We start from the raw sequence: 70150 nt of genomic DNA, 5'->3' as shown, positions 1-70150 counted from the left end.
TACTGATTTAGCGCCAGGGGTGAGCCAATGTGGCCAGAGGTGTGGGTAAGTGTAGGGTCGGGTGGGGCCTGCTCACTCTGCGCCGTGCGCATCCTGTTTGATTCCCCACCTGCCTCCTCTAGTAGATGCATCGTTCTTGGTCGGCCCCGTGACATCTACATAGTGCCTGGCACACGGGGGACCCACAGCCAGTACATGTAGTCAGCCATAGTGGCACGTCCTCTGTGCCAGCACAGGAAGGGGTTACAATGATAGGCCCCAAGGGTCACGCCCTCAAGTAGCTACTGCCCCAGTGGGAGAGGCGGAGGGCCTGGCAGCTCGAGCACTTACCCTGAAGACAAAGCCTCAAGGAGGCGCTTGCTCGGAGAGCAGGCCACCATCATTCAGCTTGAAGGCATAGGAAGGCGTAAGCAAAAAGATGACGGATTGAACCACCTGTTGAGTAAAAGCATGAACAAATGAGGGATCTGGTACAATGGTGGGACTGTGAATTTTTAAAATGTGGGAAGGGATTGCTTCGGAAGTTTTACATGGAATCCATTTAAAATGTTCCTCTGCTGAAAGTGGGACAGGAGAGGGCTGGAGAGAGGGTCTGAGCAGGGAGGGGGCTGCTGAGAACAGGAGGACCGAGGCCAGAGGCCGGTGGCATGGGCTCTCCAGGCTCCTGGCCACGTTCACGAGGCAATTCCCGCTCAGCGCAGCCGCAGGCCCAGGAAAGTTGCCGCCGCTGGTGCGAGAGGCATGGGCTGTCGTAGCTAGAGGACAAATCTCTTTTAATTTTGTTCTTTGGAGGAGGGGGTGGGGTTGGGCCAGGGCTGGAGTGAGAGATTGGCTCAGTGAGTAATGGCCATGCCGGTTCCACTAACACCCCAGGTGAGGGATGAGGGAGCGACGTCCCCTCCTCTCCCCTACTAGGGCTGGCTGCCAGACACTGGAGGGGCTGCTCTCAGCCCGGCTTCTTCCAGGGCATGCAGAAGTGCATCTAGAGGGCTGAATCTGGAAAGGTCCTTAGGGACCATCTTACAGGGACTTCCTCCATGGAGATTTAAAGGGCAGTCCATGGGAGGGTCCTCAGGGTCGCCCTCATGAGTGTGAAATTTTGTATAAGTAGAATTTTTTTAAAAAGACGGTGGTGGTGGGGAGGGTTCATGGTTTTCAACAGCTTCTCTACAGGGTCCATACTCCCGCACCCCAAGTTAACATCTCCTGGATCCTGCCCTCTTGCTTGGCAGATGGGGCGGGGAGGGGCTTATCTAATGTCCTGGGGCAGGTGTGTGAATCCTGGGGCCTGGGCTGGGTGGTGATTGTCCTCATCTCCCCCCAGGGTCTGCAGTCCAGTGTCTGGCTAAAGAGGGGCACAGAATGAGAGAGCCCAGGTCTCCTGATCCTTCCCCCATTCTCTTTCTCCCCGTGGGCCATTGGGTGGAAGGTCTGGGGGTAAGAGGTGGGGTAAGAGAAGGGGGTTAAAAGTTTGGTGTGTGTAGCTGTGCGGGTGAGCTGAACACCTGCTTCCCCAGAGGGTCTCAGGGGTGGGGAGGGGGCTCTGGTGAGCAAGGAGGCAGAATGAAAGCACCCGAAAGGACCATTCACCTGGGGCAGCAGAAACCTTATCTCTGCCATTCCCCAAAGGACACCTGCCTTTGGTCCAGGGAGGGGGAGTAGGGCAGCCTCGCTGAAGGGTGACGCCATCAGATACAGATTAGAAAGGTGTTTCTGAGGCCAAAGGCTGCCCTGGGGACAGCTGGGCAGGGAGTCCAGGTAGGAGGGTGCTGTGGTGTCCTGGTGAGGAGGAGGGGTGCGAGGACAGAGAGAAAGAATATTAGAGAGAGTGCTGTCCCTGCTGGTGACAAAGGAGCAAGAAGGGGCCTCACACTGGTGCTGGGAAATTAAAAAGTGTAGAAATAGATTGCTTCTGAAGGTTCAGAATAAATCTAGCCCTGGTCTCTGCTTTGGCTTTGTGCCACTCTGAGAAAGACTCGTCTCTGTGTTGGCCTCAGTTTCCCTGTTCTGTTAGGTGGGAAATAACCATAGTAGCAACCCTTCTTAGCACATGAGGCCCGAAGACAGCAGGGTGGGCGTGAGAGCACTTTGATGCTTGGAGAGAACAGATGTAGGGATTGTTGACAGGACTTGAGAGAAAGATTGTATAAGAAGAGGGGCGGGGAGGAAGGGATGAGTCGGAAAAGAGTCAAACCTCACCCGTGGTGTCCAGCTGTTTTCCTGGAAGCACAATGTACTTGACAAGAGCCTTTGACAAAGCCTGCCAGGAGGCGGCCTCTGGCCTGGGGGGGGAAGTGGGGAACTTGCCTTTCTGCGCATGTTTGAGCCCAGTCCTTGGTTTGATTGCCCTGGTATGCATATAACTCAGCCTGGGAGCAGCTGGAAGGAATGGGGTTCAGAAATGTAATGGCTTTGGGGGAAGGAGGTAGGATAAACGGTATTCAATTACTTAAAGCCAAATTCTATTATAAGATATCTACTAAGAGCATTGGGAGATGAACCTGGGAGGATCTGAAAAGGCTCCTTGGAGGAGGTGACTTGTGTGCTGGCCATGGATAGGATCCGGAGAGTGACATGGAGAGAGAAACAGCTCAATGCAGAGATGGGACGAAAGGCATAGCTTCAGGGCTCTGGGGAGCCCAGCATTTTTCCCTTGGATCCATCCCGAGGTAAGAATGGTGATGAGGTCGAATCATGCCCACCTGACTTCCTAACTTTTGGTTCTTTAAGGTGTGTGTCCTTCCGCTGAGGGTCTCACCCAACGGATCCCCACCCAGGAGTCCTCCCAGCCATGGGAACCTGAGAAACGAATCCCAGTGCTGCCTCCCAGCCTCCCAGCCCCTGCAGGAAGCCCGATGAACTGGGCTCTGCTCCAGGCTGTTCTCCGTGCAGCTCGCCTGTTTACCACATCGCCGCAGAGCAGATGGATGACACAGAGGCCACATTTCTCTCCCCTAGTAGCGGGAAAATGAATCTCGCCAAGTGTTGCCGACACCACCCTGCCAGGTTCCACATCCATCGCGGACAGGGCGCTGCCAGAGCACAGGCCCATCCCTCAGCCCTGCTCTGGGGCCCAGGGGAGAGAGTGGAAACAAGATGAACATTTTGCATCTTTCGCGTCCTCGGTGAGGCTCCTTCTCTCTCCCGAGATGCATCCACTCCACCAGGTGGCCCGTGCTGTGCCTCCCGGCATGGGCCTTGATGACACTTGGAGGCAGGTGCTCCAAGACAGAGGGAAGATTAGCCTGTGATCAGGGGAGAGGCCAAAAGAACATGTAGATTCTCATCTGATGACCTTACCCAGTCTTAGAACATGCTGAAGGGCAGTCATTTTGCTGAAATGCCCCAAGGCCAGGTTGGCTGGGAGAGAGGCAGCTGGGAAGGTGGGAGGTGGGTATTTGAATCCCAGCTTCTTTATCAATGAAACACTAGGACTTTCGGCAACTCATTCCACTGCCTCCAGTCTTGTTTTCTTCTAAAATTGGAATGGATTCCTCCCAGTGCTGGTGATTGGTGATGTGCTGGGAATTTCAAGAAGTGATACTAACGTTCCACCATTTATTGAGTACTTACTGGGTGACTTAGACCAGATGCAAAAGATCATTGACCTTCACGAGAACCTTGGGAAGAAGCCAGCTGCAGCCCCATTGTACATATTGGGTAACTGAGACACTGATTTGAAATGACTCACACAAAGTAACTGGCAGAACCAGGGTTCAAATCCAGCCCTGTCTCTCCAAAGTCCTCTCTTTTCACTAGATGACCTGACTTTCCCAGGGCACAGGGACTCTCAGGGGCTTGATCTTAGAGACTCTTACAGAGGGGTAAATAACTGAAAGGAGGGTTTGGGAACCTTGAGAGAACCATTTGGGAAAGCAGGCCCATTTCAGGACTCAGTTAGCACCTGGCATAACCCCATCTCTCGTCGGGTCCCGGTCCTGCCTCGTCCCTCAGCCTCATAGCCATCATGATACCAGCTTGGGGTCAGATCTTTATGGGGTTGTCCAGTAAACTGCTTGAACCTCTCCTGCCCCAAATTAGGAAAATACCAATATCTTTCTTTTGGGGACTACCAGCCTCTCCTTAGAATTGTTGAAGTATCCCAGAGAGATGACTCCATCTAAGAGGGAAGTTTGCATCTAAACGCCAAACTGAAAAAAATAAAAAAAATTGGAGAATCAAATGGAGAATCAGACTAGCTCTCCATGTCACATCACTTGAGAAAATTCATCTTTCCTTGGAGAGCAATAAAATAATAGCGAGCATTTACCAGGGTGAGTCGTGGGCCAGACATTTTCAGTTATTCACAGGCAAGAACTCATTTAATCCTCAGAAGAACCCTATGAAGTAGGTGCTATTTATCCCCATTTCATAGACAGGGAACTGAGTTTAGGGAGAAATCAATTCTGCTGCCTTCCATGGCTGGGTCAGATGGAGCCCAAGTAACCTGGGGTGCCTTTCCTTCCAACTGGCCTCAGCCGGGCTCTCCATCCACGGGAGAGGTTTTAATAATCTTTCCAGGATCGCTGTCCCTTTCCTCCCAGAAGTCTTCTTGGTTTCCATTCAAAGAATGTCAGCCCAAGAACCAGGGCCCACCCCTGGAATGAGGGCTTCTGGCCCCAGGTTCTACTTCACCAGGCACGGGGCCCAAAATAAATCATTTCATTAGAGTTAATAACATAGTCCTTTTAACTGCAAAGTGTTTCCAAATAGAGGATCCTCCAGTCAGCTTTAATGAACAGATAAGAATCTTTGTAATTAACTTGGCGATGGCTTGCATATAAATGGGTAGGTATTCTTCCGAGTGCTAGGAGACTATTTATTTATTGTTTAAAGTAGCAAATAAATATGCCCCTGACCACCCCTCTCTCCAACAAGCTCCTATCCAGTCAACCACTCTGAAGGTGATTCACGCAGATGGGTGATAGGGCTCCTTTGCAGAGACCCATGGGTACACCAATGCCAGAGTGCCACCTCTCTTTACTCCAGCCCCTCTCTGCTAGGTCCACCCACTGTCTTTCACCCATAGCTCTGGACCTGCCTGTCCATCCCCCGTGACCTCCGCCTTCCCTCCGGGTGGGGCAGAGGGGCTGTGAGGGCTCTGCCCCACATTGTGGTCAAGCATTAGCTACTTCTGGTTATTACTGCATTAGAACTGCAGGGGTCCGACTGCTGGTGTGCATGTGTGTGCATGCCTGTGTGTGTACCTGTGTGCATGTAGGGAGTATGTGTATGCATTGTATGTTCATGAGTGTGTACGTGTATAGGAGGGCATGTGCCCGCTTTTAGATGCCTGCAAGTGTGAATGCGTAGGGGTGGGTTTAGGAGGTGTGTTCTGTGTGTGGGGAATGTGTGCAGGTGCGCTGAGCTCGCCCTGCCTCCCACCAGAGCCGGGCCCCTCACCGTCTGACAAAGGCAGCACTTTAATCACTGGGCGTGTCTGGTGCTTTGCTGTGCGGTCCCCCCCCCCCCCCCCAGCAGGGTATGCTGGGGAGGAGGGTCACCCTGTGGCTCTGGATTCTCTGGAGATTTCCTGGAGAAGCTGCAGCTGCTAGAGAGTTCTTTGCTTCCCCTCTTCCTCTCTCTCCTCCGTGGGGGCTGTGGTACCTGCCTAGCGGACTGGCCACAGACCTATCTCCCCTGGGCCCCCCCTTCCCTGGATATATAGCCAGCCCACGGGGGATCTGGAGTCTGGAACAGAGTCTGGAAAGGGAGGGAACACGCTGTGGAAGGAGAGCCCTGTGGACAAGTGTGGGAGGGAGGAAGCCCTGAACAGAGTCCCAGCCCACATCAGTGCTGATGAATCGCATCCCACCAGGGAAGGGGTAGGCTCTGCTCTCTACCTCCTGGGGGGTGGAGTGGATGCATCTATGTGGAAGTAGAGAGTAAGTAATATGGCTGGATAGAGAGAAAGGAGGCAAGAAGGACCTTTCACTTACTGCTTCCCACTGTGTGTCACCCTCTACCCACCCTCCTTCCTTGACAGGCCGGGTGGGGTCTGCAGGTGGAGTCCACTTTCAGGGAAGGCCTGGCTGCAGAAGTGAGCTACGGATGGGCAAGGAGGTCCTGCAGGGGCCCTGCTCACTTTCCCTGTGTGCCCCACCCTCCAACTTTCCTAGCTGCAGGGCCCCTTCTTGTGGGACAAGCTACAGGGACCAGCCCCAGGGCCCCTGCCTGTGAGTCCAGGGAGGTCTGTTGGGAACTTTTATCATGGAAGAAAAAGAAAAGTCAAGGGGGAAGGCTGGAGGCTGACTGAGCTCACACAGGAAGGCAGTGGGAGAGCTGGGGCTCAAGGTCTGCTGGGCTCGCTCCTCAGGGTCCTGCAGCTGTGTGCACACAGGGCTGGGACTCTGTGAGGGCCTGAGGCCCACTCTGCACTCCAGCCCTGCTCAGGAAAGGGGCTGTCGGACACCATAACTCCTAAGCTTGGATCCACCCTGCAGGGGCTCACTGCTGGCCTCCTGAACTGGGCACAGAGGTCAGTCTGGGGTGTGACCACATCAAACATTCCCCCGGACCTCTCGTCTCACAGAGGAGGCCTAGAGACTTGTGCCGGGTCACACTGTGAGTGATGGTGCCTCGGGACCGGAAGCCAAGCCCCTTGTCCCCAATCCAGGCCACCTCCCTGTGCGACAGACTCCTCTTTGTTCCTGAGAAGTGAAGAGGGTTGGGACCCTCTCTTGGGCCTCTTTCATATCTGAGCAACAGCAGTGTTCGCCCCAGCAGCCAGGGCTTCTCTGGGGTCACCTGAGGGAGGGTCACTTGCTCCCCACTCCTCTCTCTTTCCCTCCAGTCAGAATAAGTTCATTCCACCTCCTAATCCTCAAGTGCTCATAGTATTCCATCTGCCCCCAAATGCTGACTATGATCTGAGCCTTAAGTGGGGTCCGCTAGCCTGCCCCCATCACTGAGAACATCAAGTCTTTGGGGACCCCTCCTTATACCCCTCCCACCTACAAATCTCTCCAACCTCATTCCCTTTTAATTGCTAATGATGCTTCAGGATGTAATAGGAAGAGGGCAGGTTTGTAGCTGCCTGCCAGATCACTTCTGAGCTGGAGACCTTGGGCAAGTTACTTGCCCTTTTTGTGTTCATGTCTTCTCATCTATAAAGTGGGAGTATTGGTTCCTATCTCTCCAGATGCCCGTTAGCAACACAGGTGTTGAAACAGCAGGGCCTCTTCGGGGAAGTCAGTGGACACTGCCTGGTAGCGGTGGCTTCCAGGTTTGTACAGATGGGGAAACAAGCATCCAGAGCTGGTGATGAAAGGGCTGAAGGTCACACAACAAATGCACAGTCAGATCCCAGGAGTCCCTGCCAACCTAGCCTGGGAAATTTCATCACTTCAAGTGTTTCCTTCTCTGGCCCATTTAGTGTATTTTCAATGTTCTCCATTTGGCTCCCTACACAAGAAGCTTCCTTCTCTTAGAGGGGGCACAGTGCCTGGCACATAGGAGGTGCTTGCCCATGCCTGTTGGAGACAGGCATGGGGGTGTGTCCGGGGCTGGTGTGGAGAGGCTGGCAGCATGGGGCTGGGGCAGGGAGCTGAGTGCCTGGGTGGGGACAGGCTCCAGGCCGCTTCTCTGCATCTCTGGCTCTGCTTTCACCGGCCCTGGCTGTCTGAGGAATCTCATTTTGCTAGCAAGCTGATTCATGGGCTTGGTTCCCCGGTGCTCCCAGAGCAGCTCTCTGTCAATAACTATTCTTTATAAGGTCCCTCGATTCGTTTTCTGGGTTGAAGACAAATTTTTAAAGAGTTCAGTGTCAGGGCCATTCCAGAGGGGCTGTTAACTTAATGTCCCACCTTGTTCCTCCAAGCTGCTCCCTCTTGGACTACATGAGGGTCAGGACTTGCCGTTTCCAGCAATTGCCTGAGTTCTCACATTTGGACAGGGAGTGAGGAATGAAGGGAAGGAGACACAAATTACAGGACTGGGCAGCAGGCAGGACTCCGGCTCCGTCACTAGGTTGGCTGTGTAACTTCTGGCCAACTGTTCGCCCCTCTGGGGCCTCATGTCCCTGTTTGTGAAAGTCTGGATGCTGACAGACACCATCATGATAGCATCCGCTGTCTTCCCTGGTCTCTGACGCTCATTGGGAAGGGTCTCTGCCAAGCAGCAGCTCATGCCTCCTCCCCAGCATCCCCTAGGGGGATAAAGCAGTTGGTAGAGTCTGCAGCTGAAGACCACTGTATGCACCCGGCTCTCCATTCCCCTTCTGCTGCAGCATTTTCCTAATGGGGCTCTTTGCCCCTTCGATCCTTCCTTCCTTCACCCAGTGAGAGGGAACTGATCTGAACCTCAGGTCTGAGCTGACTCCCAAATCCATGCTGAACCCCCCGGCTGCTCTGGCCTCCATACCTCTTCATAGATGTGTTTGCGTTTCCCTGTCACCAGGGTCTCCTGTTCCAAGCACGGGGCCAGCAGGCCCAGAGACAGGGCAGCAGGAGGAAGCACAAGGTGTAGGGTCTGCAGCCTCTGGGCCTTCACACTCCCCCCCTCCCTCCCTGGAATGTCTCTGGCCCCGTGCTCAGCAAATTCAGTTTGAAAATGTTTCCTCCGCTCCTTTGTGCCCCACCAACCCAGGGCAAAGCTATCGCGGATAGCATCCATCCCGCAGATGGCTGCGGTCAGCTGACCTGTCCATCTCTGCAGAGCTGGGGCTCCTTGAGGACAGGCCCACATTTTGCCTCCGCACTCCCCGGCAGCACCTAGCACACACTAGGAGCTTTCTGTGCTGAATAAACAAATGGAACCATGTTCCAACTTTGGCACCAGCACCTCCTCCCATGCCACACACCCAGGCTAGAATATTCAGTCTTCCTTGACTCACACCTATGCCCTCCTCATCTCTCTCTGCAACTTGCGATTTTCCGCGCTCATTGGGTGGTAAGATGGCAGGGTATAGGAAACCCCCAATCGCGGAATAAAGAGAAAGCCATTTAGTTTTCGTTTGAGCTTTAGTCAGCACACATTTGTTGAACACTTGCCTATTCTAGACATTGTGGGTTCAGAAAAATGACCGAGAACCCCTGTAGGAGGTCACTGTCAGGCTTGTTTGAATAGCAGGTATCTGGTGTTCTGGGCACTCGAGGACGGTAGTTTTGCCCCCGGGGTTCTGCCCTGGGCATGCTTCCCTGTAGCTCCCTCCTTGCTGCTGAGCTATGCCCGTTCTTTGTTGCCAACACATCTTGGGCAGAGCTGGCCAATCTCTAGTCTTCCTTCAGGGCCACACCTTACCTGAAAATGAAACCTGGGTGCGGCAAACTCCATTATTGTCTGTGCCAGGAGCTTTGTCTGCTGCGGCTGGGCACCTTGCAGAGAACTTTATAAACCCACTATCACTTAATTCTCACAATGCCCCCAGGGCTGCCACTATGAATGAGCAGAGGACTGTGGAAGGCAGGCCTCCTTCCAAGGTGGCAACAGCGTGTTGGGGCAGGTGCCAGTGCAGCCTGTCCTGCCCTTAGTCCGTTCTGCAACAGATGCTGGCTGCAGTGCCTTCTCTCCCCTCTCCTAGATGGTTTCTGTCCAGGGCAGGGGAGGCTAGCCAGGCAGCCTTGGTCAGGCTCCCTCTCCGGTCAGGCGCTCCTGTGCCCCCAGGGGCTGCTGCTTGTGCCTGGGAGTGGTCTCTCAGGGCCAGCCCATCAGCCCACTGCAGGGAAGGGGCACACCCAACAGCCTTGGCTCTGTCCTGCCTGGCTCCTGCCATGGAGACCATCAGGCTTTCCCCATCAACCCATGGAGAAAGGAGGCCTCCCGGAGAGGTGGTGATGGTGACGGGGAGGAGCCTCCTCTGGGAGGGCTGAAGGCAGTGAAGGAAGCAAGCAAGCTCAGACATGCACACCTACCTCTCTCACTTCTCTCCTTATTTTTCTGTGCCCTCTCACCCCCAAGGCACTTCTCTGGAGGCCCCGAGGCTGGCCCCCCCTTCCTGAGCCAATCATGGCAGACTCCTGGAGGAGGCATCCCTTTGTGAGGGCACATTTCTGGGCCAGAAAATCCTTCATCCTCTCACTCGGGCATGTCCACAGCACTAGAGATCTAGGGGACCTGGATGCTGGAGGGGGAAGAGCAGGGCGGCAGCTCATGTCATTTAGTGGGCCCACAGTGTGCATCTGTATACACGTGTGTATGTGTGGGGGAGGTGCACATGTGCACGTGCAGAAGAGACATAGAGCCAGCCACCATATACTGTCTGTTCTCCGGGAGCCGCTGCCCCCACCTCCAATCCGGTCGCTTCCATTTATTTAAGAAAAACCTGACACAGTGGTGGGTAGAACCCGAGAGAAAAGTGGCTGTGGGATGGGGTAGGAGACGCCCGGCTCCCTCTGCCTTGCCCATCCCAAGGTCCTTCACGGCATTCCCTGGTGCCCTCTGTCCCCTTCCCACCAGGTTCCTTTCATGGGGGGACGGGTGGAGTGGTCAGCAGAGCTGGAGGGGCTAAGGCGTAGTGTTGACCTTGCTGTGGGGTGGGTGGAAGGCATGCAGGCCTCCCTGGGCCTACCCAGGCCGTAGTGCTCTGGGCTGTGGCTTGGCTAGGGGTGGACTGAGGACTCCTCCCCCTTCCGGCCACTTCTTTAGGCCTTGGGGGCCGAGGAGAGAGTCCTGGGCTCTCAGGAAGGTGCCTGGCTTGGCCACAGACCCCTCTGGGGTCAGCTTCCCAGGCCCTAGGAAAGGACTGGGGGGTACCGAAAGCCAGATGATGCTACAAGCGTCCCCCAACTCCCAAATGTTTTGTCCACAGCAAGATCCTCGGCAGGGCAGGCAGCTGTGGCCTCCCACCCTGCAGGACAGAACTCCCTGAATAGTGGTTTGAGAAAAGTCTTTGTGCAGCTTGTGACACAAGACCCTACAGAACCCCCGACAGAGGGAACACAGGGGACATGGGAGGCAGGGGTGGCTCACAGTGCGGGCTCACCTGGCCCCAAGCTTGGCGTCCGTGCCTCACTCTTGGGGCAGGTTTGTCTACGATGGGAGGAGGTTTGGAAAGGGTAGGAGGGCTGGGGTTGCTGTCTCCCAGCGAGCTCCGGAGGAAGGATCCCTCCACCTGCCGTAGCAGAAGAGGGTAACGGTGTGAGGCAGAAGAGGGAGGCGGCGCCCCGCGAAGAGCAAAGCTGCAGGGGCCGGGCATTTAAAACCAGCCGCCCACGACCATGGGAGCAGGGGTCCTGGCTGTGTCCCACACGGAGCCCACCCCATGGGGGGGACGGCGCCTTTACGCAATCTCTTTGTTTCTGCGCATGTAACTGTGCAGATTTGGGGGTGCGGCAGGCCGCGTGGTGCCCGCCACATCGGGGCAGCCCCAACCCAGGTCCTCCTCGCCCTCCTCCTCGTCGTCGCCGGCGGGCACAGAGTCATAGGCCAGCTCCTCCGCGGGCAGCGTGGTGAAGGTGGTGAACTTGACCCGCTTGCGCTTGGAAGTGGGCGAGCTGGCAGGGTCCTCGGCCTGGTCCCGGGCCGAGCCGCCCGAGGAGCCGTCGCCCCGCCCGTGGACCTGGCTCTGGACACTGGTCTGCGAGCTGCCGCTGCTGTGGTGGTCGCCGTGGCAGCAGGCGGGCACCGTCTCCAGCGGGTTGCCGGCGGGCGGGGAGAGCTCCCCCTGCACCCGCAGGGGCTGCCCGTTGCCCAGGAACACCCAGTGGTGAGAGTGGTCCATGCTGGTCTGGCCCTCGGGCGGGATGCGCTTGTGCCGGTAGCGGAGCACGAAGACGACGCAGTTGATGAGGAAGACCAGGATGGCGAGGCAGAAGACGCCCAGCAGCGCGTACATGCCGATCTCCAGGTCCGTCAGCCCGCGCGGCATCTGCTGGAAGCCCGTGGGCAGCGGCAGGAAGTCTTCTGTGGGTGGCACGGCCGGGCTGGCTGTGACCCGCCCCGGAGCCTCAGGTGGGGACATCCCTGTGCCTGGAGGGCCAGCTCCCCGGGCCTCGTCCTCACCCCCACCGGGCCCCGGGTGGCTGGGGCCAGGGTAGTCGTAGGTGGGGTCCTCCTCCTCCCGTCCAAAGTGCACCCGCAGGCCCACGGGGGTGGTGGCCAGAACACTCTTGCGCTTGGTTTTCTGGCAGCTCTCAGCAATGGTGAGCTCCGCGCGGAGCAGCTCCCCTGCCCCCTCGGCCTCTGCCACCACCAGCGGGAAGGCCCGGTCCTGGGTCACTGTAGCCACCCGCTCATCCAGACTGCTCACCAGCAGCCCATAGTCCCGGGGGCTGTAGAGGGAGAGTGGAGCTGTGGTGCCATCACTGTAGGAGAGCCAGAGGCTCAGGAGGGCTTCCTGGAGGAGGAGGAGGGGAGAGGAGTCAGAGAGCTAGTCCTGGCTGGCTTCCCTGTTGCATACTGAGCTTCATGAGGGCAGGGACCAAGGTATTCTGGCTCCCTGCTGTACCCCCGGTGCTGGAACTGTGCCTGGCATGTGGCAGGTGCTCAGGAATGATTGAGCGGGAGTCCTCGCCTGGAGGTTGTGAAAAGGGTACTGGGCATGTTATGGCCTCCTATTGCCTTGAGAATTTCTTTGCCCATGTCACCCTTTTCCCCTTGATGAGCTAAGGTATGTTCTGCCTTGGGTCTCACTCAAGTCTCTTTTCCTGCAGGAGTAATCCCACATCTCCATGCCTGACCTCGGGATCATCCCCATCAGACACTTGGAGACCGAGGATACTGCCCAACCCCAGTCTCCTCTGTTTGTTAAATTGGTCTCCCTGCGGATGAGAAAGCAGGACCTAGAGAGAAGGGATTGGCTTGGGGCCATGGAACAAGTTAGGGGCAGAGGACTTCTAGTTCCTGACTCCGGATTTGGTGCCCAACACCCACCTTCTCATTCCCTGTGCTTCTGCCTGTCACCTTTCCACCTTTGCCTGTAGCCAGTGCCCTGGCATGCCTCAGGGGAGGGGGGAAGGGTTGTAGTTGGGGCTCCAGAAATAGGTAAGGGTAATTCCTGGAGGTGCAGGCAGAGGTGATGGGCCCTCTGAGAATATGGGAGTGGGAACCCTTAGCAGGAACATCTGAGGGTAGCAGGTGCAGGAAGCAAAACCTTGGCCAGACTCCTTGTGCAGATGGCAGGGGGATGGGGTGGAGCAGGCATGCAGGGCTCGGAGGGTAGATAGATCTTCCATTACCTAAAGCCCTAATTTGGGAGACTCATGGCACAAGGGCAAGTCAGAGCCCGCAAGTCCTCCTGCCACACTCCAAGCTCCAAGGTCGGTAGGCTGGGCATCCAGTTACCTGCTTGAGGAAGCTGAGGGTCTGCTGGGCAGCCGTGGTGGCCAGGATGGTGTGGCTGCTCCCGGGGCTTGGCCGTAGGGAGAGGGCAAGGCTGGCCACCACCTGGGCTTGCAGCTGTGTGATGCTGACCTTCTCCTCTGTCACCGTCAGAAGCGTCTCCCCGAGCACAGACTCTGTCAGTGGGGACACCACCTAAGGCAGAGAGGGGAAAGGGTGGGTGAAGGCCAGGAAAGAAGCACCCCCAGGATCACCAATCAGGGAGGAATCCCAGTGCTGCTAGAAGAGAGGCCCAGGGACTGGGGCAGGCTGGGAGGCTCTGCCTGAGTTCTGCACCTGGGAACTAGGGCTCGGGGGCCAAGTGGTAAGGGTGAGGAGCTCACAGGAGCCCAGATGAGACAGATGGGTAGATTTAAAGGAAAACAATAGGCCTGCACAGTGATAAATAGCAATTGACATTCCAACCTCAATGTCAGGGAGACAAAAGGGAGTGGTGGGGACTGTGGCAAATGGGAGAACTCATCTCATATAAAGGGGGCACCACTACTCACTCTAGCAGCTCATTGCCAGGTAGGAAGGTAGGCCCAGTGTTACCAGATTCATATTTTGTAACACCAGAAATCTGGTTTTCTAAAAAATGAGGAACTTCCAAATTTTAAAATGTAGGATCAATTGTTTTTATTAAACAAGTATTCTACAAGCAGATTTCTAGCCCCATCTAGCAGATTTCTATTTACCATCTCCTAGGTGAAGGATTTCTACTCAGGCACCCAGTTGTCAAGGAGGAAGGTCAGAGTTGACTTCCTAGATTCTGAACTCCCTTTCCTGGTCTCTGGGCTGCCTGGGCCCTCTCCCCTGTTCTCCCTCTTCATCCACACCTGCCCTTAGGGAACACACGGTCGTGCAAGGTTGATGACACTGGTAAGGCTTGGAGGGAGATCCTGCGCCAAGGTAAAGCTAAAGGACCTTGACCTCTGACCATACAACTTCAGGCAGAGGGGCAGGCGGGGAAAAAACTGTGTTTTGGGGGCAGCTGGAGTGCCTCCCAGGGGCCGAGGCCCTGGAATTCCTATTCTAAGAATGTCTGTGGTCTGTGTCCTCTGCCCACAGGTGAACAAGGCTCCCAGCACTGCCCTTGTGCCTACCTTGAAGGGGGTGGTGCCTGGCTCCAGGCCTGCCAGAGTGCTGCTGTCTACCATGCGTGCCACTCGGGGGTCACCCACCCTCATGAAGTCGCTGACCAGGTCGGTGACCTCCACCAGCCAGTCCGGGCCCAGCATGGTGACCACCTGGTCGGTGCCCTCAGATGACGTCGTGTGGAACTGGGTGAAGACCTGCAGGGTGGCGTGCTGGTACTGCAGGGTGCAGCCGCGGCTGGTGCTGTGCCGCCGCTCCTCCTCATCATCCTCCTCATCCTCGCTCTCCCGGGCTGACCTGGGTGGGGCATGGGGTCAGGGCGCCTCGCCGTGGCAATTACCTGCACAGGGTCCTTCCTCCCCCAGCCCTGCTGGCAGTTCTCCTGTTCCCGTGGGTGGAAGCTGTGCAAGTGGAAACCTTTTCCCTGGCTCACTCCTGTTCCTGATAAGTATGGTGCTGGGAGTCCCAGGCCTTCCCCTCCTAGAGAGGCGCCTTCTGGACCCTCCCTGGTCCCTCTCCGCCTCTGCTTGGCTTCACCCACGCCTGTGAAAAGCTGACGTCAAATCCTAACAAGTGCTGCCTCTTTTCAGCACTAAGCGTGCGCCTGGCCCTGCTCTCAGCTCTAGGCTGGAGCAGAGGCGATCCCTGTGCCAGGTGCCAGGAAGCTGCCTGGCTTGCATCCTATGCTGTGTGGCAAACAGAACTTGTAAGTGATCAACTTGGATATTTAGCTGAGATTTGCAAGCAAAGTGTCGAAGGGACAGCCTGTGTTTCTCTTGCTGCTTATGGTTAAATACAAAAAGGAGAGAGAAAAATTGAGGGAGGAACTGGTGAGCAAAAGGGACCCAGAATGTGATGATTTGGGGAATTCTCAGTCTATTCAGATTGTCCAAAATGCTAGAACCAGGAGAGTTACTGTGTGAAGGGTGTGGCTGCTGCTTTGCTAGTGCTTAGGCTCAAGCACCAAAATAATCATCCACACAGAGGTCTCTGTTACCTGTGCTAACTAATTAACCCTCACAACAACCCGTGAGGCAAGCGTTAAGGTGCCTATTTTACAGATGAGGAAACTGAGGCATGGAGAGGTTATGTACATAGCCCACAGTTGCCCAGCTAGTACAGAGCAGAGGTCAGTTTTCAAACCCAGGCTGTCTGGCTTCAGAGTTCACTACATCTTCACTACTCAGAGCGGCATCAGCATCACCCAGGAGCTGGTCCAAAATACAGACTATGCATTTTGACAGGATATGCAGGCGAGTCGTGTGCACGTTGAAGTTGTTTTTCCAAATTTCTGCAGAATTGAACTGAGCCCAACTCTCACTAGCCACCAGCTTCAATCCCTAGCCCCGCCCCTCCTCCTCCCTGCCGGCTTTTCTCTCCAGCAGCGATGAGTGGGTGAGTGGGGTGCGCTGAGTTCAGATGTACTTGTCCTACAGTTGGGCACTCAGGTGTGTGAGCCTGCTGCCCAGAGAGGTGGCCCAGTGTGAGTCAGCGTGTGCCTGGATGCTGTGCTTACAAGGGTGCCTCGGTGTGCCCAGGCTGGGGCACGTGTGTATAGGTGTGTGTGCTCCTGTGTGGCTGTGTCTGCTCCATTTTGTCTGCTGTTTGACTGGTCTCTCCCCTGTTCCCCAGACAATTCCTTTCCACTCATCTTTTAAGACTTAGTTCAAGAGTCACCTCTTCCAGGAAGCCTTCCAGGAAGGCTGCCTTGGTTCTCTCCTTTGTGCCACTCAATTCCCTGCTTCCTGCATCCACCATGCTCTGTGGCACATACATGATGGCTTCCATGGTGGACATAGAACTTGGCTGAGTAAGGCACTGGCCACACTCATCTCACATCTCAAGCACCTGTCAGTGCCTGGCACACAGTAGCTACTCAGGAAAAGTTTGTTGACTGCATAACCAACCTGCAGACTGTGTACATTTAGGCCCTTATACACACATGTAGATCAGACTGTGTGCCAGGGCTGTGTTACCCGCGAGTGCTCGAGTATCTGCCGTGTGTGGAGGGGCTGTACCTCCGGTCGGGGAGGATAGGTACCCTCCAGCCCTTCACTTGGCTGAGGCGGGCGTCCGAGAGCTCGATGTGCAGGGGCAGCTTGGGGACCCAGACTGTCATTTCCAGGGGGGCATTGAGGACGTCGTAGCGGAAGGTGACCCTGGCATTCATGGACCCGCGAGACTCCTTTCCGCTAACAAACACGTAGTCGCAGCTGCTGGATACCTGGGGAGGGGAAGGAGGTTGGTTGGCATGTCTTGCCCTGCAGGTCATCCTGCAGGACAGTGCAAGGAACAGCAGTCTGACAAGCAGGGCCAGAGGCTGTTGGAGAGAGAAAGTGCCAGTCACATGAGGCTGAAGGGGAGGGACCCGGGGGAGAAAGCACCTAATTTAATTCCTCTGGGAGCTGTCAGCTTCTGTGTCCCCACCTCCATTCTGTTTTTCCAGAGATCATCTCTTAGGGGCTACTGTGGGAGGTGTTTGCTCCCTGGGAAGGAGCTAAAGTGCAAATGTTTTTACAAGGGATAGGTTTTGATGTACCTTCAGGATGAGGGTCCTCGGGACTGGCTCCCCTCCCCTACATGACTACCTGGGCTTTGGAGCATGTGTCTGGTGGGTAGAGTCCTCCACTGCACCAAAGAGCAGCCTGTCCTGAGTGGGACACTGGTGCTCAGCTGAGCAGGCAGGAGGTCAAATAGAGGGGTGAGGGTGAGGGGCAGGCCCATGGCTCCTCCCAGGCCCCTCTGGCCCAGCAGTCCCAGAAAAATGGGCGCTGGTTAATTTCAGGTAAGGGGACTGCTCTAGGCAGGGGTGGAAATGAGCGAAGGGGAGGGAAAAAATCAAGACCAGAGAACCCCAAGCACAGACTGGTGGATTATTGCCACCAATGGTGGCAGCTTTTGCAAATGCCTGTCCACCTGGATGCCAACTTTCATCTTAGAGGTTCCCCAGATGGGCATATGCCCACTGAACACATCTGGGTGGATGCCTGCGCCCACTCACGAAAGTGTCACTGCCAGTCCTTCAGGACAGACGCAGATGGGTGTACGTGTCAGATGTGCCCACGTACACACCTGGAGTGAGGACTGTGTGCATTGCATTTAGGTGCTCCAGCTGGTGCAGGCCCGTGGGTGCACATCCTCGTGTTTGGATGCAGCCTGTGGGCTGATGACACTCTGAAAACTCTGGTGGGGAATGGGGAGGGTGCTGGGTGCTGGTGGAATGGGGAGGGTGCTCATTTGTAATGAGCCCCTGGACTGTCCCAAACTCTTGCTAGCTCTCTTAATCATCTCAGAGGGGTGGGTGGAAGTGGAACAGCAGCCCTGCCAGAAATGCTCCTTTCCCACTTCAGAAGGCAGAGCATTCTCTCTGAAGGCTGGCAAATTCCATTTAGAATATTGGCAAACTCCATAAAGAACCTGAGTGTATTTCATTGAGAACGGAAACAAATTCCATTTAGAACCTTCGCTAATTCCCTTGGTATCTAAGCCATCACGGCTTTGTTCTGGTCCCTCTGGGGCTGAGGTGGGGGGGGAGGGGGTCTGGGCATCAGAGAAAGGTGCTGGGCTCTTGGGAGCATGCCCATTTCTTCCTGTACCAGCCTGCCAGCAGTGGAGGGCCCCACGGGCCCAGGCAAGGCTTCTACTCCCAGGAGGTGAAGGGAGGGCAGGGGACCGAGCCATCTGCTCTGGCCACTTAGAAGGACTTCTCTCTGGATGGGGGGGCAGCTCAGGTGATCTCCAGGCTCCCCAACCTAGAGGGACACGGGACAGAGTGGGAAGAGAGTGTGCACCCCAGGTTAGCCCCAGTGAGCTGGTGGGAGGACACCCACACCCCTCCTCCCGCTCTCCTTCAAGCTGAAGGATTGACAAGAATAGGGAACAGATCCCGGTGTCTAATCATTTGATTTGGGCACCTGTTGGAGGCTGGCATGGCAAACTGCTCACCTAGCCCTAGGTACCGGGGCTGGACACCCTCCTGCATTATTTCCTGCTCTATTGCCTCTGACCACTCACTATCTGAAGCCAAGAAAAGGGGCAAAGCTGGAGGCCCTTGAGGGGAGGTGGCAACTGGGCCATTTGTGTCAGATCAAAGACCTGTTTTCTGGGCCATGGAGGACCCAGGGCCCAGAGTGGGTCTCTGGGGAGAAGCTCAGGGAGGGGTCTTTGGGAGTTGAAGGAGGTGGGGATATGTGCCCAGAGTGGGTCTTTCCTTATACAACCTTCGCTCTTGGCCTAACTCACATGCTTCTGGAAGCTTCCTCCATGTGCTGGATCTCCTCCATTTAAAACCAGCATCCAGGTTCAGTGCATGTCTCTGAGGGGTCCACCTTGTCCCCCATTGCCTTGCCCATTGTCTGTCACACAGCAGGGGCTCCATAACGACTTGTCAGATTGGATTGAGTTCAAGTTGTCAATGCTGCCTTCTCCCCATGGTCTGCCAAGCAGTCTCTTCCACATTCCTACAAGCAGCCCACCAGGACTGGCAGGGCAGCACCCAGGGTTTTTCCGCACCCCATTCAGGCTAAACGAGGGATGCCCACAGGTGTTCTCCACTCCTGCCCCCAATTTCCAGTCTTCTTGCCTACCAAGGGAGTCTGCATGGGATGTGAATTCCCCTCTGGCTTGGAGCTCCCCACTCAAAGGTCTGAGGCCTTCTTCCCAGGGGCCCCACCTCCGGGAAGCTCACCTTGATGATCTCCTCATTGTCAGACTCACATTCCACCAGGGCAGAGACATCTAGGACAAGACCAGTCACTTCAATGGCAATGACCTTGACAGGGATGGCCACAGTCCGGCCAGTCAAGATGGCCGTATTGATGATCTCTGTGTCCTGTGGGGAGGAGAGGAGGGTGGCACTCTGCTGAACCAGGGTGCTTACAGATCCCTGCTCTCCCAGGATAGGACAGCCAAGGCCCTGGCTCCTGATTCCCCTTCTCCTCAGATGTACACCCTTCCATGGGGACACCTGCACACATGTGCAGAAAGGTGCATCCAACCAGCTTCACGCACCTTCTCAGATGCTCAGTTTCTTTGGACTTCTACAGTAGCTTCCGTGGTCTACCTCTCTCTGCTGCCAGCAAACAACCCTTCTCCAGTCCCCTCCCATCTTCTCGCAACATCTTCCATGCCCCCCAGGACTCACAGAGGAAAGTCCAACACATTTGCCTGGCTATTTGAGATGTTCTTGGGCTGGCTCCAGGTTCCCTGGCCATTCAAGGTGCTCCTGGGCTGGCCCCAGTTGATCATTCCAGCCTTTCCACCTTAATGCACTTGTCCTAAATCCACTGCTCCCTTGAACAAGCTATTCACATTCCCATCTCCGTACCTTTGTCTGCATGATCCCCTGCCTAGAGCGCCCTCCTCATCTTCTCTGATTGTATGAGTCCTTCCCCTACATGACCTTTGAGGTTCAACTGCATGGCCGCTTCCTCCAGGAAACCTCCCCTGAGTGGTCCCTCCACGGGTGACTTCTCCCACCTCTGTTCCCCTCAGTACCTGCTGTCTTACTCCAGCCCCAGGCACAGAGGACCGCCTGCCCCCCGTGAGATCGCCCTTCACACGGGCACACCTGGGTTCAGGAGGCAGTCATACACTAGGGCGCTGGCTCACATGCATATGTGCATTGGCCTATACGCACACTCAGCTGTGCACATTTCCCTCACACATGCACCCATGACAGACACTTGCATCCACTGGCCCAGTCACTGCCCTGCTCACCATGGCCAAGGGCAGGATGGCTTGCACATCCCGCTGGATGACCGTCAGCTCTGTGACTGCCCGTTCCAGGTCAGGCAGAGCGCCATGGCCGCGGTAGTCAATGTGCCACATGATCCTCCGCTTGACTGACTGGCTGGTGAAGTTCTCCATCTCAAAGTCCAGTTGCAGGATCTCCAGGGGCCCCTGGCCCTCCCTGCCGGGTACAGAAAAGAAGCAGAGCTGGAGAGGAAGGGGGACCCCCATAGGGACTCCTAGCTCTCCTTGGAAGTCTGCCCTCTGGGGCCCTCTGAGCCTTCTCCAGCCACTCAAGGTGCTCTGCCTAGACTCAGAGTCCCCATAAACTAAGCCCCAGCCCTTCCATAAGCCTGGTCTCCTCCACCAAAAATTCCCCCACTCCTCCAGGTGCCTGTCTTGCAAAAAGGTAGGCAGGGGTACCACCTCGGCTCACCATGGGGGCAGCGGTGTGCCCTGGGCCCAGGCCACATCCACTGTGGCTGTTGAGTGCTTTGCTCCAGTCAGCAGCTCCGAGGTCACATGCCACTGACCACTCCGTGACTTGGTGCCTAAGAGGGTCACGCCCTTCTTGGCCTTCACCCTGGAACAAAGCAGGAGGAAGGAGAGGGAGAGGGTCAGCCTAGGGCCCAATGGCTGCCTACCCGGTAATGGTCCCTTGGCTGGGGCTGGCTGGTAGTAGGACCCCTCCCCTGGGTCTTAGACTCAAAGTTTGAGACTAATCTGGGGAGTCTGGTATCACGTAGCTACCACCTCTGACCCTCAGCCAAAGCTGCAATCACTTCCATCATATCTCTGCTAAGCCTTTACCTAACCCCTTCTTGCACACCTTAGGACAAGGGACCCACTGCTTCTGCACACATCCCATTCCATTTCCAGAAAGCCCCTGAGGATCAGAGCCTCTTCCCCATGTTTAGCTGAAAGATAACCACCACAACCTTGGGTTCTGCTGGGGCAGAGAGAACACCTCTCCTCCATCTTAGTTGTAGCAGTTCTTCAGAAAGCTGGGAAGGTGAGGAGGTTTCTCTGAGTCTTCTTTTCTCCAAGCCTAAAATCTCCAGTTCCTCCAATTGCTGCTTTTGCCATAGTTTCAAGTCTCTCGTATCCTAGTCACCCTCCTCTGGACACTGTGCAGTTGTGCTCTAATTAACGCTGACTAAAGCAGAATGGTTATCACCTCCCTAATTCTACATGCTCTATTGCTTTTTTTTTTTTTTTTAAGTCTTTATTGATTTCAGAGAGAGAAAGGGAGAGGGAGTGACATAGAAACATCAATGATGAGTCATTGATCAACTGCCTCCTGCCCCCTACTGGGGATGGAGGCTGCAACTCAGGCATGTGCCCTGACCAGGAATTGAACCTTGATCTCTTGAATCATAGGTTGACGCTCAACCGCTGAGCCACACCGGCTGGGCTGCTCTGTTCCTATTAATGCAGCCCAAGATCTCTGATGACTCATTTGTCTTGTATTCACATTCTTGTATCAATCACTGAATCAGGTATGATCCTTTCCAGGGATATTTAAACTTTAAGGTAGTACACTCAGGAGAGAGGGCGATACTTAACTCAAAGAAGTTGGAGGCTAATGGTGATGTTTCAGGTCCTATTGCATAATGCTTGAGGTCGGAAGGGGGGCTGTGGCAGGGCTTTTCCTATGAATCACCCAGCATGGCTCGAACCATAGATTCCTGCTGTGAGACATCATTATATTTTGTGGGGATGTGATACAATTTAAGGCATTTCTGAATTTGTGAACTGTATCCTTCTCATGGTATAGAAAGAGCTGGGCCTGGCTGGGATGGCTCAGAGGCTGAGCATTGACCTACGATCCTGGAGATCGAGGTTCGATTCCTGGTCAGGGCACATGCCCAGGTTTCGGGCTCGATCCCCAGTGGGGGGCGTGCAAGAGGCAGCTGATCAATGACTCTCGCATCATTGATGTTTCTATCTCTCTCTCTCCCTCTCCCTTCCTCTTTCTGAAATCAATAAAGATATATTAAAAAAAAGAAAAAAAGAACTGGGACTCCTGAAAGCTTTTCTCCCAACTCTAGGATTGGGCAGATGTCCCAGCACACGCACACACTCCTGTTCATCTTTTGGCTCCCAGCAAGGGTCTCCATTTCTCCTCTTTGGCCTCAATCTCCATCTGTAAAATGGGAGGTTTGCACCAGCTAATGTCTAAGGGCCCATCCAGCCCCAATTCTACCCTTTTGAATATCCATGCTTGTGAAAACTGATATTTCTCCCTTACCAAGAGGCCATTTCTGTGAGATACGGAGGTGGGGCAGGGGTTTCTGTTGCCATTAGGCAGATGAGAACAGTGAGGTGTCTTTCTGAGGTTGATCAAGTGATAAATGTAAGAGCTGGGATTAGGATGCTGGACAGGCAGGCCGGGAGAGCCCCTGCAAAAGGGAAGGCAGGCCCCCCCCCATAACTCCTACCTGAGTGTGAAATGCTCCACGCCGGGGCTGGAGGGAGAGGAGGAGTTGGGGGCCAGGTATAGGAGGATGCTGAGCACCTCCCCTGGCTTGAGGGGCCGATCTGGCAGGCGGATCATCAGGTTGCTGTCCAGCCTGTGCTCCTGCAGGGTCCTCCGGGGGGGTGGGCGGAACAGGCTGATGCTCCCAATGCGCAGCAGCGGGTGCTGGGTGGGGCTCTCCGCCCGGGCCCCCACTCCGGCCCCAGCCCCACGCCTGGTGCCCCCACAGCCCCCAGCCGCATCTGGGGCATGGAGAGTATAGTACAGCTCAGCCTGCTGGCTCTCCCCCGTCAGCTCGGGCTCCAGCCCCTCTGGAGACTTGCGCCGGGTGGCGGGTGGCGCAGCTGGGGCTGGGGGCCCAAACCAGGCCAGGGGCAGCTCAGCCCTCACAAGACAGGTGGCCAGGCCCCCGCTGAGGCGGCAGGAGCTCTTGACCTCCCGGGCATCTCGGAAGGCATGCAAGCGGACACAAGGCAGCCGCTCGGTGACGCCAAAGTCGTCCCAGTCCCTGCCAGCTACGTAGAACAGCACCTGGGCCACGGGCTGCGAGGCAGGCACACGGGCACGGACGATGAAGGCTCGCACCTTCCAGTTGACTGTCAGGCGCTCGGGGATGTCCAGGGTGCTGGACGGCTGCAGGAGCTCCCGGGCCACCACCTGGCTGGTGCTGAAGGGCCCCAGGGAGACGTTGAGGACCGGTAGCTCCTTGGTCTGGAACACCACGAAGGGCTCGGAGCGCTGCAGGGAGCTGTTGGCCACCGCAGGTGGCGGGGGCCGCGCCTCCCGCAGGAAGAAGGCCAGCCGCGTGTGCGACAGCCTGTAGCTGATCGGCAGCACTGGGCTGGCCTGTGGCCCCGGTGGGCTGGGGCTGGCTGGGTGGGAGCGGCCGGAGGCTGGGGACAGACAGAAGAAAGACCCCCACAGTGGTCAGGAGAGGCTTGGACCCCAGGACACCCCAGCTGGCCACCCTCACACAGGGCCACCCACTCCACGCTGGCAGCGCTCAGCCTGGCTCTAGGTCCTGGGGTGGCCCGGGGACAGGCTGCCTGGCTCTAGGCCTGGCCCCACCTTTGCAGGTGTGTTAACTCCTTCACCACTGCTTCATTTCTTTATCTGCAATGTAGGGGTGAAGTTAATTGCAGCACAGAGCATCGTGAATCTTTAAAGAGGTTTTATCTCCCAGCATCCTCATCTGTGAAATGAGTATAAATTTTTTTTGCCTCCAGGTGCCACCTATGAGGACTTACTAACGTCGTGTGAGTAAGTGCTGACAGCAGAGTGTGGCGCTGAGCAAGTGTGAGCTCTTAGCATTATCACCTCACTCAGGGATCAACAAGCATTAGCTTATTTGATCCTCGGATCAATCCTTTGAGCAAATATGATTACAATCTCCATTGATTGAACCAGTTTTCTATCAATAACTTCTCTTTTTTGAGAGCCTATTTCTACATCTTACAGATAAAGGTGAAAGGCGCTTAAGTAACTTATCCCCAAAGGGGCCAGCAGTAGGATTTGAACCTGGGGCCACCTGAGTCTCCAGCTCAAGCCTTTTACTGGTTCAGCTGCCTCAGATGGTTCCCGGGGAACCTATATCTCCTCCCTACTCCACATACCTCCCACATACCTAATATACAGGGAATTCAATCCTCAGTCTCTAAACCCAAATGTGGGCTTCAGGTTTGGTGTCTCCCTCCTCTCAGGAGCCTGCCAAGTTCTAGCAATTCTACCTCTTGACTCGCTGGTAAATCCCAGGCTGCCGCTGTCCTCCATTCCCAGACTGGCTTCACTCCTGTTGCTATGACAATGACACACCATCTGAGTCTCCCCTTTCCCCAGCTGACCCCCTCCCTGGCATCCCCTCCCGTACATAGCAGCCAGAGAGATGTGTTTCTTCTGGACACAGATCAGACTTTGTTGGCCCCTCACTCCCAGCTCACCTGTTGGACACTGTCACAGAACAGGAAGGAAGTTTGAGGCTTGAAATTATTCTCGATCTTCCCATGGACCGTGCATTGCATTCCCCCCCTTTGAAACTAGGGTAATAATAATAATAATTATTGTGTCTCACAGGATGTTGTGTTGTCATTTGTTTTTGAGAATCAAATAAGAAAGTGCCCTACAAATTGTGCAACACAATGCAAATGTGTGTAAGTATTATTAAAGGGTCTCTCCCTTCTGCTTACCAAATAATCCAGACTCTAAGTGTGTCATTCAAGGCCCTCTTGAGTGGGGTTCCGGCCTCCCCTTTCCACAGGAATCCTCTTCCCAAGCCCCCCCACCAGTGTAACTGGACAACTCCTGGCTTAAGCACCTGTGGATGCTGCCTTATCTCCCCTCCTTTGCTCATGCTATGGCCTCTGTTGAATTCCCCTTCCCTTTCTGCAGACATCCACAGCTGAAGCAACCTCCAAAGTCACTTCCTCCAGGAAGTCCTCCAGGATGCAATCTCAATTTCTGGAACTTCCCTCAGAGCTTTGCCCTCTCTGAGGGACCTCTCATCCTGCCTTGCACAGGAGTTAGTTATATACAAGGCCTTGCACGGAGCAAACCTTCAAAAAGTCACGGCTGGTCTATGCTGAACGAGATCTCTGTGCTAAGGAGGATTCTCCTAATCAGTGCTAAGGTGGACACTTGCAATTAATGCACATTTTTCATTTTACCACCAACTAAACCTTGACAGTTCCACCAACATTCACACCCAATTCCTCAGAAATGCAATGAATTAAAAACTCCCTGCTCTTCAGGCTCTGGTGTCTACATCCTATTTGTTGTTGTTGTTAATCTTCACCCGAGCATATTTTTCATTGATTTTTTTTTTTTTTTAGAGAGAGTGGAAGGGAGGGTGGGAGGGAGAGAGAGAGAGAGAGAAACATCAGCGTGGGAGAGACACATCGATTGATTGCCTCCTGCAAGTGCTCTGACTGGGCTAGGGATCAAACCAGAGACCCTTTGGTGTTCGGGCTGATGCTCTAACCACTGAGCAACACCAATCAGGGTCATCCTATATATATATATTTTAATTTGTGGTTTAACTTCCTCAGTTAAAATTGAGGTGATTGGCTTGGGGCATGACAAAAGCCCTGAGGTCAGTTGTCCTAAGAGGAATGGCACCTGGTCTCAGCATGCCTCCTGAGCAGCCCTTAGGACCAGCTGGGGAAACCACTGGTCTCTGGTCCTCTGGGCAGCCTGTAATTTTACTACCAGATTGCTCCCTCTATTCCCAGAACTCTGTTCCCAGGCCACTCTTCCCCACCCTGCAGCCCCACAAGGTACACCGCTGCTGCTGATGGGGTGGAGGTGGGCAGCTGAGTCCCAAATGAGGATAGGAAGATGTTTGGAGAGGCAGGAGAGCCTTCCTGGCTGATGCCTTGAATCCTGCCCCAGAGTTACCCCTAGAGTCTCTGAGAAGCTACCCTTGCCACCTGGGACGAGGCTGGCTCCAAAGAGTGAGTATGGCAGTCCAGGATAATCGCCCGAGCTAGGGAACAGCAGCCTAGCAGCTACTTTGGAAGCAGCAGGAAGCAGGCACACAGACAGGCTTGAGGACTCAAGTCCAGGGCTCCTCCTTGCTGCACTCAGTGAGCAAGTTGCTTCCATTTTGAGCCTAAGTTTTCACCTCTAAAATTGAGGCTGTGACATCATCCCCTCACAGGGATGCTGAGAGTGGCTAAAAAACCAAGGAGGGCGGAGGAACACTGTGGGATGGGGTGGGATGTCCAGGGCTGGGATGGGGAGGGCCACTGTGCTTGTCCTGCTGCAGGTGGAGAAGGGCGTCTGTGGTCAGGGAGCTGCAGTTGCTCGCTCCCCAGGCCAGGTGGACAGGGCGGGGCTGGGAAGTCAGAACCACTGGTCCTGCCTTACTTAGCATCCGCAGGAGGCCCCAGAGGCTGCTAAGTGGCACTTAGTCCCCTTTGACCCTCTTACCGTCTCAACCTCATGGCTGGCCATCTGGACCCTTGGCGACACAGTGGGGGAAGAGGCCATCAGATGGGCAGGAGACTCAGAGAGGCGTGGAGGAAGGAATTAGAGAACAGAGTCCGCACGCACACCTTGCCCTCGACAGATTTCGGTTGAATGAATGGAGTTCTCTGAATGAGAAGCCCAGCCCTGACTAAGAGGCCCTGGGCTAACAAATGCCTCCTCGCTGAGGCACCTGAGAGGAGCCTGGATGGCCACCGAGGGGAAGGGCTCCTGGCACGAGGCTCTTGACGCCTCCCAGTGACCTTGAACATAAGGAGACCGAGATTCTGGAAGGGGCAGCAACTTGTATTAAGGAAACAACTGGTTTTCAGAAAGGGGAGCTGGACAAGATGGTATTGAGGTAGCACTATAATTTTAGTATTTATTTATTTATTTATTTATTTATTAAAATATATTTTTTAATCGATTTTAGAGAGAAAGGAAGGGAGAGCGAGAGAGAAACATTGATGAGAGAGAACCATCGATTGGCTGCCTCCTGCACTCCCCCTCCTGGGGATCAAGCCTTCAACCTGGGCATGTGCCCCGATGGAGAATCGAAACAGCAACCTCTTGGTGCATAGGACCACACTCAACCAACTGAGCCACACCAGCCAGGGCTACACTTCTAGAATTTATGTCATTGTGGCACACAGAGCATCCGTTCCCATAATCACAGTGAGTCATTCTATCCTCTGGGGCCCTGAGGCCTTGTCTGTAGTGGAGTTGGGAGGTGTCCCTGAAAACTCCGAACTAATTTCTGCTCTCCCCTTACTTCCTCTGGAGCCTAAAGGAAGCTGCTTGGCCTCTCTGGGACTCAGTTTCCCCAGGGAGATGGGGGAGGCCCTGTAAGCATTGTGGTGTGGCAGGGACCGGGGAAGGAAGGCGGGTCTAGTGGGGTTGTCGGCAGATCAGTCGGTCACGTTTTCAGAAACACTGTGAATGTGTGTGCATGTGCGATCTGTGCTCTAACCTTGGACATGGAGCATGGCATGGGTTTGGGAAGGAAAAGTTGCTGGAAGTTTGCTGAAGGAAGATAGACAGGAGAGGGGAAGATCAACACAGAACTGAGTTTAAGTCAGGGCCAGAGGTCAGGGAGAGGTGCTTCAGGGGAGCGACAGGGTGGCCATGACCGCCTGGATCTGCCCTGCCTTGGACATACTCCACACAACAAGGGTGTTCACTCTGTCCGGGGAGTGCGCGTGTGCACACACACACACACGTGCATGCACATACACTCATGCTCATACATAGCCTTGCACACACCTGCCCCTCAGGCCCCGCACCAGGCAGCCCATATCAGTTCCTTGGGCTTGGTTCTGAACCTGGGACCCCTGCCTCTTGCCTGCTCCACTCTCTCCCCAGGTGTCACTGTGCTCTCCACCTACCACACGTGCCCTCTGGCCCAGCTTGCCCTGTGGCCCAGGGTTAACACTGCCTCCCTGTTGGCAGCCTTGGCTCTCCTGAGAGGAGCAGTTGGATTTCCCTGTCTACACAGCCTGGCGCCTCAGGAATCACTTGGATCCAGCCCTAGGACCCTCCCTTGCTGCCATCTCTCTATAGAAGTGGCTTCTCCATGTTTTCTCAGGCTCATGATGGGTATTAGGGCTGAATTGTGCCCCCTCCCGATCCGTACGTGTGAGTCTTAACCCCCAGCACCTCTGAATGTGACTGTGTTTGAAGATAGTCTTTAAAGAGGTAATGAAGTGAAATGCGGCCATCAGGATGGACCCTAATGCAATATGACTGGTGTCCTTAGCAGAAGAGGAGATCAGGGCATGGACACACAGAAGGAAGACCATGTGAAGACACAGCTGGAAACCAACTCCAGAACTGTGAAAGAGAAAATAAACTTTTCTTGTTTCAGCCGCCCAGTCCCTGGTACTTTGTTACAGTAGCTCAAGCAGACAGGTGCATGGTGATTAGCTATTTCTGCCCCCACAGCCTCAGTTTCCCCAGGAAGGTGTGGAGACAGCATATGGGGGGAGGAAGACTGGCCCGGGTCATGCAGCTTTTGTCCACGGGGATGATGGCAGCTGAGACACTATTCCCAGCCCCCTCCCCAACTGCCTGGCATGGGGCTCTTCCCAGGGAAGCCAAACCAGATCCTTCCTCCCACAACCCTGGGAGGGTACGTCCAGCTCTTTACAGCTGGGTGACTAAGGATGAGGTGTCTATGCAATAGGTCTGGACTCCTATCCCCCCACATCCTCTCTCTCACCAGCTCCTGGGCCCACTTCAGGGCCCTGAGCAGCTCAGAAGCAGCAGCATTCACCTTTCCCTTCTTGTTCCACAAAGACACTAAGGCATGAATAGATGCTTCACTGGCCCTACCGAAGGGCACCAGACCCACCAGCACCTGAGAGAAGACTTGCACAGGAGGTAGGGGGTCCCTTCATCTTTCCATGCTCTGCCCAGGCATCACCTCCTCCCTGAAGCCTTCCCTGATGCCTCTCACTGCCACCACCCTGGTGGTGCATTGCTGCTGCTTTGCTCTCTCCAGCTCTGGCTCTGACTGACCAGGAATCTGGCCCGGGTATGAGCGTGAGATGCAAATTATCAATGAGCTTTCTCAGTAATTATTTCTGTGAATTTTCCCTGGGGGCTGGATGCTGGCCTATGCGCTCCTTTGCCTGTGCAGAGGTCTCTCCAGTCACTTCCAACAACAGAAGGCATGGGGCTGTTTATGCTTTTGCCTTTCCAGCTGAATTGGGATATGGGCAGACACTGGGCCTATACCAGCTTTGCATAATACAAGGTGTGGCACATAGTAGGTGCTTAGCAAATGCCAATTCTACCCTCTTATGGGGGCCAGTGACTGGACAGAAGCCCTTCCTTTTCATCTCAAGTGGGCCCTAGGTATCTGGGAGCATAGTATGGGCCTGTGGCCACCCCCAGACAACCTTCACACTTTCTCCCCAGGCACAGAGGCAAGTGTCCCTCCCAACACTGAATATATAAATTAATCTGTGTGGAGGCTAGGGCCAGGCGGGGGCTATAGGTGGGGGCGCCTCTGGCCATCTCCCTGCTTCTAATCAAGATCAGATGCCTCCTACTCCTACCTCTAATTGTCCCCAAATTAAAACTAATCGCCTGCAAATCAGAAAATAAAAAAGATTGTCATTAGCTTTGATGAATTTGAGGCTGAGGGCACAGCAGGGCATGTCAGCAGGGCCCAAGGGGCTGAGCTGTGCTTGTGTGTGTGTGTGTGTGTGTGTGTGTGTGTGTGTGTGTGTGTGTGTGTGTGTGTGTGTGTGCGCGCGCCTGTGTGTGTATAAGCATTTCATCAGATGTCAGTGCTTGGGGATCCTTCAGCACTCGCTCCTGAACTTGCCTGAATGTAAGAATCAGTAGGAACAAACAAAACAACAACAGGAAAAGAATTCTAGGGCCAGACTCAGGCTTACACAGTCAGAATTTGCAGAGGAGAGACCTGGTAATCCGTATGTTTACCAAGCATCCCAGGCCCGTGATCATCACAGAAGTTTGGAAAACACAGGGCTAAGCACGAAGGTTTGGGAGATACTGCAGGGGCTGTGGCTCGCATGGCATAACTTGGTGATGCTGACAGTGAACGATCAGAGCCTAGAACATGCCCAGCACACGCAGGTGCCAAATCTAGAAATGAATGAAAGAGAGGGAGCAAGAGCCATGGTTGATGCAGGTGGGGAGGATCCTAGGGGCCATGTGGTCCATGATCAAGAGACCAGGGATGGGCTATGTCCAGTCACCCCTCCCAACCCAGACCTTTAGGCCTGCAGGAGGGGTGGGACCTAGTGGGGAAGCCCCTGGCCCAGGAGATCTGCAGGGGGCGAAGCTTTCCACTGAGGGTGCAGGGAAGAGGCCCTGTCTAAGGCAGGATGCCTGGGTTCCAGTCCTGCCTTTCCTTGGCTAATCCATGGATCTGACCTAGGGCAAGTACGTCCCTTCTGCTCTCTGGGGCCCTATCTTCCCATTGGCAAAACAGGGAATTATCAACCCATATACCAGTTATTGCAGAGAGGGGTGTTGAAGTGGGAAAAACCCATGGCTTGAGAAAGGTTCATGTTTTTATTTTTTTTCATTAGTAATGCCCTGCGTTAGCAACAATTTTAAGAAATGGGGTGGTCACACATCCTACTGTTGGAGGGTAAACTGGGCAGGCTTCCTAGAACACAATTTCAAAATGTTTTAAAGGTCTTAAAACTGCTGCTTCTTGCCCCAATAACCTCCCCCCCACCCCCGGGAATCTAAAAAGCAGAAATCAGCCCAAAGATTTATGTAGAAAGATACTCACTGCAATGTTATGTTTATTAGTAAAAAAATCAGAAACAACTTAAATGTCCAAAAGCAGGATATGGTCAAATAAAAGCAAATGCCTAAGAATGGGTGCATTCAGCCATTATAGACCAAGGTTTGTTTGTTTTTTAAATATTTACTCAGAATGGCAAATACAAATAGTTTGAGCTAAACAAAGCAGGGTGCAAAACTGGCAATACTGCATGCACCAATTTTATATAAAGATATGCAGACTCTGGGGCAAAATACATCAAAATGCTAATGGTGGTTGTCTCTGGGGGGTGAGGATTATGGGTGATTGTTATTTTTTACTTTATGTTTTTATGTATTTTCCAGTTGTCGGCAGTGAACATAGATTGCTTATAAAATTAGAAGGAAAACAATAAATGTCATTAAAAATGAAGGAAAATGTTTGAAGTTGTTCCAAGAATTAAAAAACACATACATAAAAGAATAAATTAAAAAAAAAAAAAAAAAAAAAGAAAGAAAGGAAGGAAGGAAGAACCTGTGTGGTTTGGGAGAGACAAAAACTCACGTTCAAATGCCAGCTCGGATAATTCCTGGCTGTGTAACCTTGGGCAAGTTACTTAACCTCTCTGAGCCTTGATAGAAACTATCTCATAGAGTTGTCCTGACTACCTAAGTAAATTGCTTGCTGCAGTTTCTGGAACAGAGTCAGCCCCAGTGTTCATTCATTAATTCACTGCACACTTACTGGTTCTTTAGTTCTGAGAGGAGGCAAGTGCTGAGCTGTTCTTTGCTAGCACTTGCCTTGTTTAGCTTATGGCAGGTCCCCTGTCAACGTCTGTTAAGTTAAATAGGACAAATACAGAGATGACAGGCACACAAAGCAGTGTCCCAAGAATCTTGAAAGCGACACCAAAGCTGAAAGGAGTATTAGTTGTTGGGGACCCTGGAATTCAGCCCAGGGAGCCATTGACCTGTTGTGTGGCCTTGGACATTTTCCTCCCCTCTCTGGGCCTCAGTTTCCTCCTCTGGGAGAAACAGATAGTCCCTGCCCTGCCTGTTAGTTACATGGGTGACCTAGGGGTGAGCAGGGGTCATGTGTGCAGGGAGTTCTGGTGGGTTCTGGACCATGCAGGGGTCAGCAGGGTAAAGGGGCAGGGACAGCTGGGCCTGGTATTCCCAGAACACTGCCCCTCCCACATTAAGACAGGGCCTCCCAAGTGTCCCAGGCACTATATTATCGTCACAGAACCACTGAGTGTTTGGGTCTTGCTCAAAGACCCTGGGCCAGGGAGCCCGCAGGACTAAAACCCAGCCCCAGCTCTGCTCGCCAAGCCTGGCCCCTAGCATGGATCTGCTTCTGTCTTTTTCTAAGTTGACAAATTTGCCATATAGGTTGGTCCATATAGACACGTCCCCACCCGAGGCTGGGGCTTTGGTAAGCCCCCTCTTGGAGGAGCCAGCAGAAGAATGGCTATATCTCCCTGAGGTCAGCCCTGAGAGACGCCCACACCCACCTGAGCCCTTCCATACGTCCTTCCTCTGCCTTGCTACCCCCTTTCCAAAACTGCTCCCCCGGGGCAGGGCAGTGTCTCCCCCACCAACCTGGTGGCTCCCTTTTCCTCTGGCCTCTGTGTCCCCAGCACTGAGGACCCCTGTGTGCCCGCAGCCTGGGCTGAGCTGGAAGCAGCAGGAGCTCCTGGGAGGGACTTGCAGCCAGTGTATATGTAATAACTATGGCTTCTGCTGCAGGCCCTGGGGCTTGGAGGGAGAGGGACAACTGAAGCCTCCCGCAGCACATAACCCACAGAGGCTGTAAATCCTAAAGAGGCAGCTTCCCAATATGTCACCCACCTCACCCCACCCCTGGCTGGAACACGATGTTGGAATAAGTAAGCTAGTGGGGGGGGGGGCAGCAGCAGAAGGGACACCCTTCCCCCACTTTACCCTAAATCCCCCCCAGGGGACCTCCTGCCTGCTTACTCCCAGTAGCACTGATGATTGGCCAGGTCACGTTCTGCGATCTGCCTGGGAACTAACTCCCAATCTCTTAGCGGAAGGGAGATCAGGGTCCCTCTCCACATTTCATAGATGAAGAAACTGAGGGTCAGGAAGGCTCCCATCAGACTGGCTCTGCCATTTGTTAGTTATATAATCTTGGGCAAATAACTTAGCATCCCTGTGCCTCGGTTTCCTTAACTGTAAACTGGGGTGATAGCAGTCCCTCTTTCACTGGGCTGAGAATGAAATGCGCTTGTTATAAGATCACCTGCAAAGCGCTCCGACGATGCCTGGCACACAATTAACCTTCTTTAAATGTGAGCTATTGTCTGGGTGTTATTATCCTCATCATTAAATAAATTAAATTAAATTAAATTATTATCATCACAGGACTCCTCCAAGATCCAGTGACTGGCTCCCTGCCCCTACATGAGTGAACCCCAACCCTAATTCTCTTGCAGTTGATATGCCTGCCATTATGGGAGGGGCCCTGTGGCTTTCTTTATCCCTGGCATCTCCGGCACAGAACCCCATGAATGAATGATCGAGGTGGCCCTGGGAAGCTGTGTGTGTTCACACACACACACACACACACACACACACACACACACACACACACGCAGTCTGTCGCCAGTCTTCCTCTTGCAGGCACCCCTCCTCTCCCTTATCCTGGGATATCTAACCTGCCACTCCTTTTGCTCCCTCAGCCTAAAGTCCTCTCCAGCAGCTCCCTGCCACTCAGCTGTGACCTCTCATCTTTGAGAGAAAGGGAGGGAATCAGAGAGACACAGGAGGGGGCAGAGAGGAGGGGAGGAATCACATTGAATGAAAGGAACCCGGCTCAGCTAACTTAGGGGCTAGGAATGCTTCCCGGAGCCCAAAGGAGGACCAGAACACCAGAAGGTCAGGTGGCCACGGGACCCCAAGAAGCTGCTGCTAGGACAGCCCCTGCCAGCTGGAACTGGCCAGCTAGTTCTGCTTCTGGGCACCTCAAGGCCCAGGGAGGGATGCCCTGCTGGGTACACAGCAAGGCAGACCACAGACCCAGGGAAACCAAGTTTCTTGTTTCCTGGCTCCCTGCTAGTCCCAGGGGCATCTTCTTGCTAGCCTTGTAGCCTCACCACCAGAGGGAAGCAATCCCAAGGGGAGATGGAGGAAAGTTTTCCTGATCCTGAGAGACTGGCTGGGCAGGGTGACTCCTTCCCCTACAGCATCTGCTCTCATGGGAACCTGTAAGCTACACATGGCACTGGGGTGCAGATCTCGGGGACCATGACAGAGAGGGAGGGTGAGCAGGGGAAGCCCAAGAGGAAGTGATGGAATCTCCTTGAGGGCAAGGGCCTCAAGACGTACAACTCAGGACAGTGTCTCTGGCTGAGAGGTGTTGCTGGGCTGTAAGTTCTGGGGCACAGAGGCAGGGTTTCTGGGGGAGCAGAGGGGAAGGAGTCCAGGAGAGGGGCTCTGCCCCCTCCTAGTGCACAGTGAGCCTGGCCTCCTTCCGGTGCTGCCCCTGAGCCTGCCCTTGTGAGCTGTGAGCGTGTGTCTGTCTGTTGGTCTGTCTGCATCTGTGATCTCAGGATCAGGACCAGAAGCTCAAAAAGGCTCCTGAAGACAAGGAGGTCTTTTATTGCCAGGCGAGCATCCCTCACCACTTGGAACAGCTCTTTTATTTATTTCTGAAAATCGGAAAGGGGCCCCATCCTCACCCCTGCCCCCTCAACAACCCCTTGGCCCCAGATCACAGCCTGCCCAGCTGTAATGGGCCTGATGTGAAGTCTCTTTTGTGAGGGGAAGGATTGGTTGGGGGCTCAGGGGTGGAGGAAGAGAGGTCAGGGGGTTCATTTGTGGACAGGTCTGGAGTCTGCCAGTGGCTGTGGGACTGGGGACAAAAGGACACTGTTGAAATAGCCCTTTGTTCCTGTGAAATGATAACACTCTCCACCCTCCTGCCCTTGCCCAACTCACGCCAGGTAAGGCAGAGGGCTCCCTGCTCCGGTCAGGCTGATGAAGCCCCCACCTTGACCCCCCCCAAACACACTAGCTTCCTGTGGGACCTGGTTTCTTGGATTTCAGGAAGACTATAAGTGAATCAGGGAATGGGGCAATGTGCTCATGGGAAGGGCCATTTGCAGACAAAGGCCTGCTTTTGGCAGTCCAGTCCTCTGAGAGCAAATGCTGAGCCTCAGGACAGGCCAGGGGCAGGGCAGCAGGCAGGAGGACACCCTCCAAGGGAGCAGGCCTGAGGGAGGAGGCCTGGACCCTCCCACCAGGTCACATCATACACTGAACTGCCTCCACCCCCAGGGCCTGGAAACCCAGGCTCTCCCCATTCCACAGACCTGCCCAACCAGACTTCTGCTTCAGGCGACCAGGAGGGCTGGAGGGAGAGGCCCGGCCAGGGAGCTGAGTGAGCAGCAGCAGGGGGAGGGGGCTGCTCTCGGAGTTACACTAAATGACTAATGTGCATTATCCTAATTATAGCCGAACAAGCTGAGCCTTCCCACTGGCACAGCCGCCAGCATCTCCTAATAAACAATTAGGCGCAAACAATGAAAAAAGAAAGTGTGTGTGTGTGAGAGAGCAGTGTGTGTGTTCGAGTGTGTGCCTGTGGTGGGTGGGGGTGGGTTTGGAGCTGGGCCTTGAGAAGGCAGGGCCTGGGGAGGGCAAGGGAACCATATCACCCCTCCAGCCCACCTCCCCAGTCCAGGGTCAGGGCTGCAGAGAACAGCAGGGCCCCAGAGGCGCGAGGTAGGCCAACAGGGGCCCAGCTCACATTTAGGGGCTGCCTATGGCGTGCAGGCACTGGGCTAAATGTGTAACACAACCTCACAATAACCCGGGGAATAACATCCCTGTGTTTGCCAATGAAGAAGCCAAAGCAGAAGCTGAGGCTTGCCCAAGGACACAGAGCTGGGTTAAGCCCCACTGGCTCTCCTTATTTCCCTGGCTTGAGGCTCATTTCCTGAGTGCACTGGAGGCTGGAAGTTGGGGACCAGGTGTATTGGTCAACTGAGCTATGTTCCTAGATTTGTGCTGGGTGTGGGCACAGTTATGAAGGTAGAACCTCTTCTGCAGTCCACAGTGCATTTCTCTGAAACACCTCTGCTGTTTTCACAACAGTCCTGGAGGTGAGCCTTCTTCCCAATCACGGAAGGCCTAAGGATGGGAAGATATTTGTAGTCCTGGAGCGGGATTTGGAACTCAGACTCCTGATCCCTGGGGTGGGGGTAGGGGTCTGCTGGGTCACAGGAGCCAAGGCCCAGTTCAGGGAGTTTCCCGTTGGGGAGGAGTGAGTGAAACTATCCATGACAGAAGGAGCCGGGCACATTCCAAGCGATCCAGGGGGCAGCACTGGAGGAGGAGCCCAGGGCTGGCCACTTGCTGTGCTTTGAGCCTTGGCTGAGTTTCCCTGACTCAGTTACAAGTTTTCTAGTGTCTTCACCAGAGAGTCTTGTGCAGCCCTATCTCAGGCCAGGCCGCAGGAAGCCCTGAGGACCGGGTGGTTGGGAAGGACTCCTTCCAGATGGAAAGTGTATGCATTTAAGTGGAGCAAACTTGGGGACTAGGGCATTGCCGCCTGCAAGGAGTAACTTAGGCCTCAGCTCATCACCCACAGAATGAGTAGGGTGATCAACTTGTCTTGGCTTGCTGGAGACTGCTACAGGTATAATACTGAAAATCCCTTGGTCCTGGGCAAACTGTCACTGTTGGTCACCTTAAGAAGGTGATGTAATCATCCCTCTGTCTTTGGCCCACATGGTAGTGACAGGGCCTGAAAGAATTGCCAAGCGTGCAGGGGCGACTATGAGGCCTGGGGCAGTTTTCCATGTAGAGGGTGAGGGATGGGAGCCCTGGAAGATGAGAGCTGCCTGCCAGCGGGGGAGAGACTCAGAGGATCAAAATCACAGCCTTGGATCCAAGACACTTAATCTTTAAGCCTCAGTTTCCTCATGTCCAAATGGGGCTAACAGAACCTACTTACGCATAGGTGTTGTGAATAGTAAATTCAGGAATCCATGCAGAGTGTTTCTCACGGACCCTGGCTCACAGGTGCCCCCTCCCCCTGAGGCCCTCCCTGATCAGCTTTGCCCTGCCTTGGTTTCTCTTGGCACCACATTGATTGACTGGCTGTCATCTACCTGATGCTCCATCAGCATTTCTAATTCACTGCTGGACAGGGGGCTTCAAGACTCTGGTTCAAACCACCCACTTTACAGATGGAAAGATAGGTTCAGAGAGGAGAAAAACCCTGCCCAAGGTCTCACAGCTGCCTCTTGCCCCATGTACCACTCTGTCATATTGCAGCTCAGGAGGGCTGTTGGAAGCTTCCTGCTTCCCAGTCCAGTATTCCCATAGCATTCCCCTTTCCCCACAGTGCTCTGAATGATCTCTCCTTACCTGCTCCCGAGTCATCTCCCACTCCCCAACCCACATGCTTGAGTCTGGGCAGCTCCAGCCATGCTCTCTCTGCCTTTGCATATGCTGTTCCATCTGCCTGCTGTGACTTCTCTCAGGTGTCACCTCCTGTGTGAAGCCTTCTTGACCACCCCTTGGCTGGGTTAGGCACTGACTTCTGAGCTGCTTTCATCCATCATTCTGCACTTTTTTTGGTCTGTACTGCAAACGTGGGTTTGTGGGTTTGCTTTCTTGTAGATGGAGCCTTGCTGAGGGCAGGGTCTGGGCCTTTCACCATGCAGCCCGACTGCCTAGTACAATACTAGGGCTTGTCATGAACACTCAGTAAAGATATTCAACAAATAAATATTTACTCAGCCCTGTCTCTGCTCAAGAACCTGCTGGGAACTGTCAGGGAGACAGAGATAAAGAAGATAGTTTCTGCCCTTAAGGAATTTGCCGGCTAACAGGGAGACCAGAGAAGTACATAAATAACTACACTAAAAGGTAGGAAGTGCCAGGAGGCTTTGAAGTGCAGAGCTCCTGGGTGTTCTGAGAACAGCCAGATGCCCACACAGGAACCGCTTGAAGGAGGAGGAGTGATTTGAGTAGTCGCTTGAAGGAGGAGGAGTGATTTGAGTAGTCGCTTGAAGGAGGAGGAGTGATTTGAGTAGTCGGGTCTTGAAGAACGGGTGGAAATTCAACAACGGACTGGGTGTGATGGGACCTAGGTGAGGGTCAGGGACCTTTTAGGTGGAGAAAACAGGGTAGCAAATGGGTCAGGGATTAAAGGCAGCTTTGGACTGAGTGTCATGTAACAGGGAGAGCTGAGACTGGATGGGCAGGGTGGCACCAGGGGGCACAGGCCTTCGAGTGCCAGACAAAGGAGTGTGTGGATTTTGTCACAGGGGTTTTCAACCTCTATTCCTTGGAGCTCTGGGGCTCTATGGAAGGTTCCCAGGCCCTACAAGGGATCCCAGCAGCTTTTGTAGTCACTGACTTTCATAGGCTCTTACATGAATGATAGCTCCTATGCCTTTAAAAGTTTGTCCATCCTCCCGTGGGCTATGGGGAGCCACTCCATGGGGAGTGATACCATGAGATGGTGCCTGGTATTGTGTCCCTGCTCCCCTCCAGGACACACACACACACACTCAGACAGGAGGCAAAAAGCAGGGGAGATGGATGAGGCCACCGCTCTGAGGGGCTGATACAGAGCACAGGAGCAAGTGCTATAATTAATTCCTGAGCTGATCTTATCTCAACAGCCTGATGGGTGGCCGGCCCAGCTGGGAAGGAGAGGGCTCCCTGCACCACCGGGCTCAGCTCCCAGCATCCTGCAGTGAAGGGACAGAGACCCCTGACAGGTACCCCCCCCAACCTCCACCTCCCCTGATGGCGCTTTCTGTTCCCAGTGGCCTTCCTTCTCCTCGTCTCTCATTGCCACTGACTCCATTCTAGCCCATCTGGCTCTTTCCCACCTCCTTCCCTTCCCTTCCTCTGGTCCTCCCCAGGCACCTACTAGGAGGGTGCTGAAAGCAGAGCAGCTGGGAGGGTTCTTCTCCAGCCTCTGTGCAGAACTGAGCACAGGACCCTCCCCAGACACCTAAAACATGCCTTCTCCACCTCCATTCCCTGTGATCCATCCACCATTAAAAGGTCCTGGAGTCCCACCCCCTCTAAGAAGTCTGCCTGGGCTGCTATAAAGTAAAGCTGTCTAGAGATTCTCTTCTGTTGTGCTAAGGAGTCTGAGACGAGACTGATTCTGAATCTGAGTCCAGATTAGCGGGAAGAGAGAGCCATAACTGATGGGTGGTGTCTGCTGTGAGTGCGGAGGGGTAACCAGTGGCTTCTGCGTCACACTGTTGCTGCCCTGACCCTTCTGACTCCAAGCATCGATGGGTTATTCAATCAGACATTTTTGAGGTTCCCTCCAGCCCTCAGATTCTGGAAGAGGCCACACAAGGGCACATGATACCCTCTTCCATGTTAAGGCCACCTGCTCTCCTGTGTCTGCTCAGAAGATCTGCTCTTTCCCTGGCCTGTTTAGCTCAGTGGTTACAGCGTCGGCCAGTGGACTGAAAGGTCCCGGGTTTGATTCCGGCCAAAGGCATGTACCATGGTTGCAGGCTCCGGGTCTGGGTGCATGCAGGAGGCAACCAACCGAAGTGTCTCTCTCACACTGATGTTTCTTCCTGTCTCTCTCCCTCCCACGCTCTCTGAAAACAACAGAAAAATATCCTCAGGTGAGGACTGAAAAAAAAAAAAAGCATCTGCTCTAACTCTTCTGCAGTCTGAACGCCCACTGCTGGGTCTCATTGCGAGGGCCTCTGGTCCTCACTTCTGAGAGGAAGTGACAAGAAGGCAGAGAGCAGAGTCACACTCCCGACAGTTCTTTGCTCACTCCAACTTGGGGAGCAGTATAAAGTCCATTCCTGAAGGTCAAAGTTCTAACTTCATGAGAGATGTGCTTAATGCTAACTCCATCTTGGGACACGCAATTAATAACAATAACGGCGACAACACCGCTCCCTGAGCTCTTTCAGGTACCCAGTGTTTCATGTACTCTAGCCTCCCTTCCCCCACAAAAGCATGTGTCCATTATCCCAGTTCCACACAGAAGGATGCTGCAGCCTAGCCATGTCCAAGGTCACAGTGAGCAGATGGAGGATCTGGGATTCAAACCCAGGTCTGACTAGCACCAAAGCATTTGCAAGGCGTCCCAGGGAAGAGATCTGTCTGTTGCCCCAGGAAGGTGAGGCATCCTCCCCAGATAACCACAGCTCCCTGCCTAAGCACCTGTCACCTCGCACACCTATCTGCCTCCGCTGTCTGTGGCCCCAGAGCATGTTGACAGTGACTCTCATCTCTGTGTTCCCAGCTGACATAGAGTAAGTTTTCCTTAACTATTGGTTGAACTAAGATCAGTGAATGGCATTTTGGGGGAGGCAGACCTGGAACTAAAAATGAGATGTAATTTCTTGGGGTCAGAGCAGCCTAGCGATAGAAGGGCTGCCTCGTGAAGGTAGAGAGCTCCCCATCCTTGGAAGGATCCCAGCCACCTGAGGCTGATGATTTCTATCGGGGATGCTGCACAGGGCCTTCTACACAGGCAGAGGGTTGGCCTGAATGACCTTCCAACTGTGAGAGTCTGTGAGGCAGCCACACCCCTGCCATGGCCTGTGGTGGGAGGGGTGTACTCCCTCACCTCCTGATTTGGAGCTTGGCCATGGGACTTGCTTGAGCTAATGAGATTTTAGTAGATGGGACACACGTAGAGACTTGAGATGTATTTGCACAGTTGGGCCTTTTTGCCACAAGAAGAATAAGCTTTGAGAGGAACCTGGTCCAAAGAGGATACAAGAAACACGGCCAGACCAGGACCCAACCAGCAGCTTGGAGTCCAGCCAACCAAGCCCAGTCTAGAGCAGGCAAACCCCAGCACCCAGCAGGCTCACATGAAATCAATGTGCATCAATGTTGGGGTGGCTGTTATGTGGCATTATCATGGCGATAGCAGGCTAATAAATCTTTCCTAGATGCAGGGAGTCGTGGTGCTCATGAGGGGCTTTGAAGGGTTGTCTCAGCCCTCCTGCCATAGACAAGGCCACAGCTTGTTGGAGGCATAGGGCAGCTCCCTGTCTGCAGCCCCAGTGGGACAGCAGGACGGGGTCAGGCTGCTCCAATACTGGGTGTATATTTGGGGGGAGGCCAGCTCAATGGGATCTGCTCTGGATGTTCAGGGAAGGACCCCTATAGGAACTGGCCTAGAAGGGGTCACTCCTCCTCCTGCTCGACCCCACCCGTGAGGTGCGGGTGCTGAGTACACCTGACCCCCTCATTCCAAAGGGAAACACTTTTGCTGGGCCCAGCTTTGAAGAGCCACATGGTTCTGGAGCTGGGCTGGGCCTCGCTCATCATTTGGTTCATACTCTGAGGACCCCAACTGCCCATGTGACAGTCAGGGATGGGCGACCTGAATCTGATTACTTAGGACTTCAGGGCTAAGGAAATACAGGTATTAGGAAATACAGGTATGTAGCTCTCTAGGCAGCAGAAGACAGGCAGGCTCCTCTCAGGGCTACCTACACATCCACTGGCCCCTGCAGGCTCCCCGTCTGCGCAGCTGGGTTGCAGCAGTAGAGGTCTGCAGCTTACGTTCTGGACTCAGATAAACCTGGCTTCGAATCTCACTCCTGCTTCTTTTCAGCTGTGTGACCTTGAGCAAGCTGCTCAACCTGGCTGAGTCTTGGCCACTTCTCCTTTCAAGTGCTGACAACGGTAACAGGCACCTGATGGGGTTGCCATAAGGCAAAAATGCAAGCATTACACATGGTGCCTGGCACAGAAGTGCTGGGTACTAAATGTTAGCAACTGGTATTAATAATCAATCATTCTCATTAGACTTAGGACTCTGCCTTCCTCAAAATGCATTCATTCCTTTATTTGGGCCTTCAAAGGCTTTCCATGTGCCAGATGGGGCACGGAGAGGTCACAGCTGGTCTCTAAGGGGACAGACACACAGGCAGCTAACTAAGATCAGGGAGCAATGCAGTCCACTTGGGAAGCTCAGGAGAGGCCTCAGCTGGGAGAGTGGGTAGGAGTTTGCCAGGAAGAGCAAAGGGTGGATGGGTCAGTGTGACAACATGGGGACCTTCTAAGCTTGGTGAGTCCAGGCACCGATGGTCATCTGGTGGGTGAGCACACTGAGTGCTTGTGTTTGGGGAGAGAGAGGGCAGAGAGGTGGGTGGTGACACAAGAGAGTGGGTGATGACCACTGGAGGTCACTGTGAGGAGCACGGAGGATTCCATCCTATATACACAGGAATGGGGGTGGAAACTATTTAAGGAGAAAGGGTGTTGGTGACATGGTCAGATTTTCATTTTGGAAAGAGCTCTCCTGGAGGGGGCCTGCAGGGGAGAGACTGGGGCCAGGCGGAGCACTCGGGATGCGGTTGCAGTGGTACAGGGGAGAGACACAGTGCCTGAGGTGGGGGGGGCAGCCAGGAAGGAGACCCCTCCTGAAAAGCTATTCTGAAGAACAGATTCCAGGGCCTGTCTGCTTCTCCTGCTCCCGGCTCTACACTCATCAGCTGCTGTGTGGCCTTGGGCACGTTACCACCCTCTCTGGGCCTGCTCCTCATCTGCAACGTGGAGACAGTACTGGTACCCACCCCTGAGGGTTGCTATGAAAGTTAAATGAGTTAATACGCGAAAAACGCCTGGTACTGGGTAAGCACCAGTAAGTGACAAATACTGTTGCTGCTCTTTTAAAGCAGCGCAGTCAGGTGGGGTGGGATGGGGAGGGGAGGAAGTGGGGAGGGAGAGAGAGGGATAGTGGGCAGGTTTCCAGCTTTGTCCTCTAGGGGGAAGGAGGGAGGCAGGAGGACAGGTGGGGACGAGGCCTGATGAGTGACAGGCGGGGTATCCAAAGGAGACTGGATGGGCGGCCAGGCCTGGTGCTCAGTGCTCTGAGCATGGCTGAGACGGCCCAGGGGGAGGCTGCCCCAGGGGCACAGCGCTGAGGGTGTGGGCACTGAAGAGGGGCTACAGTGGGGCTGAGAAGGCAGCAGAGGGGGCATGGAGACACCCAGGGAACAGAGCTGGCCAGAGGAGGGCTATCCACACACCACACCCAGGGAAGAAATGGCCCCTGAGGGCCCCCTCCAGGCTCCAGGTCAAGGTCCACTGAGCATCCCTGTCTGCCGTCACTATGTCCCCTGTCCACTGGATGCCTATGCAGGGCAGGCATGACACACATCCCCAATTCCCACACTACCTGGCACGGTGTGGAGGTGTATCAAATATGACCAGGACAGCAACGCCCAGCTGAGCCTCTGTGGGGCACCTCTGCACAGTGTGCTAGCAGGGCAGCCATCTCCTCCCTGTGGGACATCTCTGGGCCTCAGTCTCCCCACCAGTCCCTCCCTGGGTCCCTTCCAGCCTTGCTAGCCTCTGCCCCAGGGCTCCAGGTGGTAAGAGGGTAAGGATCTCCTCCATTTGTCACCATCCGGCACTGTCACGCTCGCCCATCCCACTTTCTGTCAGCCTAGATGCAGCCACAAGCATGACAGTGCAAGACCTTAACCCCAGGAAACTAGCACAGGCCGTCGGGTTCACCCTGGCAGACATGGCCTGTGGGGAGACCTCTGCGCAGCTGGTGCTGGTGTTTTGCAGCAGCATTTCTGGGAAGATCTCCTGAGAGGTGACACATCTCTACAGACAGGCCACCACCTCCATCTGGCTCAGACCTGCTCCCCCATCTTCTGCCCTTGGTGTAAATGACTCTGGTCACAAGGATGGGTTAAGGAAGCTGTTGGTGGGGTCTGAAGGGGAAGCTCGACCAATTCCATGGTGGACACTGCCTCTGCCAGTGCACGGCTCCCCCATTCTCTGCCTCCCCCACCTGCCCCAGAAACCACTGCCCTGGGCCCTGCCCTCCCTCTGCTCTGAGTGTTAGACACAGATTGGCTCCAAGGGGATGAAACCTGAGCTACAGCCTCCTTCAGGGGACACTGTGAAGCTCTAGATTTTCCCAATCCCTGTCAGTCTCCCAATGTGGCAAAGTGTCCCACATGCTCTCACTGTTCAGAATAGACACAGACAGGCAGCATGCCATGTCCCAGACATGGAAGAGAGATCCCCTTCCCCTGCACCCCAACCACCGCAGGACAACCCATCACGTGAGACCTGTAGGGTCCTTGCCCTATTTCCTCTGCAGGCTCTGCAACACTAGAGATGGGGAAAGTGAGGCCCAGGAGAATTAAGGGGCTTGTCTGAGCTCACGCAACTCGGTCAGTCTGGGGATCTGACCCCATGCTCCTGAACTGCTGCTGCTTCTGCCCTTTGGCAGATGAGGCCAGGCCCCGCCTTACTGCGCCTGCTCTAGAGACAGACCGGCCCATGACTCACACAAACTGGGAGCCATCCCCTCCCAGAGGACCGTAATTGCTAACCTGTGGAACCGAGATTAACCCTGCCTGACCTACCTTACAGGTCAGCTGCAGGGATGACAGCTGTGGAGGCCTTGGGCAGTGCCGTGGGAGGGGTCACGAGGTTCAAGAATGTCCCTGAGCCTGGGGCTTTGGGAGAGGATTGGGGGAGAGGCAGCCATGTGGCCAGGGACTGCCTTCCTCAGAGGCCCCAGAGGGGCCAGAGCCATTACAGGAAAAGGACTTCAAGTCGACAAAGACAAATTGGCTTAATTGACCCAAATTAGCAGCAGGGAGGGCCCCGATGGCCCAGCTGCTGGTCCATTTAATCACTGTCACCCTGTGTGGTCAGGGACAGCCTACCTCCCCCAAGGCCATCAGGGTCATCTCCCCTGTGAATGGCCGCCTCTCTGAAGCCTTCCATCAGCAGGAAGTAGGGCTGGGACTTTGGGGACAAAGACAGCCTCTGGCCAGAGGTCAGAGCTCCCTGCAGGGCTGAGTCTGACTTCAGCAGACAGTCTGGTCTGGGATGGAGCAGCCCGGGGAGCTGGGGGGCTCTCCCAAACCCCTCATTCTGAGTTCAATGGCCGCCCCTTGGAGACTGACCACTGAAGCCCAAGTCCTACACTTACAGAGGCTCGTAGAAGGGGAGGCACTGCCTGGGCGTTGGGACCACTTCTGCTTCTCACAGCTTTCCACAGCATTCCTTAATGACACTATGGTGATGGTGAAATTGGGGTCTCCTGAAACCTTTAGAAGGTACAAGCCAGAGCCTTCCTTGGTCTCTGGTGACACTTCCCAGGATTCCTTTTGGCTGCTACTACCCAAATCCCACACTGCTACTGCCCAAATCCCACAATCTAGGTGTTGATGCTACACCTCCGTGCAGACCTGCAAGGCTGGACGGGTGAGGAGGGACACTCTTCCCCACCCCAGACCCCTTCTGGTTTCTGCCTGCTCCCTGGTGGGGACTGTCCCCACAATAAACACTGATAGAGTGCCCACTGTGAGCTGGGCTGGGCCCAGGAGCTCTGGCTCAGGTGGTCCTGCGATCTCATGGCCTCCCCCTCACAGCTCCTGGTCTCCAGCGGCATCTGGCTTTTGCCTGCTTGGAATCTTTGCTCTGCCAGAGCTGTCCTTGCACGTTACATGGAGGCCCTGGGAGAAGTACCTCGAACCCCTGCATGGGTCACAGCTCCAGTCTGGGCCCCCAGCTCTTCCAGGCCACATTTGACCTGCCCTAGACTCTGGATGCATCAGGCTTCCCCTGCTGCTTCTCCCCTCAAAACCACCACTCAGGCCCTCCTCCTATGACCACGTTCCTCTCTGCATCCCTCAAATGCTCCACTGGGTTCAATCTAGGTGTTGATGCCACACCTCCGTGCAGACTTGCAAGGCTGGAGCTGGTGCAGGGTTCACCGAGAGCAGAACATCTCCTCCTCCTCCTCCCCCTCCCCCTCCCCTTCTCTTCGACTTATAAATGGGCTGTTTATCAAGTTCATTGGAAACTGGCTGGCAAAGCTTGGAAACACATTTCCACACCCTTCTCAATAGAGACAATGTTATCAGTAGTAGTTACATTCCCAGGCTAGCCCACCAAACAGATTTTCCTGTCATTCATTCAATAAATATATCTTGAGTGCCTGTTATGTGTATGAGACTAAACAGTGGTTCTAGGAGTGTGACCTTGAGTTCTGGATCCTGAAACAGAGGACTAAGTGAGAGTGGAAAGATGGGGAGGCAGAACATGAAAAAAAGTTTCTCTTCAAATAATCAGCACCTTGTCTATACTCCCCCTCCTTCCCAGGGCTCCTTCCCTCTGGCCCTCAGGGCCTCCAAGTCTCCCCTCCCCACCAGGGCCCCCAGAACTGGGATCCCCTCTAGGCTTGTCCTAACTCTAGGCAGCTTTATATAATGTAGGCTCCCAGGCCCCTCCCCAGCCTTCCTAGTTCAGGTCTGGGTGGAGCCTGAGCAGGCGGTTCTTGCCCCACTCCCACTGTGTTTAAATCTTGCTCCAGTAGCAAGCATCTCAATCACTGTTTCCCTTTAGAATCCCCTGGGAGCCTAGGCTATACCCTAGACCAGTGAATTCAGAATCTCTAGGGCTGGGACCTAAAGCATCAGCATTTAAAAAAGAGCTGGATGGGCAGCCAAGAGCAAGAACCACTGCCCGAAGCTCTATTCTCTCACAGAAGTTCTCCCTTTTGTGAGAAAGGGAATTCGCAGGTTCCCCAAGCTCATACCTGCTCTCTCCCTCTTCCCCTCCCCTCCACACAGCACAGTGAAGGCAGCAGCTTCAGCCATTCTTGGCAGATGTCACCAATGAGGTTTTTGTGCCCCAAAAGACCTAGTGCAGAGGCCATCATCAGACAAACCCACCCTGAAGGTTAGGACATGGAGCACTCCATGCTCAAGCCACTGACCACTGAGCCCGGGACAATGCGTGGTTGAGCAGCATGCGTGGGTGCCCCATGGTGGGCTTTCCAGAATGCTCCTTAATGTGAGCAATTCATCATCCCTGCCCTGCTTCTCACACCCTCTGGTTGTAGAGAAACCTCCATCTCTGTTTCTTCTAAAGAGACCCATTCTGGGTAGCCCAAGGAGCCCCACTTCCCCATTCCTTGAAAGCTTTTTGCTTCAGGCTTGCAATTTTCCATTGGGCTTACCCACCCCCCCCGCCCCGTTTCTCCTTGGGATCCTTGTCCATGCCTCAAAGGTGACACTTACTTCCCTTGCCTGGACTTGGACAGAGCAAAGGTCTGTGGGATCTGGAATGGTGAGTCCACGTGTTGGGCCAATGCAGTTGACGGACTGACTACTGAGACTGGGGGCCAGAGGCTGTGCTCCAGCAGCAGGGGCTGGACTGGGTCACCTGCATCCCTTCCAGCTGGAGGGTCGGGAGTTCTGTTGGTCACCACTTTGCTGCCCTAACCTGCTGGGCCAGGGCCAGGGCCAGGGCCCAGCTTGGATCCCACAGACTCAGGCTGATTCCCACAGGCTCACATCTCCAAGCTGGTGGAAGGTGGTTTCACATTTGTAACAATTATTCACTTAATTGGGTTCCAATTAAATCGGAGAGGAAGTGGAGGGTTGTGTCTGTGTTTGCTCCCCTCCTTCCTCCTCCAGCGGGGAGGATGACAAACAGGCTTTATCTCGTCTAGAACAATCCGCCTCCTGCCCTCCGCCAGGGGTGGGCAGGGCTGTCCAGAGGTGGCCCATTCTGTGCATCTCTCATGCTTGCATTTCTATCAGAGGCTGGACTCATTCAAGGGTCCTTGGGGGAGCTGGATGCCCAGGCGAGAGCCAGCTTTTCTCATGGGCTTCACCTTCACTGGAAAACTCAGTGGGGACCCAGGGAAGGGGGAGTGAGAGGTGAAGGGACAGCCCCCAGCAGGCAGCATTACTCAGACTCCCCAGTTGCATAGTGGAAGGGGCCTCAAGGATGGACTAAGTGGACCAAGGGCTTACCAGCTGGACTCATTGGGGGTGTCTGCAGAGCTGCCATGGATGACAGGGGCAGATGAGAAGATGGGACCTCAGGAAGACAGACACCTGCACTCTCCATTCCACCAGCAACTCTGCTTTGATCTCTGTCATATATAATATGTATTATATGTAATTTTTGTATTATACATAATTTATGTATTAAATCTTCTATATTATAATATGTAGTGTATTTCCCTGGCAAAAAAAACCTAGAAAATCACTGATTGAATGCAATCCTGTCATATCTCAAAAAAGGGAATTGAACCCAGAAGAGAGAATTGCTAATTTTAGGGTTAGCTTGCTAGGATCAAGGTCTCCCGGCCACGCCACGTGGAGCTCACTGGGCAGAAAGTGAGGAGGGGCTATGGTGGAGACTATGGATGGAACCATAAGCCAGGCCAGGGTCTCATAGGGGCACCTCCCTGGAGATGGTGGAGCCCTCCCACCTCTGGGCTCTGCTCCCCCAGAGGGGCCCCTTTCTGGCCCACACTGAAAAGAGGCCAGGATGTCATGATGGCAGTCAGGGGCTGAGGCTGGGTTTATGTCCATGGGGCCCTAGCAGGCCCTTTGGCTGGATGCCCTACCCGAAGGAAAACCAGGACCACGCCTGGGGGCCCTGCTCTCAGGATTGCCTCACAGGGGCTAAATCTGCAGAAGGACACACATCCAGTCAGTGTCTGGCACACAGTAGGTATTTGGAAAGCTTTAGTAAAATGAATGAAGGAAGGAAGGAATGATTGAATCTGTGAAACAGCCTAGTCCAGGAGTCAGGACCCAGATTTCTAATCTGGGGTGAAGGAAATGAGGCTCCGTGGAGATCTGGTTGCAGAACAAGGAAAGTGAAAACCAGAGAGGCTTCTGAATGGCCCCTGTAGTCCCGCTCAGAGAGGACCCCTTTCTGATGAGGCAGGCACAGTTTCTCCTGGGGAAGCCCCCCAGCCTGATGAGAGAGGCACAGTCTTCTCTGGAGGAGCCCCAGACTGATGAGGCAGGCACAGCTCTCCCCTGGGAGAGTCCCCAGCCTGGTCGGGGGCGGGGAAAGGAAAAATGCTGCTGCCCTGAGGAGCCCCCTGCCTGATGGGGGATGCTTCCAGCCTGAGGGAGGAGGCAAGGCTCCATCTCAGAGTCAGTGTGCCCCTATCCCAGGTTTGGAGCAGAGGGGCCACGTGTCTGAGCGCCTGGTGGGAGGGAGCTGGGAGCTTCGGCCAGGCAGGAGGTGAGCCATTGACATTCTGGTCAGGCAGCCAGTCACTCGGTTATTATTACTTCTCTTTTTTTTTTGGAGCTACTTAGAGCAATTTACAGAAATCATTTAGGGGGCGTTTAGGGAGAAGAGAAAAGATGAAGACTTTTAAAGGCAAGGCCTGGGGATGGTTTTATGCAGATCGGCTTTGCAGGGACAGGGAGGAGAACCTGGTTCCTGAGGGTGTGGGAGGGCAGCAGGGCCTGCAGAGCTCCTGGTGGCCAGTGGCAGGGAGACTGAGAGACAGCAGCCAGGGCCGCAGGCAAAGGGGTGGGTGGGGAGTGTATGCTGGGCAGAGGGCTGAGACACAGGAGGAGGGAAACTGGCCATTCTGTGCCTTAGTTTCTCCTTTTGCTATTGGGGCACCTGCATGGGTGAGTTGATGGCACTGGGATCAAGCCAAATAGGTGTGATGTTTCCTCTATGATATTGGGGGCTGGAGGATGGGCCTGGGGACCTAGTACCACAGAATCAGGAGGTTAGGGCCCAGGGGGAGTGGGAGACACAGCCTTCGGAGCCAGAGTCCCACTCTGCCTCTTCCTGTCTGTGACCTGAGCCAGTCAGTTCCTCCTCTGTCTCAGTTTCTCATCCATACAATGGAGATGATGATTACCAATGTCACAAGTGAGTCTCACCTGTGATAAGGTGACGAGGTGTGGTAAGTAAGATATTTGGAAGCCATTTTTGAACAGCCAAGGGCTCCACACTCCTTGGTGATGGTGGGGAGTGGTCCCCGGAGAGCCTGTGAAAACCTGACCTTCAAATACCCACTCCTCCTGCCCCCCCCCCCCCCAGGAGAAGGCGCTCTCTAAGGCTGGACAACACAACTGGCCTCACTGGGCTGGGATCAGAGGCTTGAACTGGATGCCTGGGGAATGCAGGTCATGTGCATGTGCTTGTGCATGTGTGTGTGTTTACGCCTGTATGTGATGTGGGAGGGAGAGGAGTGGGGGTCCTAGGGAGTGGAATGGTGGTAAAATAATATCGGCTCACGCATTTAGCAAAGCCTTCCCCAAAGGTACCTTTCATGCTGTTGTGATGTGATTATTGGAGATGGAATCTGGTTACTCTGTGTAAACATCATGCCTGCTGGGGCAGTCAGTCCTCCAGATATGGCCCCTGGGGAAGCAGGACGTGGGGGTCACCCCATCTGTGGCCAACCAGCTTCCTCCAGTGATTTTTGGCCATGCTGTTTCCTCCCCCGGCCCCCCACCTGTGTGCAAAACCTCTGAAGATAGTAAGACGCCCACTAGACTGGGCATTAGGGACCTGGCTTTGCCCTGCCCGACTGCTGGGTAAGTGGGGCTAAGATCTCCTCTCTGGACCTTCGTCTTCCCATCTTTCAGGTAAGGATGGTTCAAGGATGAGAAGGGCTGAAACTCCCATCCAGCTTCCCCGGCTCAGGTTTCTTTGACTTATGGTATCTCACCTCACCGAGCAGCCCCTCTGTGTCACAGAACAGAGAGGGTTTCAGGGTGCAAACTAGCTTTCATTGCATTCAGCAAATATGATGGAGCTCCAGCAGCATGCAGGGCACCGGCAAGAAGAGTCACCCTGCTTTTTTCCTCTGGCCAGTGCTTCACTAGGGGGTAATAACAGCATCTCCTGTCAATTGAGCATCAGTGGTTCACAGAGATTTTGGCAGTCGTTGCTGCAAAATGACAGGAAGTCACACCTGCCCCTGTCCAAAGTCCAGGTGAGGACACTTGCACCTCTGCCACCCTGGCATTGATTACACCACACTGAAATTGCATGCTAGCCCACATCAGTGTCTAAGACACTATTAACCATGTCCTTGCTGCTGCATGACCCGTGTTTGTCACAGTGCTTGGCGTGGAGTAGTTGTTCAAAAGCATGAACTGAATAAAACTGTAGCTACCTTTTATTGAGCACTTACTACTAGCTGGGCGCTGCTCCAAGCACAGTGCACGCATTGATTTGTTTACTCATGACGACAAACCTTATGAGGAAGAGACATTATTATCCCATTTTATAGATGTGGAAACTGAGCCACAGAGCAGCAAAGTCATTTTCCCAAGCCCACCAAGCTAGGATATGGCAGATGAGAGTCTGAATGAATGAATGAAAATAAATTCCACCCTCCTCTGGTCCCTGCCACCCATTTAGCTCCCAGATCTATTTTCCCAGTGGCTCCCAGGGTGGAAGGGTGAGAGGAAGGAAGGAGTAGGCTTTCTATTCAGTCATTCCAGTCCAGGTGTGGGGAACAGGGCAGTGGATGGCACAGGAGTGGCCCCTGCTCTCAGGGGTTCCCTTTCCAATGGGGTGGTGGTGTCAATCCATGAACAAGAAGACACGTAACATATGACATGTCAGGCAAAGGAACACAAAAATGGGCGAGGAGTCAGAGCGAGGGTGGGCAGGGCTATTTTGGGCAGGGAGTAGCCAGGGAGATGCTTTCAAGTGGTGACCTGAAGGCAACAGGGGTGTAAGTCATGCTTATTTTGGGGAAAAACCAAACAGAATGCAGCAAGGACCAAATTCCCAAGGCTCAGTGCCTGGCATGTGTGAGGACAGCCAAGAGGACATTGTGGTCAGAGTGGAGCAGGAGAGAGGGAAGTACAGTCAGAGAGGTATTGTCGGGAAAGGGGACAGATCATTCTGGCCTTGTCAGCCACTGTGATGTGAGGACTTTGATTTTCACTCTCAGAGAGGTCGAGGGTTCTGAGCAGGAGGGTGACTTCATCTGCCCCATGGTTTACAGGATCTCTGGGCAGAGGGGGAGGGAAAGCGGTATGAATGGCAGTCATCATGGCCAGCGTGAATCATGCTGGGCCTGGGGAAGAGCTGAGCAGGCTCCAGGCGGGCAGAGAATCTCTAAGAAGGTCTGCGGAAAGGAGAGCGGCCCAGCTCACAGTCCTGGGAGCACTGACTCCAGGCCCCAGAGACACCTAGCCCTGCACTGTCCAGGATGGTGCCACTTGTCACATGTGGTGTCGAGCAACTGACATGGGGCTAGTTAGAATTGTGATGTGCTGTGATGCAAGTGTAAAGTGCACAAGGGATTTTGAAGATTTAATACAAAATTTAAAAATGTAAAATATCTCAATAATTTGTATACTGATTACATGTTGAAATAATCTTTTGGATATATTGGTTAAAATATATTATTAAAATTTCACTTTGCCTGTTTCTTTTCACTTTTTCTTGTGAGGTAACTAGAAAAACTTAAATTACATATGTGGTTCATTGTATATTTCTGTTGGACAGGACTGATCGAGCTCAGCAAACCATCTCTCAACAACAGGGACAGTAAACTGCAGGGGAAGGAAAGGATTTGTCTGAGGGCACGCAGTTGGCTGAGAGAACAAATGGCAAGGAGCAGAGAATACCAGAGGCAGAGGGAGAATGTGGTGGGAGCCCGGGTAGCTGAGGGACGCTCTGGGGGGATCGGGTAGTTAGAGGCGATTTCTGAGGGCTCACAATGAATAATGGTGACAGTGACCATGCACAGAGTTCTGATGGAGCCTCAGGTGCATAATTCAGTTACCTGGCTCCTAACACCCCCACACGATGGGTGTGCTTTCCTCCCATTGTTTGCAGATAGGGGATCTGAGACTGTGGAGAGAAGTCAGCTCTGGGACCAGGGTCTCTGAGTTCTTTCAGGCTGCAGGATGGATCAGAGCATGTGTTTCAGGGATGCGTGGGCTGTGTCAGGAACTCCCTATAAGCTTGGACCTAATTCTGGCAATGGTGTGGGTTGCGCGGGGAGGCGGGCTCGCCTGTCTTATTGGTGTACAGGCAACCTTTACGTCCACCTTGAGGGCTGCTGGAGATGCAAATATTGCTGTGGGGCCAGCTGCAGGACCCAGGAATGCCTCCTCTACCCCAGGATTGGAGAGGCACTGGAAATAGGATCCATGCCTATGGCTGCTTTCCTGGGAAGGGAAGGAGGGAGGAAGGGAGGGAGGGTGCGAGAGGGGCCGGCAGCTGGCCACTGCTGTTCTTAAAAGAACAGGCATGTTGCTAGGAGGCATCGAGGGTAAGAAAAATCAGACCCTAAACAAAACAAAACAAAACAACCCAGCCATCAGAACACAGCTCTCCGGGAAGTCTTTGGCACTGTCTTAAATGTGCTTCCCAGCAGTGAGGCCTGGCTCTGGGCAGAAAGGAAGGAAACAAGAAACCACCACGTTTACTGAGCCCCTCCAGCAGGCACTTGGCTTCTGTTCTAGGCACTTCCACACACACGGTGGTATCTCATGCTGGCAGCAACCCAGCCCGGGAGAGATGGTGCAGAGGCTCCCATTCAGCAGATGGGGAAACTGAGGCTCAGGGAGACTGGGCAGGCCTGGGCTCCTGGGTCACCCAGTGATACTGCAGCAGGGCTGGGAGTCCCACCTACATTTGTGCAACTTGAAACCCTGCCACCATGATGGCTTCTTCTGAGTGACCCTGGGCAGATCTGACCCCTCAGCCTCTGGCTGCCAGCGGGGGAGGAATAAGGAAGGAGGCTGGGCCTCCAGTAACAATAACAAGGGAGATTCTGTCTCTGTGCTCGTCCACGGCCACTTTCCCCAGGACTTCTGAATGGACAATAAAATACCCCAAGGGGGTCAGAACTGGCGATGAGCTGTAGACAAGTCCCGTCTGCTTCCTGGGCCTTAGCTTCTAAAATAATAAAGACAGCTGCACATACTGAGCCTATCCAATCTTCCAGAGGCGGAAACCAAGGAGTAGAAGAGAGAAATCAGGCCCCTGATAAGTGGCAGAACCAGCACTCAGATCCTTCTCCCTGGCTCTAAGAGTGGGCTCTTTCCAAGTGATGGCGCCTCTTACAACTTCTAGTGCTCATTCCCCCATCCCAAGAGCTCTCACTCCCAGATCAGCTGCTGCACCAGCCTCCTTCAACATTGCTCCAGACTGCATATTGCCCCCAACCAAGTCACTGTTGAGAACCCTGCTTTGATCATGTCACTCCCCCACTCCGTAATACTCAACAGTTCCCCAGTGCTGCAGGAAACGTAGGGTCAAAGTTCTGAGAGGTGTTAAGAGATTATCCAGGTAAAGAATTACCAGCCATGTACCCTGCATTTAGGCCTCTGCTGTTCCTTCACTGGCAGCTTGGCTCCACGCTGGATGCAGAGCTGGTAGGCCAGTGACCATTTTTGTTTTGTGTTTCTGTCTTCCCCAGAGGATCAGACACACAATAGATGCTGAGTTATTAGTCTTCAGAGGCAGAATTCTCTAACCTGGTTAAGATCTCCTTAAGTGGCACCTCCTCCATAAAGCCTCCTCAGATCCCTTGAATAATTATGAGATTTTTCTTGCTCCACACACTGTGTATCCCTTCCAACATGCTTATGACAGCATTTTATCACAGTCTGCGTGACTCATCTCCCAGGACACCACCTTAGAAGTTTCTTACGGGACAGGTGCCGTGTTTTCTCCTTTTTTAATGTAAAAATTTTTACATACAATTTTTACACTAAAAATGAAGAAAACATGGTCTGTACTAAGTGCCTGGCATGTACTAATAATATTAATAATGATAATATTGACAACTATTATTTTTGGACACTTAGTAGGGCCAGATATTATTCTAAAAATTTGACATTAAATAATGACTCATTTAATCATCACAACAACCCTATAAGTTGGGTACATTTGTAATCACTTGCAAATGAGGACACTGAGGCACGGAGTGGTTAAGTAGCTTGCCCAAAATCACACTGGAAGTGATGAAGTCTGGAAGTTTGGTTTTAAAACCAAGTGCAGGGAAAGGGTGAGGAGGAAAGTTATGAGCACCAGACCAAGCTGAAACAGAGTAGTCTACTGCTGGCTCCCAGGGAATTTCTGGTGCGCAGTATAGGGTCTGGCACATAGTAGGTGCTCAGTTAATAGAAGTGACTATTAAGATAACTGGACAGTTCAATAAGTGTTTGGTCAGTGGGTGCTGGGGGTGTGTGGTTTCCGAGGGAGGAAGGCTGCAGTGCCTGAGTGGGGAGCCCAGCCCTCTGCACCATGCCAGTCCTCTCTGCTTCTCTGCGCCCCCCCCAGCCTCCTTTCCCCAGCATCTCAGACCTCTCATGCACAGGGCTGGCGGCTGGCAGTTTTTCTCCTGCTGAAAACAGCCACAGAAAATTGAGATCATTTCTCTGCTGTGTTGGCAGCTGAGAAAATGGCAATTTTTCCCATTTCCAATCCAAGAGTTCCTTCCTATTGGACAAAGGCCCTATGCACCTGCTTTTCCCCACAGGGCAGGGGAGAGTGTTGGTTGCCTCAGAGCAGGTCACCTCCTTGGTTTAGGGGCCTGGGCTGCAGTGGTCATATGGTGTCAGGGGGCTGGTGGTGGAAGGAGGGGGCCGCCACTTGAGCACTTGCAGACATAAAATGGGGACAGGCAGAGAGGTCAAGCAACAGGTAAGTGAGAGACGCTGCCAGGAGCTCAGGGATCCGGGGAAATTGAATTTTGCATTCCCTGAGCACAACAGTCTGAAGACTTCCTGGCTGTCATACTCCCCTAATCAGAGAGCTGTAAGATCACTGCCCGAACAAGTGCATGGAACTGCCACCCGCTACCCCCACAGTGAATTTCGTGTAAAGGTAGATCACTAGTTAGAACATCAGAATCTTCGAAGGAAACTGAGGATGGCTTGGTGTCCCGTAGGCCCCAGCTGAGATGAAGACACTGGCGTCTGGCCTTTGCCATGGAAGCGAAGGTAGGATTTGAGCAAGAAGACGCTGCGAAAGCACCTGGTGCTGCAGCCCCATTTTACAGACAGGAGGCCCCACCCGCAGAAGACACCTGGACGGCCACACAGCGCGTCTGGCAGGGCAGGTCTGGAAACCAACCCTGCCAATCCCTGGGAGGCCTCTGCTGCAGCCTGCTTCCTGTACACTCGGATCCTGCCTGCGATGGGAAAGCAGGACTGTGAGGAGCAAGGGGCTAAAGAAAGCAGACAGAGGTCCCTCCCTGCGGCACTGGGGGGCCAGTCCCCATTCCTGTAGGTTCTGGAGCTCTGCAAGCCTGCAGCTGTGGGTCAGCTCAGGTCTCTCCTGCTCCAAAGCCTGCTATGGCTCCTCATTTCATTAACCCACAAGTCAATGTCTTACAAGGTTTCGCTTCCCCACCCAATCTCCCCCGATCCTCCCCACTCTCACTGTGCTCCAGCCCCACTGGCCTCCTTGCTGTTCTTTAAAAGGTAACTCCCACTCCTGCCCCAGGGCTGGTCCCTCTGTAATATTCAGGTATCTGCTTAGTTTGCTCCCTCCCCTCCTTCAAGTCTGCTGAATGACACTTTATCAACGGAACATTCATTTTAGTATTGCACAACCCTCCCAACACACACACACATACACACGGACACACACATGCACTGCAATTCCCAATTCCTCTTACCCTACTTTTCTTCTGATTTTCCTTAGCACTTATTGTCTTCTGACATATTATATAATTGAGTTATTAAATATATTTATTATTTATTGTCTGCTCTCTCCCACCCCACAAGAACATAGTCTCATGAGTGCAGAGATTTTGTTGTACCTACGAATTAAGACCAGTGCCTGGCCCATAGTAAGCACTAACTGAAACTTGTTGAGGGACAGGGAAGGTATACAGGCATATGTGCATATGTGCACATTCACTGACTCATCTGACACAGCATTAAATGCCCATAGTATCCCAGACACCCCAGTAGACCCTGGAGTACAGAGGCAGGAAGAGGTCACACACCTTCCAGGTCCGCTTGAACTTACGGCCTGCAGAGAGGTCAGGCACTGCAGTTACAAACAGGGCAAATCAGCAATGAGTTGCGGGGGGTAGTGGGACTTTGTTCACCTGAGAGTCAGGGTGGGCTTCCAAGAGGAAATGTGGATATACTCCGGCCTGAAGGCTGCCTAGGACATGGGGGTGGAAGAGTGTTTTGGTCAGAGGGAACAGCATGTACAGAGGCTCTGACATGGAAGAGTATGACTCATTTAAGGAACTGGAAGAGGCCTAGAGAGCAAGAGGGAGAGGGGCTCAAGACGAGAGTGGAGGGATCCTGGGGTCAGATGGGGGGCTTCATTCAGGTGTGTGGGTTCGTGTGTCTGTCTGTCCATGCCTGTGCTTATTCTCTGTATGTGTGAGGCAGAGAGGGATGGCAAGACGACTTCCATATTCAGGGTCAGAAAACCTGACCTTAAGAGCTGGTGTGGACAGAACTCTGCTGAGCCTCAGCTCTGCCTTCTGTAGAATGGGGATCACAATCCCTGCCTTCACCTAGTGGCTGCTGTGAGAATCAAATGAGATGGTGGATCTGAACTCCAAAGAGCCCTTAGAACTCTGAAGTGTGTGATATTAGTGTGTGCCCATGACTGTGTGGGTGTGCCTGAGTGTGCGCCTGCGCCATTAGCTCCCACTGACACCGTCTCCTGCCGTGACAAGTCTGCCGCATTATCTGTACCAAGACATCAAAAATGCACTTGCTTCTAGCCCAGAGCCAGGCTCTCCAATAGCCCTGGGGGCTGGAGGAAGCGGGGTAGGGGGAGGCCTGCAAGGTGGGGTCCTATAACCTCTGGCAAAGGTGGTCAATTTGTCTCTCACAGTCAGACCATGTGAAGGGGAAAAGGCCACCTCTGAGGACTGAGGCTGTGCCTCCGTAGCCAGATTGGGGCCTCTCTGAAGATGACACTCTGTGTCTCTTGTCATACTGGACACTCCCTGGGGTCAGAATCCATTTCCCTTCCCCCCTCTTCTCCCTCAGAAAAGCAGAGGATGTCACTCAGTGTGACTGTGGCTGAATCTTTTTAAGGGCTAGCCACCTCTGGGGCTGTGGTATTGGAGGGGAGTTCAGGGTGGAGGGTGTCTTGGCTGCCTGTTTTCTCTCAGGGCCAGGGGCCTGCCCTATGGGGTCTGATGCTGTTCAGACCCAGATTCTTAGATGGAGACGCCTCTAAGAACCGGGACCATATTGAGTGTCATCCCACTTATCCAGGTGACTCTGGGCATATTGCTCTCCCAGCTCTGAGGATCCTGAGAGATGGGCCTACGAAACAGAGGTAAGCTGAGAAATTCCACCAGAAAGTACACAGCCTGCCCACTCCCTCCGTTTTGAACTAAACAGGAAAAGTTATTCAAGAGAAGAGAGTGATCAGTTGCCCATCCTCACAGGTGAAAAAGGGGTAACAGTGCAGCTGGAAGGATTCAAGTTTGATAAAAAGCAGAACTTTTCAAAGACATAATTATCTAGGTAATAATTCAGGCAAAAGGGGATTTTCTTCAATTACATATTTTACCCTTTTTTTTTGCGCTGAATTAGTCATTCTTGCACTCATTCATTCATGCAACAAACATTGAATAATCCAGGTAATTGCTTCCATTTTCCATCCTGATGGGCTGTCTGTCAACCAGCAGGCCTGGGGTGAAGGGATGTGTGTGTGTGTGTGTGTGTGTGTGTGTGTGTGTGTTGGGGAGTGGGGCGAGAGGAGGAAAAGCTGAAAGGGGCAAACAGGAAAGGAGATACTGACTTCCTGACATGCAGCCTGTGTCCCTAGAGGTGCTTGTCCCCCCTCTGTTACCACAATGGCCTCACCTGTCTCAGTGCTTCCCTCCCCGCCCCGGGCAGTCTGTCTGTCCCTTAGAAACTGGTGCGGTAGCTAGCAGAGTGCTGGTACTCCCTGATACACTGCCTCATCCTTGGGGACAGCTGGAGTATGGCACAGCCAGCCGAATTGATGAGAAGGAGGCCTACTTTTCATTTAAAAACACAAAGAAGAAAAATAGAAAAGGAAATTTATTTTCTTTAAAAAAAGCACACACAACTGATTCACGAATCTCTTACCAAAATTCTGCACCGAGTACTGGCAAAGAAGTAAGGGAGACCCTGGGGAGGGAATGGGGGGGAAGGATTGTCTCCACTGGTTAGTATCTGCTGTGGGCATCAGTGGAGGGAGGCAGGGGTGTGGGGTGGACAAATGTAAAGCTGGTGACCAGAGGCTTCTCCCTCACCAAACAAGAGAGTTGGTAGGGGGCTTGGTGGGCATCGTCCCCTCTCACTTGGCAGAGGAGGAAAAGACTCAGAGGGAGAGGTGACTTTCCTGTGGCTACGCAGCAAGTTGACAAAGTCAGGATTTGAACCCCCGTTTCTTGTATACTGGAGACTCCGATTTCAAACTGCCTTGAATTTCAGAATCGAGGACTCTGCTTCATCTCCTCAACTGGACTTCAAGCTCATAAAAGGGAGCCGAAGATCTGGCCCTGAACCCCTCACATCCCCTCTTGGCAAGTGCTTGGCGAGGTTTATTAAAGCTACTGGTGACTGATTCCCTTGCTCGCCTGGCACCCGAGACTAGATTGAGGCCAGAAGCACATCTTGGCACAAAGTTTCAGAGAGGGGGGGATAACAGAGGTGGTGGAATCTCTGTTGAGGGCCCGGAGCAGACCCTCAATCAATCCAGGAACCCCCTTTGGGACCTGGTGCTAGTCCAACTGGCAGGATGGCCTTGGCCAGTCCCTTTCTCTCTCTTGAGTGCCATTTCCTCATCTACATGAGGCTTGGATTTGGTGGTTCTGTGACCTCATTCAGTTTCAGCACCCTGGATGGACATCGTCATGTGTAGAACAATTAAGCGAGATGCTACCCCCAAACACACACACCCTGCCCTGGTGAGTGGGCAGACCCTGGCGGCTGGAGTTGGTGCCTCTCGGCGTCTCAGTTTCTGCAGTATCACGAGCACGCATTACCAATCTTAGGCCTGGGGTCTATCACTTCCAGACAGACCCCCAGGGAAGGCTGAGATGCCCACCCTGATATTCCAAAGTGGCCTTACCTCCTACAGCCAAGCACTGAGCTATCCCCAGTAAAGCTCAATTTCTGCCATCAAGTTTATAGCACATCTCCACCTACTGGTCTTAAACATTACAAAGCTGCGTTGTGGCAAAAGGCTCTGTGTGGCCTGAAAGAAGATGGGTGTGTGTGTGTACTGGGGGAGGTGGGGCAAGCATCGTTCCTCACTCCAGCAGTGAGAGAGCTGTTCACGGCCCAGCACTGATCCATTCCTCCTGCTATGTTCCTCCTGCATCTCCAAGGAGCGCAGAGCTTAGGTAATCAGTGGGATGGGCAAAGCATGGACACAACCTGGAGGAGAAATTTGAGGTTGCCAGGCTGGTGAGCACAAAGGTGAGGACATATGCATTTGGAATCATGTATTCAGAGCGCCACGGGACACTCCATTCATAGGCTATGGAGCTGTGATATAACACGTGACCCCAGACACATGTATCCTGTATGGGCCACTCAAGGGCAGTGGCACGGCCCTGCCCCATCCCATCCCATCCCATTGCTCTCTTCCTGGTGTCTCTGCCTGTCTCACCCCTCCCCTCTTCTGCCTCACACCTCAGAGCTCCCTTTTCAACTGATACTGGGAGGGCCCCCCAATATACAGAGTTTTCTTTCCACCCCATTCATTTCTTCTCAGAATCTGCTATATGTCAAACAGTGGAGAGTGGGGCAAAAACCAAGAGGACATGGTTCCTGCCCTAAATGCAAGTTTGTGAGGGTCATGTATAAATATGCCCACACACCCTTCACACGCAGGCACCGCAGCCTGTGAGGAGTGCTGCAAACACAGCATGACCGGCCAAGGCAGCACTGGAAGGAGCTCAATTACTTCTGTTGGAGGGATGGGGGCTGCTGGTGAGAAGCTAAGGGGTAATCTAGGCAGACTCTCTGGAGGAGATGATGTTTGACTTGGGCTTTGAAAGCTAGGTAAGAATTTCTGGAGGCGGGGTATTCCAGATGGGGCTGGTAGGTGCAAAAGCAGAAAGACAGGAAGGTGAGAAGTGTTCTCTCATAAGATGCATGGAGGAAGGAGGAAGGGCGGTACCACAGAACTGAAGAGGGAGCTTGCTACAGGATCATAAAGGGCCTTGGGTGCTGGGGGAGTGAATCTATCTCCTACAGGCAGTGGGCAGCCAGTAAAGGTTACTGACTAGGGAGTTGACATAGTCAGCTGTCCAACAGATTTAACCACCACCTGCCCCTTAAACTCTATTCAAACTAAAAATGGAGCGGAAAGCCTCCTCAAAGACCAGATGCAGTAAAGTGGCTTTCTCAGATGCTATCTGGTAGAAGCCTTGAGACTGGGGGCAGGGTAGGGGCTGTCACTCCACAGGCTGAGCTGGCCCTTAAAAGGTAGGGGGGCTCTGTATCTGCCCAGCAGTACTGACAGAAAGTGAGAAGGGGAGGGATGGGCCAGAGGCCACACTGCTGGTGGAAGATGGGGAACATGAGGGAGGCAGCCCAAGGTCACCCTGCCTCGTGGCGCCAGAGGTAGACAGAAACCCAGGCTATTTGGCTCCCAGTCTGGCTGTGTGGTCAGAACCCTTCAGCCTTAATAGCCTGCCAGACACAAAAAACTGCAACTGCTCCCACACTCCAACGTCTTCAAAGAGCCCAGAACTCCCAACCAAGAGTTAGCTTGAATTGAGAGTAAATCCACATACCCTTTTCTTGGATAGAGGGATGGTTTGGGTGGGTGGGTGTTAGGCACAGGGGAAATGTTTTTTTGGGGGGAAGGGGGAGGAGTTTCAGTGATTCTGGCCATATTCATTTGGGGGGAGGGGGTTCCCAAGCTTTAAGAATCTTCTGGCACTCTTCCTTGAGCAAGGGGAGACTGAGGCATAGGATAGGGACTCAGGGAAGAAACTTGGAAAGGAAGACAGATAGATAATCAGGAGGGGGAAATGCCTGCTTGTTGGAGGTGGATCCCACCTCCTCAAATAGCTTTTCATTCATCATCAGCCAACCCTGGGCCATGCAGGTACCAGGCACTGGCTGTGTGGAAGGACAGAGGAGAATCAGCCCATGGTTCTGCCACCACCACTCCAGGACTAACAGGGCACAGAGAGGACACTGGCATCTAAGAAGAAAATGAGGCAGACTGCTGACACTCCAAGAGAATCGGTGCCAGGACAGCAAGGCAGCTCGAGCTGGGTCTTAGGAAGCAGGCTGATTTCTGGCAGGTGAGGGAGGGGAAAGGATCTTTAATAACAGGCTGAGGACTCAAGAAGGTGGGCAGTGGGAAATCTAGGAAGAGCATTTGAGATACATGGAGGTGGGACCATGGCCAGCTTTCAGAAGGGAACTCTGGTAGCAAGATGCAGAAGTGGGGCAGAACCACGCCTAGACCCAGGCCTGAGCTCAGTTTCCTTCTGCCAGGTGCCTAAACTCCCTGCTTAGGGATCTTCAGGGCACAAATACGTGGAGCCCACCTCCCCAGCCCCTCCCCACCCTCAGTCTTGCATACAGAGCTGAGATTTCGGGTCCCCAGCCCGGGCTGGCCGGTGGGCACGGGTGCAAGCACACAAACACACACACGCCCCCCCCCCGCCCCCCCATGCTGTCCTGCCCATTCTTCTGATAAAGAACTGAGAGGTTGGCTGGGTCTGTTGAACTGAAGCAAAACAGCTCCCAGCATAGAAAAAGAAATCCACCCGCAGAGGGAGGCCAGCCGGTTCCCCAGTCCCTCCAAGCTTCAGGACCCTAGATTCCCAAAGCCATTCCTTTCCTTAAGCTCTCAACCTTGAGAACGGCGTCTTGGTCTGGGTAAGAGGCCCCTGGTGAGAGACCTTGGGCGCCCTCACCGCGAGCTTAGGCAGGGTCCTAGGGACAGGCAGAGATGGGCTCCAGCGGAGTACGACACATCCAACCGGAGAGCTCACGGTCCCCTCCATCTAAGCTATTCTCTCTAGCCTGCCTAGGTTCACCCCTCAGCGGGGGGCAACGAACCCCACCCCCCACTCCCTGCTGGTCAGAGAAACACGTCCCAGGCTTGTTGGTTTCTTGTTGGGAGGAAGAAGCGGGTCTCTCTTCTCCATTCTCCCTCCTTAGCTCTCTCCCTCTCCCTTCTGCGTGCGCCCCTCGCCTCCTGGAGCGCCTCCAGCTTGCGGAAGGCCCGCCGCAGGCTCCTCCCGTCGGATCTGAGTTCCCATTACGAGGGGCTGTTCCGAGACCCTCTGTCCCCCACCCGTATCCCTGCTGTCCCACTGCCAAAGCGCGCCAACCCGGCCCCTCCTTCTCCCACCCCCTTTACCGCGGAGCCCGGGGCGAGCCTGGGGAGCAGACGCAACAGATTGCAGAACGCGAGAGCGCGGAGCCCGCCCGCCCCGCGCGCCGCCCGCCGCCCGGCCTGCGCCGGCGGCCTGGACACCCCTCCCTCCGGGCTCGGCGAAGCCGGCCATTTAGATGCAGCTCACAGGACGGCGCGTGGGAGAGCCGCCGCGGCTCCCCGGGCCCCTGTCAGTCTTCTTCCTTTCCGGGGACCGCCGCAGGAAGCGAGGCGGCGGGCGGTGCGGCCCCGCACCAGCCTGCGAGCCAGGGGCGAGGGAAGGCACGGTTCCCGCGGACCCCAACAGCCCCCAGCCAAGCTGGCTGCGGGGGGGGAGTGACAGGCGGGGCGGCTGAGGCATGATCTAGGGGATCCCTCGGATCCCTATAGATTTCCGTGGGCGGACACGCCCCTGGACACTCGGGTTTGGACCCTTCTTACTAATCAGGAGAGGATTGGAGTGATTCCCCAACCCCCCTCTTCCTGGGTCGGGCTCAGTCCCCAGGGCGGGGCTCGACTCCTCCGCTCCCGCCAAAGCGCTTGGGGGCTGGAGGTAACTCGAGCTGCGAGTCCGGGAATGGGGGTCCGCCTATCTCCAGTCTCCTCTGTGCCCCCCCAGCGGCGACCGCCGCATCTTCGCTCGCGAGTCCGCGACACTTACCGTAGGTGAGCAGCGCCGAGAGGCAGAGCAGGGCGGCGCCGCCGCGGCCCAACATCCTCGGGGCCATGGCCAAGGCGGGAGCGGGTGGCGGCCGAGGGGGCAACAGTCGGCGACGACTTGGCCCCCTGTCTGAGCTTGGTCACATCCAACTTAGGGCTGCCGTGGCGCCCCGCGGTCTCTGCTGAGGCTCTGGGGCCAGGGAGTGCAATTCGGGGACAGTTTGAGGGAAGGGGGCGTCCCAGGAGCCGCCGGCTACACCCTCGGAGCCGATGGGGGCGCAGCTCACGGCGGGAGGAGCCTTCGCCTCCCCGGCTGGTGCCCCCTGCAGGATCTGTGCGGCCAGGGGGAGCCGCACGTGCAGTCCCGGGGCCCGGTGGCCGCCGGCGTTTCGGGGCTGCCTACAGCCAAGTGCTGGATCCCCCAGCCTCGCAGCCCAGCTCGAATCCGAACTCGCTCGAGGGTGCAGATTTCCAACACATGCCCCAGTTTCTTCGGTTTCGGTAGGAAGCCCACATGGACAGCGCGGCTTCCTTCCTCCAAACGCCCTGCAGCAGCTCCAGCATAAAAATCCCAGGGTAGGTGCAAATGAATGATTTCTTTCTCTAAGAAAGAGAAAATCCGGGCAACTTTAATCCATCTGGAGAAGGAAAAGTTTCCGTGTAGTGCTGAGACCGGCGATGCGGGTCTCCACCACCCTCCGCGACGCCCGGACTGAATTCCCGAGGCGGGCGGCCGGCGGCTTGTCCGCTCGTAGGGCTCGAGGCTGGGCTCCAGCGCGCTCTGTCCAGTCTCTACCGGGGCCCGGGCCGCACACAGGCCGGCTCAGCGCCGCCTGCCCGGGCCGCCGCTCGGCGGCTGGGGCGAGGGTGGCGCGGCCGGAAGGGGCTGCCCCGTGGAGACCCGGCTTGGAGAAGCCAGGGAGACGGAAAGCCGGCCGATAGCCTGATGCGAGCCCTGCCGGCCTGGGGCTCCGACTCCAGACTCCAGGTCGTAAACGTAGTGGGATGGAGAGGGGCTCAGCAGCCCGCCGCAGCTCCCAGCCGCCCCCTTCTCCTCCCAGGTCTCGCTGTCTCAGCAAAGGGGCGCACTGCTCCTCCTCGCTCCTTGCCTTCCCCGGGGAGACCTACACAAACCTTGAACTTTTCCGGGGTTCAGAATCTCCGACGTCTCCTTTCTCCCCGCCGCCCCCGCCCTGCCCCCAGACGCCCGGTCGCCCGCTGTCTGGGTGCAGCCGGGCATCAGCGGGCGCTCTGTCTCGGAGTCAGTTGGGGCGAGCGTAGCGCAGCGCCCGCCAGGGTTGCGGGCGGCGCGACCCGGGCGCCGCGCCAGGGGCTGGGGCACCCGGCGCCCGCGCAGCCCTCGGCCAGGGAGGCGGCAGCTGGTATCTACGGGGCCGAGCGGAGAGGAGGTGCCGGCGGTGGGGCCGGCTCCCCATGGACGTGTGTGTGGGGAGAACCACGGAGCAGAAAGGAAGAGGAGGTGGGGGGAGCCACAGTTGTACGAAGCCGCCGCCGCCGCCTCGGCGCTCGCGCCGGCTGCTCCGCCGTAAATGACTCGAGAGAGACACACACTCGCGCTCGCCCGCCCTCCTCCCGCGTCCGGGATTCGGAGCCCACCCCGGCGGGAGCGGGCGCCGAGCCTGGCGCGCTCGCTCTCTCCCTCCTCCCAGGTTCCCCGTGGTCACGTGGCCCCGGAGCGCGCGGCCCGCGACTCGCGCACCGCCGAGACCCCCCCCCTTCAGTTCCCCCTTCCCTGTCCACGTGTCCATTCCGCATTCCAGGCCTGGGGGCGCGCGCGGCTCCTTAATGAGGCTCCGGCAAGGGCGGACCTCGCCATTCCGCGCGCCCCTGCTTTACGTTTTATTTTTCCTCCCCCGGGCAGGCCAGCGCTGGGGCCCGAGCGGGGCCCGCTGCGGCGGCTGCATTTCCCTCGAGTGGAGGCCACTGTAGCCACCGATGTCCTTTTTAAAAGGATGCACGCTCCCACTCGGGCACCGGAGGTGTTTTACAGCCGCCTGCCAGAGGCGCGGGTAGAGGGCACCCTACCCCCACCCCAGAGTCTGCGAAGGGCTTTCGGGGGCACTGGGTGGGGATCGGCCGAGCTGCCGCGCCCAGTCCCTCTCGGGCCACTCCGGAGCTCGCCGGCTCAGCTTCGTTTGGAGATGGGTCCTGGGGCGCAGCTAGGGAAAAGCCGGTCCTCTGCTCGGGAAGGGGGTGGGCGTAGAGGAGGGAACTTACCTTCCGACAGGTTGTTTTGCAAGCCCTTACTGGGACAGGGGGTGGGGGTGGGGTACTGCTCCTCTGTCGCACTCACCCAGGCACCTGCTGACGAGGGTGAGGGGTGGCGGGGTGGCGTTGTTTCCCACAGTCAGGCCCATTCCATTAGAGCGCAACCCAGATCAGACCCGACAAGTCAACTGTCAAACGTCAGCCAGGCATCGGATCAATGGCAATGATTTTACAGCATCGTGGGTATCATGCCCCAACCCCCAGGGGCCAGTCTCAGTCCCACTCTGGAGTGACAGGGTCTTCAAACCTACGGAGGTAGCTCTTGGTGGGGGAGGGGGGAGGCTCTTGTGGATTCGCACCCAACCGCACTGACTGTGGAGCTAGATAGGTCAGAGCAAGGCCAGCCGGGGGGCTCAGTCTCTGTCCCCCATCCGCCTAACTGGGTCTTTGACTTCTTGACCCTGTGAGTTTCCTCTTCATCCAGTGAAGTGACATTTTCTTTTTGGAAAATGGGCGTGGGCGGTTCCTGGAAACCTCCCTCCTCCCTGGCTTCGGGATGTTGCTGCCAATGCCTCTCTGCTTGTACGTACCAGGGGCCTGCGGAGAGCATGAGCCGAAGGCGGCTTTCTCCCCTCCCCCATGTCACATCTGTCTGCAGCTCCGAGGAGCAGCGTCAACAGGGCTGGCCGGCTCTTGGAGGCCCTGGGGATGGAAGGTGCTGGAGTCGTCAAGGAAGATGATTCTCATTAGGCTCCTAATGCCTGATGGCAATTAATGTCACCCTTGGGCTTATTAACCATCCCAGTGAGAGACAAGATAGCGGTCAGGCTGCGTGTGGGAGAAGCCACTTCCTGAGACAGGAGGGCTCCTGCAAGAGGACGGAGGAAGCAGGGGGCTCTCCCACCTCTATCCCCCTCTGTGCAAGTGGAAAGGGCACAGGGCCTGTTAAGGGTAAGTCCAGAAGTCCAGAGAGGAGAGACACAAGTTTGCTTTTCTGAGCTGAGGACCCACTGCCCCAGTGAGGGAGACCAAGCTCCTCTTCTCCACTGATGTTGGCAGCTGGCAGATCAGCGGTTTCAGCCCACTCTCACTGGTCTTTTCTGGAAACTGAGCACAGTGTTCGGCTTCTCTCTACCTGCCCCCACCCCCACCCCGTCCCCTAGTTCTTAGATGATAAAAAAAATGAGCCTCCCTTTCCCCACTCTCTCCCTCCTTCCCTCCTTTCCCTCTCCAGCCCTTGCACAACAATATAGTGAATATCTCCAACATCATAGGCACTGCTCACGACAAATGAGCAAGACAGAACTAGCCTGTCCTCATGGAACCTACATTCCCGAGGGGAGGACACACACTGCGCTTATAATTGATTACAGTTGTGATACGTTCTGTGGCATTCTGCATTTTTGCTTATCTTATGGAGGAGATTGAGGCCCGAAGGTTTTATGGTGGGGACAGCCTGCTATTTTTAGAGAAAGTAATTTTAACCCCGGGTTCTTCTGGTACCTGCTATGTGGATCTACCCTTCACGGACCGAGAGGCTTCTGCCAGGTCAGTGTGTCTGGTCATCCTCTGATCTTCCAAATGGTGGACCTCCCTCCCGCCCCAGGGCAGTGAAGGTTCTGCTGACCTGCTCCCCCCACCCCCATATGTGCCTGGGAATTAAATGCTCAAATTACTCCAACTCCGGTGCCCCATGGATCTGTTACTCTTGGCAGTGCCAGCTCTAAGACTTAGGGAGAAAGAAGGTGGCATGAGGAAGACACAGCCAGCTGCCCCAACTCTTCCAACCTTACATGTCATTGACTTAGAAGGGGGCTCATACCTTACCCCGGGCCTTGCCTACCACACCCACAGCCTGTCTTGTCTGCACTTGTGAGTCCAATGCCTGCTGGAACCCGGGTAAGGGGTCAGAGGAGCAACCCCAGGGGGAACCCAGGTTAGAGAGAGGACCTGGCACGTGTGTACTCTTCTGCCCCCAGCTGAGCACCTTACACAGTAAGGTGGTGGCACCTCCTTTCTGCTGTTTCCATTTTGTTAAAGGCTGAGTCTTTCTAGCTAGAGAGCTGGTGATGGTTGGGAGTTTCCTTGATCCTCAGCTCCTGGGTGGTGCCTGGAATAGCCCTAGGCCCCTGCCAGGCCTCCGGACAGTAAGTTGAGTTCTGTGTCAGCCTCCTGTGCCCTGCATTTATGCCCATCAAGGACCCATTTAGAAACTGACACCCACTTCTTCTGCCTAACTCACCACTATGGTGGATCTGGGAACATTTGTTCTGTCAGCCTACCCCTGATTTTCAGGATGCCTGCCAACGGAAGATAGGACAGATTGTTGTGGGGCCTCACTAAGGGGAGCCCACTATTTGGGGGCTCCTGGGATCCCCCTGGAATTCTAGTCTGGCTCAAATGGAGAGTGGCTCAGATTTCCTAAGCCAGCTCTCTCATTTTACAGCTGCAAAAACTGAGGCCTTTTAATTCGGTCATTTCATTATGTACTTTTGACTTTTTAAAATTGGATTTATTGGGGTGATATTGATGAATAAAATTATACAGGTTTCAGGGGTACAATTCTACAATACATCACCCATAAATTGTATTGTGTGTTCACCACCCCAAGTCAAGTCACCTTCCATTGCCATTTATCCCCCCTCTACCCTCCTCTACCTCCCCCTGCCTGCCTTTCCCTCCGGTCATCATTATGCTGTTGTTTGTGTTTATGGGGTGTTCGTTTGCTTGCTTGATCCCTTCACCTTTTTCACTCAGCCTCCCTACCTCCTCTCCTCTGACTGCTGTCTGTTCTCTGTGTCTATGAGTCTGGTTCTATTTTGTTTGTTAGTTTATTTTGTTCATTAGATTCCACATATAAGTGAAATCATATGGTACTTGTCTTTCTCTGACTGGCTTATTTCACTTAGTATCATACTCTCCAGGTCCCCCAGGCTGTCACAAAGGGTGAGATTTCCTTTTTTACGGCCAAGTGGTATTCCATGGTGTAAATGTCCCACGGCTTTATTATCCATTTATCTACCGATGGGCACCTGGGCTGCTTCCAGATCTTAGCTATTGTAAATAATGCTGCAATGAATGTAGGGGAGCATATATTCTTTCAATTAATGTTTCGGATTTCTTTGAATATATTCCCAGAAGTGGAAACCCTGGGTCATAAGGCAGTTCCACATTTAATTTTTCGAGGAAACTCCATACTGTTTTCCACAGTGGCTGAGCCAATCTGCATTCCCACCAGCAGTGCACGAGGGTTCCCTTCTCTCCACACTTGTTGTTTGTTGATTGATTGATAAAAGCTATTCTGACAGGTGTGTGATGATATCTCATTGTGGTTTCAATTTGCATTTCTCTGATAATTAGTGATGCTGAACATTTTTTCATATGTCTCTTGGCCATCTGTATGTCCTCTTTGGAGAAGTGTCTATTCAGGTCCTTTGCCCATTTTTTAATTGGATTGTTTGTTTCTTTGGTGTGAAGTTGTATGAGTTCTTTATAACTTTTGGATATTAACCTTTTATCAGAGGTATCATTGGCGAATATGTTCTCCCATTCAGTGGACTATCTTTCCCCCACTCTTCAAAAGTTCACTATATGCCACTTTGCTTTTAGGAAACAAATGCATTGGTACCGGTTTTTGCTAACTGAAAGATATCTGAAGAGGATTTTTGTTTTTTCAAAAAGGGTGGAAAGCAAAAAATAGCATTCAGGGTTTGTTTTGCAGTGAGCCAGTTATAGAGGCACTGTGTGCCCTGAGTAGCGACAGTGGCCCCCCCAAGCTCTTTCCCCGGGAGTAGCACTCAGCATCTCAGCCTCGAGCCACCATTCTGTGTCTCTGAGCATCTGTGCTTCATCTCGATTTATTTCGTGCATCCGTTAGCAAGATGTGTCCTATGGTAATTACTTCTTTGAGTTACACTATTTCTCTTACAAAAGGTTTCATAGGAATCCTTTATTTTAGGATAGTGGGGGTGGGGGAAAGCCTGAACGTAGGTTGATTAAGACAGACAAGACCCCAACGGGGAAGTTCAAGAACTTAGCTCCACACATCCACATCAAGTGCCTGGTCATATTAATAGCTAACTGGGTGCTTTCTGGGTGCCAGGCACTGCGCTGGACATTTTGCATGCATTAGCCGGGTCCTTACGACAAACTATGAAAAAGATACTATTATTATTCCTATTTTCCAGGTGAGAAAACTGAGGTTCAGAGGTTAGTTTCTTGCCTACGGTCACACAGCTAGAAAGTAGCAGAGCCATAACTCAGGTCTGTAACCCACTTGGCCACTTTTACTGTGAGGTGTAAGTTCCTGGGATTATGTAGATGACAGAGCTACTGTGAGCATGATTGGAAAAGCTCATGGTCTCTGGGGACATCAGGCACAAACAGGCC

General features: G+C 54.2%; 1 protein-coding gene across 1 annotated transcript; it reads right to left on the bottom strand.

Annotated features, from left to right (window-relative positions):
- Window positions 1-10442: 10442 nt before the first annotated feature.
- TMEM132E (transmembrane protein 132E) lies at window positions 10443-63600 on the bottom strand. Its single transcript, XM_016207006.2, has 9 exons — window positions 63534-63600; window positions 22527-23457; window positions 20522-20668; window positions 20074-20266; window positions 19043-19186; window positions 16374-16579; window positions 14364-14652; window positions 13222-13413; window positions 10443-12274 (listed from the first exon to the last, which is right to left on the bottom strand). The coding sequence occupies exons 1-9, from the start codon at window positions 63598-63600 to the stop codon at window positions 11219-11221; spliced, it is 3225 nt and encodes a 1074-aa protein (XP_016062492.2). The 3' UTR covers window positions 10443-11218.
- Window positions 63601-70150: the final 6550 nt, after the last annotated feature.

Source organism: Miniopterus natalensis, chromosome 17, assembly GCF_054644295.1.
Source record: "Miniopterus natalensis isolate mMinNat1 chromosome 17, mMinNat1.hap1, whole genome shotgun sequence".
Lineage (NCBI taxonomy): Eukaryota > Metazoa > Chordata > Mammalia > Chiroptera > Miniopteridae > Miniopterus > Miniopterus natalensis.
Note: the sequence above shows the minus strand (reverse complement) of the source record. Positions and strands in the feature narration are given on the sequence as shown.

What these genes read in the sequence shown, in the direction of transcription:
- TMEM132E (XM_016207006.2), bottom strand. Translation starts at nt 63,600, where the DNA reads ATGGCCCCGAGGATGTTGGGCCGCGGCGGCGCCGCCCTGCTCTGCCTC. An exon ending in CTCGGCGCTGCTCACCTACG is followed by an intron (nt 23,458 to 63,533) that starts GTAAGTGTCGCG and finishes GTCTGTCCCCAG; the next exon opens with CCTCCGGCCGCTCCCACCCA. An exon ending in ACAATGAGGAGATCATCAAG is followed by an intron (nt 16,580 to 19,042) that starts GTGAGCTTCCCG and finishes TCCCCTCCCCAG; the next exon opens with GTATCCAGCAGCTGCGACTA.